The sequence below is a fragment of the Ambystoma mexicanum genome, chromosome 3p (genome assembly GCF_040938575.1).
Source record: "Ambystoma mexicanum isolate Mex_15411 chromosome 3p, UKY_AmexF1_1, whole genome shotgun sequence".
Taxonomy (NCBI): Eukaryota; Metazoa; Chordata; class Amphibia; order Caudata; family Ambystomatidae; genus Ambystoma; species Ambystoma mexicanum.
Window position 1 is genome coordinate 272,912,617 of NC_090925.1, and position 72,089 is coordinate 272,984,705.

Here is a 72,089-nt window from a genome sequence, read left to right on the forward strand (position 1 = left end):
GTCCCAGCATTTCGCCCACCAGAGTGCCACTGAGGGCCCATCTTTGTCTTTCCAAACCCTGGCCATAGCGATTTTCGCCGCTAGGAGGAGGTGAGAGCACAGCCGGGGGACGCGGCCTGAGAGTGGGAGAGCGCCCTCGCCAGTATCGCCCAGTAAGATAATTCCAGGGTCCCAGGGAATGGATAGGCCGGAGATGTCTTTGATGTGTTTAATTATTTCTCTCCAGTATCGCTCGACTTTCGGGCAGGACCAGACCATGGGCCTCATTACGAGTCAGGCGTTAAGGGGTTAACGGCCCCGTAAACACCGCCGACCCTTAACGCCTGATTCCGAGGTCCCTTAGCGCCATGGTGAGTTTAACGCCTGCTTTTTGCAGGCGTTAAAATCCATGGCGCTAAGGGAGCATGGTGCTAATTTCGCCACCGTAATTTACGGTGGCGTAATTAGCGCCTTCCCCACTCCCATTATGCCCTATGGGGCAAAAATGGGAATGGGGAAGGGTAAAATGGGAAATGGGGATTTACCGCCCCACTCACCTTGGAATGGGGCGGTAAATCCGCCAACCACCCTGGCGTAAACATAGTTTACGCCATGGCGGTAAAGGTACGACCCAGGCAGTAACTTACCGCCTGGGTCGTAATGAGGCCCCATGTGAAATAGGGAGCCTGGCGTCGCACACCCCACCAGCATGAACCAGAGATGTTCGGGTTGGCCTTGTTGATTTGAGCAGGGGTTATGTAGTACCTGTAGCAAAGTTTGTAGCCCCCCTCCCTGTTTGTGATGCATTGCAAACTTTTGTGCAGCCTAGTCCAGATTTTCCCCCAGTATTCGATATCGATTTCCCTGCCCAGGTCCTTTTCCCATTCAAGCATGTACCTTTCTTTTGTGGATGGGTCGGCCCTATCTAGGAGTCGGTAAAGAGTCGAGGTTCAGCCTTTGATAGTTGGGGTTGTGAGGGATAATTCCAATGTTGTTAGTTCTCTGGAGCATTTCTCTCTAGTCTCTCTATGAGATAGACAATGTCGGATTTGAGCGTACCAGAATCTCTCTTGCTCGTTCACCCCGAATTTAATTTTGCATCTCTCAAATGTGATGGGCGTACCTGACTCGAGGACGTCACTGGTTGTTCGTAGGCTGCCCTCCCTCCATGCATGGAAGTTCTGTGGGGACAAGACTGGAGAAAAGTCTGGGTTTAACCTGATGGGGGTGAGGGGACCCAGAGAGCAACAGATTCCCCATCTGTGGGTCGCGGCCTTCCAGCATCTAGCTGTAGTGCTGGTTGCGGTTAGTGGGCTGCTTGTGGATGGGGCAGGTAGGTTGGGCAGATGTGGTAGGGCAGGGGGTGGGACAGGGCACCAGGCTTCCTCGATATTCGTCGATTTCGGTGGGTCTGATTGTTGGACACAGGCGAATGCGTGGGATAGCTGCGCCGCCATGGTGTATCTAGCCAAGTCAGGGACTCCCAACCCCCCCTGCGCTCTCCCCCTCATCATTATGCGTTTGTTGATGCGGGGCTTCTTCCCCCCCATACGAATTCTTGGATTTTCTTTTGTAGCGCCATTAGTGCTGGGCCGGGGATCTGGGTTGCTAGTGCTGTGTAGTGATATAGCCATCTAGGGAGTAGGTTCATTTTGACGGCGGTAATTCGACCGAACCAGGAGATCTCCTGCGGTTTCCACCTTTTCAGATCCTCCTGGAGCTCTCTGATCAGGCTCGGGAAATTGCTGGAGTATAAGCGTCGCGGGTCATTGGGAATCTGGACCCCAAGGTAAGTGATTGGGCCTGAAGACCATGGGATCGGCATGAGGGGGCTGAGTGAAGCCCTTTCCTGTTTAGTTAGGTTGACTGCGAGGGCGGTGGATTTATGGAGATTAACCCTGAACCCAGATAGCCTCCCAAATGCCGTGATCTCCTCCCACAGGGCGCCCAAAGATTCTGCAAGAATGGATGCGGTTACTAACACATCGTCAGCATATAATGCTATTTTGTATTCCTAATCTCCCACGAATACCCCTTTTATTCTCGGATTTTGTCTGATTTTAGCTGCGAAGGGCTCCATGGATAGAGCGAATATAAGGGGTGAGAGTGGACAGCCCTGTCTAGTGCCTCTGGATATGTGGATTGTCTCAGACCTAGAGCCATTGATTCATAATTGCGTGGTGGGGGACTGATAGTTGGCCATTGCCCAAGTGATGAAGTTTGGACCGAAGCCGAGGTGTTTGAGAACAGCCCGAATATATCCCCAGTCAACCAAATTGAAGGCTTTATGGGCATCCAAGGAGATGACCGCCATTCCCAGTTGTAGTCTATGGGCGCTCTCGATGATATTTATCGTTCTTCTGATGTTATCATGGGTCGCTCTCCCTGGTATAAAGCCTGTTTGATCACGATCGATCAAGGATGGTAGGATCGGGCCCAGCCTGGTAGCCAGTATTTTGGCAAAGATTTTGCTGTCGTTATTGAGGAGTGAGATTGGGCGGTATGAGGTGGCCATTTTAGGGTCTTTCCCGGGTTTGTGCAGCAACACTGTAAGTGATTCTGCCATTGAGCCGGTGACTGATTTCGAGAGTAGGAAAGAATTGAAAAGGGAGGCCATGTGTGGTGCTAGAATTCTGGCAAATTTTTTATAGAAGTTCGCTGATAGGCCGTCAGGGCCCGGCGCAGTGTTCTTTAGGTTTTTCATTACTTCCATGATTTCTTTGCTCGTGATATGGGATTCTAAAGCTTCCAGCTGGGAAGGGTCAGTGGAGGGTGTAGTGTGCAGGTATTCTGGAAGATTATCCAGTGTGGTGGGATCCCCTGCCATGATAGAGATATGGTGCTTGAGTAATACTTCGAGTTTTCCTGCCTCGGTGTAGTGCAGGCGGCCGTCTTCCCCCTTTAGACTCAGGATGTTGTTCCGGGAGCGGAGCTTTTTTAGTTTTTGCACTAGCACTTTATTTGCCTTATTACTTCTACTGTAGTAAAATTGCCTAGTAAACGTTAGAGATTTGGACGTGCGATCGGCGCAGTGCATCTCCAGTGCCATTTTTGCTTTCCTCAGCTCTCTTTCTGATTTCCTGGAGTAGTGTCGTTTCAGTTTGTTGTCCAGATGTTTTACTTTGTCCTCCAGTTTGGCCGAAATTATATTTGAGATTCTTCTCTGTTCTGTCCCTGCGCTGATTAGCGCACCTCAGACCACAGCTTTCATGGCATCCCAGATGATATTGATGGGGGAGTCCTCGGTCGTGTTTTCTTGGAAGTAGTTAGAGATGGTTTCTTCGATTTCTGTTCTGATACAAATCTCTAATAATAGTGAGTCTTTGATCTTCCAATGTCTTTGGACTGGGTGCTTTTGTCCTGAAATGGACAGAGTAGTCGAGACTGGGGCGTGATCCGATATCATCTTAGTGTGGATTTCTGCTTTGCTGAGGCAGGGGAATATGATTCCAGAGATTAGTATGAGATCTATTCTCGAGAATCCTTTGTGGACTGAAGAATAATGGGTGTAGTCTCGCGTGTTATCATTGAGTAGTCTCCAGGCATCGACTGTCTCTGTTTCTCTGAGTAGTTTGGCTACGGCCAGGGCGTACGTAAAGTCTGTGTTTGTGGGGGCGAGAGTCTTGTCCATTTGAAGGTTTGGTATGCTGTTGAAGTCCCCACCCATGATGAGGTGCCCTTCACGGAATGCTGTGATGGTGGACGATAGGTTTATTATGAACTTAGCTTGAGCTACGTTGGGGGCATAGATTGAGGCGATGGTGATTGGGAGTTCTTCAAGAAAGCCCATTAAGAGAAGGAAGCGCCCCTCTGGATCCCTTTTTATGGTAAGTTTCGTTAATGTGATGTTGTCACTTAGGAGGATTGCAACCCCTCTTTTCTTTAGCCCCGAGGAAGCGAAATATCTTTTTGTGTATTTGTTAAATCGGACCGGGGCTTCATCTTCTTGCAGCAAGTGGGTTTCTTGAAGTAGTATAATGTCTCCTGACAATTGGCCCAGTCTATGTTCCACCGATTTGCGTTTGCGTGGCGAATTTAGCCCCTGGACATTCCAGGTGAGGATTATTATGTCATTGGCTGCAGACATCGGTATTCCTCTTTGGTGATGGGTATGCCATTGGCCGTGCTCCCCCCTCGGGATCGAGGGACTGATGAAGAGATGCTGAAGAGCGATTGTTGCTTCGGGCTTGATGAGATGTTGATAATTTTACGTTGTTCTGTTGTCTTGGGTGCAAGGCCGGTGTCCGAGAGAGTGAAGAACCCCCTCCCTGGCCTTTGATCAGTAAACCCCCCCTTGCCCCCTCCTCCCCCCAAAAACAAGAGTATGTGGGAGAACTGTCATCCCACTGCCACCGGGGAACTGGTGGCCCCAAGGCGCCAAACTATGGCCAACTGGCCCGCTGATAAGAAATAGGCTGGAGCTCGAGTGAGTCTCCCGTCGTGTCGGTGAGCCCACATGCATTGTTCTTGGCTTGCTGCCTCCCTCCTGGAATCGTGTTACAGACTTCGATGGGTCGAGCTGGGACCCTCGATTTGTACGTGGTGAGCTGCAGATGTGGAGCACAGAAAGCCGGAGAGCTGAGGAGTTGCCAAGCTATTCCCGGGTGGTCAACCCGGATTGCTGTCTTTCTTCGGAGGTCCTCGAAGTCTGCGACGTCTGCCCGCTTTAGCCCATTCCACTGTTGAGGGTTTGTTCTGCTGAGGTTGATTTGGTTCTTCCGAGCCGGATTTGCCTTCCGAACCCGCCAGGCCCATGAGTTTCGTGGCTTCTTTCATTGTGCTGATTTGCCTCTGAGATCCATTCCATTTGAATCTTACTGATGCAGGGAATCCCCATTGGTATGGGGTTTGTTTCTCACGTAACCATTCCGTTAATGGGCGCATGATTTTCCGCTTCTGTAGCGTGGAGGGAGCCAAGTCCTGGTAGAAAGATATTGTGGCGCCCCTGAAAGTTATCGGTCGCATCTGTCTTGCCTCCCGCATGATTTCTTCTTTTAGCTGAAAGAAGTGGACCCTGGTCAGGACATCTGGAGGAAAGTTGGATTTCCGTCTAGGGGATGTTCTATGTACTCGATCCAGTTCCATGGGGGAGGCATATGGGAGGGTGATTACGAACCTAAAGAGGTCGGAGACATAGAGTCTTAGGTCTGCGTCTGTGATGGAGGCGGGGATGCCTCTCTGGCGGATGTTGTTCCTCCGTGAGCGATTTTCGGCATCTTCCTGTTTAGGAGGTTATATTTTGCCTCCAGGGCCGCAATTCGATTCCTGTCTGATTCCCCTTCGAATCTTTAGTCGCAGACCTCGGATTCCAGTTCGGCCGTTCGGTGTTCAATCTCGCCCACGTGCTTATCCAGGATCATGATTTTCTTTGTGACCTCTTCTGTGCTTTTGTTTATTTCTTTGGTTAGAGCTGTTAGGAGGTCTTGTAGGTCGGTTTTCGTGACCAGTTGAGAGGGCTCTGGATGTGACGTGGGGGCTGTAGTTATGGTGCTGTTGATAGGTTCCTGAGAGGGGTCCCCCTTTTTAGGTCTTTCGGCTCCTGAGATGGCCATCATGGCGACAATGTCCGCTTGCTTGGATGCTTTGTTGTGCTTGGACATGCTGAGCAGGCAGGGCTCTGTGATAAGGAGTATCCGAAAGGGAGCAATAGGTGTGGACTTTGCCCGGGTCGAGGTTCGGGGCTCCGGTAACGTGTCGGGCCAAGCAGAGCCCGGAGTCAGGAGGGCAGCTATGTGGGAGCCGAGGCGAGCTGGGGTTTTCTGCACTCAGATGTGCCCAAGGAGTCACCAGGCCTGCAATTGTGGGCCCTTGGTGATCAGGGGAGAGAAGCGATGAGCACGGTGTCTGAGCACCCGAGTGGTGGATGGGTTCAGTGCAGTCTATCCAGGGGAAGCCGGTGGGAGAGGTGGATCGCAGCCCGGATAGATTGGGAGGTTGGGTTGTGATCGCAGCGTATCCACACACTCCCCCCGCTCCTTACCTTGTGCGGTCTGTTATGAGGGAGGTGATTGTGAGAGTTGAGATGTTGAGATCTCGCAGGTGATGCTGTGGGCCAGCGTGGGAGGCCCGGAAACCCCAGACCCAGGATCGCAGCTGCAGCCGAGAGTTGATGGCTCTTGTGCGGTGCGGGAGCCTCCTGTAGTGCCATCGGATGCAGATCAGAGTGCCGGGACAGGGCTACGGGTCAGGACCAGGATAGTGAGGTGAGGCCCAGCGGGGACCTCCCACCCCCGCTCAGGGCTCCGGCCGCTGTTGGCTGAGATTGGTGCTTGCAGAGGGGAGCCGAGAGCGTTAGGACCAGTAGGAAGGAGGGAGCACTGGGCCCCGGAGAACACCTGTGGAGACCAGAGCAGCGTCGTCCCCGGGATAATCCGCCTCCCGCTGCCTTCACGGCGGGGTACGTGCTGATGGAGGAGGCGTCGGGTGTTGCCGGGTGCGGGGCCTTTCAACCCGCTCCCCCCAAGGAGTCAGGCGCTGGAGCGGTACCCGGACGGCGCGGTGACGCCGCGCTGGTGACTGGCGTGTAGTAACTCCTCCGGAGCGGGGCCCCCGGTCGGTGTCAGGGGTTGTGTCCACAGTAAGTAGTTGCGGGAGGCAGGGTGAGGACCCTTGAAGCAGCGGACCACTGCTGGGACGGCCACAGGAGCTTGGATGCCTCACCAAGGGTCCGCCGCGTCTTCTGTGTGGCGAATGCTGCGTCGGGGGTCATGGTCTGCGGGAGGCGGGCACAATGTGCAGGTGCATGGAAGTGCGGGTCCGACAGGCGGGGAGTCGAGCTGGGGGTTGTCAGATGCCCTCAGTCACGGATGTGAGCCTGCTCCTCCCCCCTCTGGGGAGGCCTCGGCGATTGCACCGAAGTTGCCATCTTGGATCTTATCGGTCTCCAAGAGGAGAACGGGCCATACACGGCTGAATCGGGCTCGGGGTGTGAACCCGGTCGGATGATAGGTGACGTGGCGGTTCATGAGCGGCATCAGCTGTTTTCAAGCCATAACGGAGTGTAGGAGCGGCGAAGGTTGCGTTGGCGCCTCAGGCCATGCTGGAGCTCCTAGGAAGCCGAACCAGTCATGGCGGCTCCAAGCCACGCCCCATTATGATTATTTTAATCTACAGTGAAAACAGACTCCATCTCTCTTAAGCAGAGAAGCGTTAAGTATTATTTTGTATTATATTCCTTAGCAACCGGGCTGCAGGTTTATGGTTGCTGATTGCGTTGTTCCCCTCCGGGACACATACTTCGCTCAGGACTTTAACTTGGACAGTGGGCACTTACCAACAGGGTCAGCCCACCGTGCCTAAATAATAGGCATTTGTATATCATATATCTTTCATGGGTGTGTCCACATGGCACTGCTGGCTTGGATGGATGCTGGAGCCTGGATGCGCGGACCACATGGGTCCTTTCAGGCTCATTCTGGCTGTCATTCACACTGGTAGACAGTTGAGTAATGATATTTGGTTGTTTCTTTTTGTGTTGTTTGTTTTGGCCACATTATCTCTTTGTTTTAATCGCCACCTAGGAGCCAAAACTATTGCATTAGTGTATGGCTAGTGAGAAATGGCATATGAGGAGGGACACATGGATTGTAGGTGTTGTTTGATAATTTACCCACTCAGGGACTGGCCTTCGCCATCCTAATCCTTATGGCCATTCCCACCCCCTCCCTACCCCGCCCCACCCACAACCGCATCCAGCTGGGATCTCTTTGAGCAACCTGTAACAAGCCATACAATCAAACTTTGTTCTGAAAGTACCTGCAAGGGTTTTATCAAAGCAGTCCAAATAATAATGTCTTAACTAAGTGTGATTTCAGATTCTTAATTTATAAGCACTATGTGTGTCCTTCACTGAAGTCCTCTAAAAACAAGCATTGGCAAAGCCAACACTTTTGGCTTGTGTATGAGTACCAGGCATTTGCCAGGCAAAGTTATTACATGCCCAGGTACTCACACCATTTTGCTGCTGATATCAGTCAATAACACTCCTAGAGTGCCTGCCAAATGCCTTTCCCATGCCTACACAAAAGCCACAACTGTTGGCGTGTTTTTCATGTGTAATTGATGCAGGGCAGAGATGCTATTTTTCTGACGGTGGAATGAACAAACTCCCAAATAATGATGTGAATCTGCCTTTGGCTCATCTACTCCCCCTAATGACACTCCTGGTATTCCTGCCAGAACGAATCCCATCACCACACACATGAATGCCAACACAAGCTCTTCTTTATTGGAACCTTCAGGGCAATTGATTGAGAAAACCCATTAAATACGCTTCACTTTGATGACTCATTTTATTGTTTAGCACCAGAATCCTGCTGAGGCTATATATGCTTCTGTGAAAAGGACATTTGAAATGAAATGTGCTTTTAAAGTTTATATCATGTTCTGTGTGGGCAGGTGGGTGTGCACCAAAGCGATGCCCGAAGATCAGTGGTAGTTGGTGCACCGGGAACTTAGTTGGACATAGGAAGGGGGCAGGTTAGTGTTAGAAATAAAGTATACTGAAAAATTGTCCAGAGGTTGTTTTTTAATTTATAAAGGTATCAAAATGTATTTGCTAAGATACATTGTTTTCCACAATGAATTAATCATCAATTAATGCACGCATTAAATTACATAAATATTGCAGGAGAGCATAATATACCAGATGATAAAACAACCTAACACAACCATCATTCCTCAACAATCAAACCATCATTTGCAACTCATGTCAATCAGCCTCATTCAATCACAATAAACATTGAACCAAACTATTGGTGCAATATATATGTAGTAGCACTTCATTAGTTAGCCCCACATAGTCTTTATCATTTCATTTCATCCACATTGAATGTGTATCAACACAATAATTGTCCAAGATGTGTTCTATTCCACAGAGTCGGTGCATTCAACAGAAAATGACAATTCCCATCCCCGGATTTTCTCTCTACCGGTTTCGACGTTTGAAAACAATTAGGACAACGTCTTCATCAGGAGAAACAATTAATACAATATTACAACTGACTTCCAGTATTATATGCTCTTGATGGTCAGACCCGCAAGTATAACTCGAAAAGAATTCAAGAGAATTCTAAATCTCGAGCAAGGAGTCAGAATTATTCCAGTAGTATTAGAAATAAACCTTTTTGTCTAGGTTCGCAATGGGCCGAGGGCACACAGAATGGTTTGCTAGATATAAGATAGAGGTCTTCAAACTTTTGAATGCCAGTCCCCACAACAAATTCGCGGAAGTGGCATGCCCAGAGGTGTTGCCTGGGGGGGTTTAAGGGGCTATAGCACCGGGTCTTTTGGTTGTAGCCCGGATAGAATCTAAGGGTCTACAACCAAAAGGCTAGCTAGCCCCGAGTCCTGACAATCCTGACATTAGTGTAGCCCCACATCTTTGCCAGACCTAGCAACACCCCTGCCGCCACCGTATGACTGTGTTTATAATATTAGCAGCTTGATTTTCATTGGCCCTCATTTCATGTTCTTGCCACTTGATAGAATAGTTAATACCGCCTTATAGTCTAAGAGTGGGGTCACTATCCCAAGTGTATAAGGCGATTTGCACATATTTCTAGTGAAGTACATGTTTTGGAGTTTTGGTGACAAAATATAAATGTTACTTTAATAGCGAGTAAAATAGAGAAACTCAGTAATGTAAACGTGGTTTCATTTTGTAGTGTTTATGTAACAAGATTTACAAATGATGTTTTTCCTTTTCTTCTATTGGAAGGAAGTACAAAATATTTCTTTCCCTTTTTATATTATTATTCTTTATTGCTACTTTTCTCTTGGTATCTGTACTTTGAAATTGTATGTATTGTTAACATATTATCATTTTGTATTGTGTGTTATTTTATGTAATTAATGGAATTTGGTATTTGTGAAAACATTTCAGTTAAAACACAATCAAAATAATTAAAAATAAAAATAAAGTAACACGATTTTCTTTACAAGTTAAGTATTTTCATTGCAAACTTATTTAAGCTGGGGTTGGTATAAGATTCACTAGGCGCCTTCTAAAAGTAAACAGTTTGACTCTGCAATGAACATTCTGATTGGTTGAGAGGAGGTCAATAACAAATTCTATTTGCTAATATTTTAGAGTTACCCAATGTCAGCAATGTGTTCTCTTGCCCCAGGTGTTATTTATGTTTACAAACTCCTCCAGATTTTACTGCAAGGTAGGATGACAGCTGGCACAATCACAGGTTGACTGAATGGAGTGATTGAACCCTGACGTTCGGCAACAATTGTAGACCTTAGAATAGATTCTAGTTTTACACTGTGCATCCAGATCTCTGCTGCCTGCACGCCCCAACCTTTCAGGTAACAGTCACATGCCTTTTGTGACTGTGCCGCAGAGACTGAATAGGAAAGGAAAACATAGTAAGGTCTGGAATAGCAATCAGAGCAAAAACCATTTGCAGTTCAAATACTTACATTCACAGTCAAATCCGCACAATGTATAAGCAGCATCAGTGCCCGAAATAGTGTGGGATGCCACAAGCTGGGGTGGGTATTGGGGGTTGGTGTGTGGTTTGGGGCAGTAATAGTCCTACTTTATATTTGAGACTGGTCTGGTTGTTTGTATTTTTTTTTTAGGCATGGTTACCCTGTAAGAGGTGTCTCGATTACCCAATTAAACAGTGCACACTGTATCGATCTTGGAAGAATACCAGATTGAGTAGACCCTGTGAAATGAAAAAAAAAGGCTGAGTTGACCAGCTGAAATCCACGCTTGTGAACTGCAGGAAACATGCGTATAACAGAAGCAGGCAAATAACTCCAAACCCCATTTGTTCATATGCGTGGTGGTACTGTTAAACAGTAATTATATAGTGCCTCCTTAGTATTTATATTGGCCTATTTGTGCTAGACCGAAAACCGCATTGCAAAGTTCCGATTTTTGGGTTAACTTTGCCGCCATTTTAAGATTCACTCGCCATTTTGATTTTCACTTGTGTTTTCTATGTTCTAAAATGGTGGACTATGTTTTCGACATGCAGCCAAGCCTTCCGACCTTTGAGTTCTGTTAATGTTTAGGTTTTCCGAGAGCCGACTGTTTAAATTGAGCAAAGAGACCTTGCGCTTCATATGAACTGTCATTCAAGTGTTGTCTGCGCTCACAAGCCTCATCCTTGGGACAAAGAAGAACAAACTTCGAGCGTATGCTTTAGCTGAACTACATTGTGTAGAAACTTGGAATAAGGTTTACCGCGGGATCCAAGAACATACATCACTATTGTGTTTTCATGGAAATACAAACTTATGTAATCCTTAACATGATATTGTAAAAGCTGTATGTGAACTAGGCACAAACTCTAGACCACACATTAATAACATGAAGAGAGGCTGGACAATATTGTGTGAAATTTATAAATACGCTAGTGTTTAGATGTTCAGCACTCTCTCACCTCTCTTTGTCGCCTGGTACACACTGCGAAGTGTTGGGAGCCAGACAGCTATCTGTTTTGCTTTGTAAACTGTACAGTAATAAAAGATCTGTGAATCTTTTTAGCCCGTGATTGGTGTATTTCCTTTGTGGTACTCAGCCTCAATATTTCTTTGTACTTTCAGATGGTGCCCGAATAGGGCCCGTCAAGATTGATGCCACCTCGTTGAAGAGTAGATGCGGCTATTGGACCGGGATCGGACGGTGAGAAAAAGGGGCCCCCTTTTGGATGAGACACGACACCTCAATGATCCGATCCCTGGACGGTGAGCACGCGGTCTGAGACGGCATCTTGATGAGGGTCCATAAATCGAGGTGGGCAGTTTTGCCGAAATCACCAACCACGAGGGTCCTTTGTCCTCCGATCGGACCTCCCTTTGTCCTTTGAATCAGATGAGACGTGCCCCGATTCCTAAGTATCCTGATATTTGGTTGTAGATTTGTCCTCGCGAGCACAAACGACGCCAGGTAACACCAGTAATCTCACATGCCTGGGAAATTGTCTGCCTGTTTCAGGGCATTATTCTGCAGAGACAGACAATCTTTGGAATTTGGCCAACCGGCACCACAGGAGCGGTCGCCGGAATGTACTATGTACTGTAAGTACGACATTGGTAGTATAGTATTCAACGATATTTGCCATAGACAAACTAGACATGCTTCCGAACTTCAGTGGCCAGTCAATGGTAGTTTTGAGATTGCCCGAATAGAGTATTTAGACTCCATATAGTTAAAGAAAAAAGCTAGATCTGCAGCATTTGATGTAATACAAAATTGGAAAAAGGAAGCTATGCAGCAATTTAAGAGTAAAGAGAAGCATGCACGTCGTCACATGTCAAATTCAGAAAAGGCATTATTGTATGATCAAAATAAACAGTCAGAGTCTGTTACAAACATGCATAGGCCTTTTCAACTTGGTATACAGACAATATATCCGTCTAAAGGTTTTCGTGTCTCAGATGAGCTAATTGATAAACTCTTAAATGAATGTAGGCGTGGTGCCACTGCACCACCTCCTCATGTACCTATTCCTGCTGTTTTACCTCTTCCCGCTGTCGCTCCTCCCATAGCAATTCCTGTTCTTCCTGTTGCTCCTCCGCCCCCAGTTATTGCTCCACTTCGAATTGTTGTTCCTCCGCCTGTACATTCACTTTAGCGGCTATTACTGTTCCAGTAAATCTGTCTTTGTTGCCAGTGATAGTGTCTCCACTACCTGTTGTACAGGATTTGTCTACTATCTCTTTCCCAAGCAGTTCTGCTCTGCTTGTAGCTGATAAAGGGGCGAGTGCTGAATCAGAAGTTGCAACGCGGTACACAGTTTCCAAAGAGAAGAGGAGAAATTTGAATGCATGGGCTAAGCCATGTAGAGAGAAAGGTGAACAATCTACTGTCTTAGCTAGACTCCTTAATCTAGAAAGTATTCCCGATCAGAATGTCTTTATTGAGGGGATGAGGATACACTAGGCTGTAATGTGGAATAGATTGACGGACAATTGATGTCCCACAAGGGTTGAGGGATTTAAATGTTTTAGCTTATTCAAGGGATACTGCGGAGAAAGTACATGAGCATGTCGAGAGAGTTTTTGAGTTTACAAGGGAGTTAGAATGGTTACAGAATGATGAAATAGATGGTGATAGATTGGACGCTTTTTATGTGCAGAAAAGGTTCCTTCCTCCTCATAAGTCAACGAGTGAAGAAATGCAGATTTGCACAAGGGATGCGCTTAGATGGATTACAGACATGTCGATATCTCCCATAGATGTATATGATATGTATAGTCAGTATACTCTAGAAATGCAGAGGAAAGTGCTACAGGTAATGGTAGAATACCTACTGGATGAATGTATAAAGAAAAAGGTTTGTTGTCCTGCAGAGTTATTGAATATTTATAAGAGAGCTTTTGATTCTGATACTGCTTCCACCACTTTAGCGTTCGATTTGGCTCTGTTGCTTAGTAAACGTCGGAGTTGTCTACTTCTCAGCTGCCAATGAGATAGGTTCCTCCGACATGCGTTCCTAAAGTTGATATTCCGGCTAATGTTGCAATGGGTGCAGCAGCCATTGATATTGAAGCTTACTATGTATCGCAGTTTGTTCATGTCCCATTCTCAAGACAGGAAGTGAATACTATTGGACAGTTGATTCCAGACATAAGAAAAGATCCAACAGGGTTTTACAAGGAAATAGAATCTGTTCTGCATTCGTCAGTTTTCACTCTGGGTGATATAGATTTGTTGTTTTCTGTGATCCTACCTGCTGGTTTATGGAAACAGATTAGGACTGTAGACCATCCAGCAGGGTTGGGTGACACGTGGGTTAACTTGATTAGGTTAGATGGAGAAAGGAAAGCTGGTGAAAGACCACCGCAAGTGATACAGACTTTGCCAGACAGAATAGTAACGTAATGAAAGACTTTGATTCCCGAGAGAAGGATTGTTTGGGACAAACTCACTGCTGTACCCAAGGAAAATCTGAAGGTGCTACCGAATTCTTTATTCGGTTCGAGAAAGTATTCTCAGATTTTAGCAGACAGGATTTAAGCACTGATTCAGGGAAAAGATTGTTTGTTGACAAATGTGTGCGTGGATTGTTGCCTGATATCCAGTCACAAATTATGACTTCCGAGAGTGCTTGGGAAGCTAAATCACAGTCTGAAGTATTGCACATGGCTCAGTATTGCGGGAATAGAGTCAATAATGAAAAATAAAGGATCGAAGAGAAAAGGGGAGATCTAAAAACCAAGCTATTATTGCAACAGATGGTCAGAGGGCCTAGAGGTGAAAGTACACAGTTTTAAGGTTAATTTGTTCCACAAAGTAATGCGCTGTTGGGTCCTGTACATGCGAACTAATGTGCTCATTGCAGACAAGAGGGTAATTGGCGAGCACAATGCCCGATCCTTCAACAAAGGACGAATAACACATATGGTGTCATGGGTAGACGATCCAGAGGCCGCCCTGGGGTAGGGGGACCTGTTAGAGGCCAGTTCGCTCAAAATTCTCAGTCATTCTTGCAAGATAATCAGCAACCTAGTATAGATAGCAGAACTATTTTGATAATCCTTCAACTGCTTATCTTTCTGAAGATCTTGTCTTTGATGATATGTTGTTTTGTTAGGACAGCCCAAAGCAGGGTCTGGAACCGAAGCCTATTCCCGTTAATCAGAAAGGTCCCTACGTTGAGATGATGGTGAGGAATAGGAAGCATCTATTTTTGATAGACACAGGAGCGCAGAAGAGTTAAATTGATCATTCACGGGTTCCAGGCATTCCACTGTCAGGGCAGAATAACGTTTCTGTAGGGTTTTCTGGCACGCCAGTGGTTAGTCCGGTTTCTCTGCCGGTACCGATTTCACTTGGGCCATTCATGGACCACTGTCCGTTTCTTCTGAAAACGAACTGTGGAGAGAAGTTTTTTGGGGTTGAATCTGTTGAAGGAATTAAATGTGGTAATTCATTGTTCTTCGGATGGAGTGTGTTTGACAATTTCACCTCAGTAATCTTCTGCCTCACCGTTTTTGACTAGACCTTTGCCGCCAGAATTTAGTGAAGTTCCGGTGTGTTTATAGGCGGTTGACGACAACGATGTTGAAAATTGAGCCTTTAAAAAAAGTTTTGAAACCAGGATTTAAGTTCCACAAATTCCACAATATAAGATTTCAGTTGATGGCGAGCAAGCTTTGAATTGTATAGTTTCTGACTTTGTACATTGTGAAGTAATCAAAGAAATTGCAGGAAGTTTGTGCAATAGCTGATATTACCAGTGAATACGAAAGGGGATAATGAGATTCTGTTCCTTTTCATTATCGATTTGCGCACAATAAATAAGATTGGTGCTCCACAATTTCCAATTGAGCCTGATGTAATGACGATACTAACAATGATTCCAGCTTCTGCTACTCATTTCAGTGTGGTGGATCGTAAAAATGCCTTCTTTAGCATTCCCATACATGTGGATAGTAGATATTTGTTCGCGTTCACCCTAGGGGGATGCTCATTTACATTCACCCATGCACTTCAAGGGTACACAGGGAGTCCAAGCATTTATAGTAGGGCTTTGAAAGAGCAGCTCGATACACTTGAGTTGCCTTCTACTTGTACATTGCTACAGTACGTCGACGGCCTTCTCTTAGCAGCAGACTCAGAAGGTGCTTGCAAGGAAGGCACTGTGTTATTGCTTGTTCATCTAGCAAAGCATGGGCATAAAGCTTCATTGAAAAAGGTTCAGCATTGTTGACAGGAGGTCACCTATTTAGGCTATCTCCTGTCAAAGGAGCGAAGAAGATTGACACCTGGACGAATTAAAAGCATTTCTAGCATGTCTGTCCCAAATACACAGAAGGAAGTCAGAACCTTGATATGAATGGCTTCTTACTGTAGACAGTGGATCCCAAACGTTTCACTAGTGATAGAACCAATGTTGGCATTGACAAAGAAGGGCATTTCTTTGCCACTACCATGGAACTTGGAACACCAGAAAGCTTTTGATCTGCTCAAGACTGCACTGTGTTCAGCACCAGTTTTGGGCACACCAAATTATGATAAGGCCTTCGAGTTGTATGTGCATGAATGTGATGGATGTGTTTTGGCTGTGTTAACGCACAAACATGGGGGGAAGAATAGACTGTGTGGTTATTTTTCCTCCACACTTTATCCTGGTGCATTTGCTTTGTCGAGATGTTTGAGAGCTGTCGCTGCTGCTGCTGCATCTGTAAATCAAAGTGAGGGCATGGTTCTAGGTCACACTTCGACCATGATGGTACGTCACTTTGTAGACGTTCTATTAAATAGAATGGAAACGCAACACCTTACTTCTGCACGATTAACAAGATATGAACTGATCCTATTTGCATCACATATCCAAATTAAGTGGTGTTGCGTATTGAATCCAGCTGAATTATTACTTCTCCCGTAAGAAATTGCTTGTAGTGACAAAATATCACATGACTGCCTCTATACCACAGAGCAAGAAACTAAAGGCAGATTGATTTAAATGATACACCTCTGAATGATCCACAAGGGGAGCTGTTTTGCGATGGCTCCTGCTTCAAACTTCCGGATGGTACATCCACTGCTGCTTATGCCATCACTACACTAAGCACGAATGTGGAAACCAAGAGAATTTTGCATAACCCTGCGCAGGCCACAGAGATTATCGCACTGACTTGAGCTTGTGAACTTTCTGAAGGGCTTAGAGTGAATATATTTACCGACAGCCAGTATGCCTTTGGGGTGGTTCACAACTTCGGTAGACTATGGGCAGAACAAGGTTTCTTGACCTCACATGGAGCAAAAATCCAACCTGGCATCTTGATAGTTCAGCTACTCTCAGCACTTGCACTTCCTACTCAACTAGCAATCATGAAGTGCACCGCACATCAGAAGGTAGTAGAGGATGTAGGGAGAGGACAGGATAGCTAAACAGACTGTTACTGATTTATATTCAGAAATGTATGTTACGAAGGTAGCCACAAACACTTCTACAGTAGATGAAGGGATTGACTCGATAAAGAATATTCAAGCTGATGCCACTCCAGAAGAACTTAAACACTGGGCTGAGGGTTTAGCAAGTTTGGATGAGGAAGGGTGTTGGGTAGACATTTCAAAAGGAAGATGGATGCTACCCAACGCATATGTCATTGCCATGGTCACAATGGCTCATGGTTCCTCTCACATATGTGCTAGGAAAATCTGTAAAGCACTAGAATCCGTCTGGGTAAATGTCAACATCTTAAAAACTGCTGCACGTTTTGTCCAGAATTGTATGGTTTGTTTACAGCATAATGCGGGGAAGGGTACGAAAACACCAAGGGGTAGTTTTGGTCCCCCCTCTGTGCCTTTTGAGATGGAGCGTTGTTATAACTACAAATATGTCCTGGTAGTCATTTGTGCCTTTAGCAAGTGGGTTGAAGCTTTCCCTGTGAAAGATGCTACAGCAATGATAACAGCAAAAACCATGCTTAAGGAATATTTTCTTTGGTTTGCCAAGGGTCATCTGGTCGGATAATGGTCCACATTTTATCGCTGCTGTTATCCTGCAAGTCTGCGCAGGATCGCAGATCAATAAACGGTTCCATTCGGTTAGGCACGCTCAGAGTGCTGGACTCGTGGAACGCCATAATGGTATCTTGAAGAATAAACTTGCAAAGGTCTGTGCCAGTAGTAATTTGAAATGGAAAGACACCTTACCTATAGTGCTACTGTCCATGCGAACAACCCCACAGACTAGAACTGGACTCTCCCCCTATGAAATTATAATGGGGAGACCAGCTAATATTTGGAATTTGATTTTGCTAAACCTAAGAAACTGAAAGAGGTGGATCATTTGCTTCTTGCTGAATACTGTGACCAGTTAACTCGAAACTTGTATTTGATTTATCAACAGGTGCGAGAAGCCCTCCCAGTTAAATACGAGGGGCCATGTCACAGAATTCGGCCCAGTGAATGGGTGCTCACAAAATCATTTGAGAGAGCATCCAGTCTTGCACCACGCTAGAGTGGACCATTTCAGGTCCTGTTGGCCACACAGACTGCTGTACGAGTAGCTGGAAGAAAACACTGGATACATACCACACACATCAAGAGGATACCTTTCTCTTTGCCACACGACAGAGAAGAAAAGAAGGAAATTGTTTGCTCTGCTTCTGGTGATCAATCGGTCTTGAACAACATCAAGGGTGTTTCGGAGACTCTTCCTGAGCCTGTGGGGCCTGGGGATACTGCTGATTTGTCTCTGAATTCTTCTTTGGATATTTCTGCAACCTTGAGCAACCTTGCCTCTGTTTCACCACTTCCATCAGGAAGCAACAACACACTGTTTGCAGATCACGCAGTGCCTGGAGTCTTAAAGTATGATCTGCATCCATGGCTCTAGACTTACAGCAAAGCACGGCTGTGCCTACAGGAAAGGACTGATGAGCTTGTCCTTAGCCACTTTCTCACTGAAAAATAAATGAGTGGCTGGTACCGGCAAATGTTATCTTCAATCAAGAAAAATCACGGGGTCAGTCTCACCAACAAACGAACTTACGGAGTCTATCGCAGAAACTTTCTGGAAAAGAGCTTTAAGGAACAATGCCTGTCGCTATCTCCACTCGTACGGAGCAACCGATCGATTGTGTGGCTAACAAAGACATTGGCCAGAAAAATACATGGTCCGTGAGGACGTACTGTTTTCTTGTGATTATGTTAACTGGTCTGACAGTAGTAATTGCTCTTGGGTTTTGGTACATTGAGGGGGTGCGTCCACTTGAAACTTTTATACCCACTGAGAGTGTTCCCACTATGTCTTCTCCTTTCGTGCATCTGCACACTCTATCCTCTAGGGATTCCATACACAGAAAGAGTTATCACAACAATACGCTTTTGTTAATCATGAATGCGACCCATGTGATTTTGAACAGAACTAATTGCTGGATATGTTCACATCTGCCACAACATGGGGAAAAAGGGTTGGGCTGGTATATTCATCCTCTGCCTCCAACTACTACATGTTATGCCTCTCTAAGGGCATTATTCTTTGGTCGTTGGAATGACAGCATCTCAGGGAACTTTGACGGGACTAATTTAAATGAGTTTGAAAGGTGAGTCCTGACGCCCCTGGGATGTTCTCTTTTCGCAAATAGGAGTAAGCTTAATGTTGCTTCTATTAGGCCTTCTGATAGACTTTCTAGACCTTTCCTTGTTCATTTCTTTCAAGATGGCTCCCGTAGGCAACCGGGTTGCCACGCCTCCTTCCTACACTATCAGTCACAGCCCCAACTCTGTTTCCTTCTGCATACAAAGGAATGTTTCTCAGCCAATGGGTACTTTTCAGGGTTGTACCAATATTGTGAATTTGACTAGTGAGGAAAGACCCTTGTATCTAGGGGATCCTGTTTATTTCGTATGTGTCAATGAAACTCCTTCACAAGTCATGGGTGATGTAGCGAAATCATTTGTGCCATTTTGGGGACAGACCATGAATACCGAGGATATTAGGAGACTAGCAAGAGTATTGGAGAGAACCATCAATTGGACCACCAATTTACTCTACAATATGATGTTAGAACAGAAAGCAATTAGATTAGTGGCTCTACAGAAACGGAGGGTGTTAAACGTCATCCTGGCTGAGCGTGGTGGAGTATGTAAATAGGTGGGATCTATTTGTTGCGTTTTCGTCCTGACGCAGTCTGCTCTTCGCTTTCTTCGCCTTTCAGTCTCTCACCACACTCACCCTCTTGCACTTTTTTCTTCTTCACCACTCACGCTCCAGACTTGTGTCTCCTGCTTCTCTCCCGTTTGTGCTCTCTTCTTTCTGTCTCGGTTCTGTGTCTCCCCTTCCATTTGTTCTCTTCTCTTTCTCTTCTTTTCTCTCATCTCTTCAGTCCTCTTACTCCTTCTCTCTCTATTCACTCCTTTTCAGGCTGTATTATTTCTCCCTCAGCCCCCACCCCCGGTTTGGTCTCTCACCCCCCTTCCATCACACAGTGTCTTTTTGATTCCAATCATGCTCTTTTTCTTCCATCACCCATTTGACCTCTAATTGTCTGGTTTCAGTTTGAAGTGGAGAGTAGGTTGACCAGATGTCCCAGTTTTCCCAGGACAGTCCGGGAAATCACTTTCCGTCCCAGGAGTTTTTAAGTCTTATAAACCTGCAAGGGTGGGTGGCTACAGTCCTGGTTTATGTCGGGACCCGATTTTGAAATCCCAAAATCAAGCCAAGCGCAACTCTTCCTGCACAAAAGGGGGCATGACTCCTTTAGTCATGCCCCAATTTCCTCTCCCTTCCCCTCCCAGGCCGCTCTCCTCCAATGAGAAGAGTGTGCCTGTGAGCACACCCCCTCCAAGCCCCCAGCAACAGGCCTGTGACATAGAAGTAGGACTACAGTAGTATTTGTATTTACTTTATAGCCTGTCCCGTTTTTTTTTTTTTTTAATCTGGTCACCCTAGTGGAGTGTAAACTGCTTCTAACATTGAAGTTCCACCAGAAGTTTCTTTAGAATGTATAAAGAAGTTAAATGCCCCCTCACCCACACACAAGTAAGTGTGCCCCTCCCCACAGTCTCTGAAGTTATTGAGTACCAATTTCGATTGGGTAATAATAAAATAATAATGTATGTAACTATGTCCCATGTAAAGTGCTTCAGTTAAAAAGCACTATATAAAAAACAAATGATTATTATTAAGTTAGTCCCTTACTAGGGTGACCCAATTTAAAAAGTAAAAAACCGGGACAGGGCAACTAACATAAAAGTAGGACTGACCCTTGAAAGTGCCTGTCAAGGGACTACACTTCAGTAGCATTTGGAGGAGAAGGGGTTAAGTGTTACTGTTCAAAGAAACACATATTATGATAAATGTATTGCAAACTAACACTATCTTAAGCTGTAAAATGCAGCATTTCTTCTGTGCGAGATTGTGCATTCTTGCCTGCCAGCTATGAAGATCTACTACCAGGGCTTTAAGTGGACCAGGGCCTCCCGGGGCTGGGCCCCAGCACAATCTGAAATCTCGTTTTTTAAGCCGGGGCCCTGCCGGGGCCCACTAATCTCCCCTGGCAGCCCCGGACACTACACGAAAAGGCTTTTTTTCGAAAGTCTGAAGCTCTCACGCATGTGCCGTCTCACGCGTGTGCACTTTAAGCAAGAGATGCCCATGGGCCGGCGCCACCATTATGGAGAGAAATGCAAGGCTGCTGGAAGCAGAGGCCTTGCTTTCTAAATACTGAAGCTCCCGCGGATTCGCAGGAGTTTCAGTATTTAGGAAAAAGGCCTCAGCTTCCAGTGGCCTCACCCTTTCAGCCTTAATGGTGATGCTGCCCCTCGCCAGTGCCACCATTAAGGCTGAATAGGCGAGGCGCTATCCCCTGCCAGGCAAGGCTATAGAAAATAAATTCAGAAATAAGCACCCTCTCCCCCATGCTGATCTCTACAAAAGGGTGCCTGGCAGGGGTGCCAGTAGCCCATTGAGCCGGGGCTCGTCAGGGGGGTGTGGCCTAACAGCCCAGCATGGACCCCGTCATTAGACCACGCCCCTTGATGAGCCCCGGCTCATTTTGTAGTGCCACTTAAATCACTGCCTACTACCAAGAACCGGGACCACTGCAGTTTCCAATGGGAACCTAATCTTGAGAAAGGAGGACAGAGCACCAAATACTGGGACAGTCGCGGCAAAAAACGGGACGTCTGCTCACCCTAGCCCTTTCCCAACATATGAAGGGTTAGCCGCACCTGCCCCATGACATTTTAGCCTAGGTGCACCACTGATTTGAGTGTGCCACGGGTGACACAGAACTCTTGCTTCATAAACTGATGTTTACAAGAAGCGCGATAATCTACCACGCAATAGTCTCCCGCTGGCAGAATAAGTCCCCCCTATGATCGTTTCCCCTTCTGCTCTGTAAGCGCCATATTCCGTCACGCTTATCATCTGCGCAGTGGCATTGCTCGGGCGGGAATGTGCGCGGCAAAGATAAGAGTGACGGAGCACCCCCTCCCTGGCCTTTGATGCACTGCGTCGCGTCACGATAGCGCGACTCCATCCATTCTGAGCTCCGATGGCGCAGTAATACTATTTGGGCTTGACGTGGCTATGGGGTCCCGCGGTGAACATATTTGTGGAGCGTTGTGTTGCACAGCATGGGTTATAGACCCATAGTCGGACGCGGGATCGGGCAGAACGATCTGTGGACCCCTTCACGTTCCTTGTTGTTATTTTTTTACCTGCTTTTAGGATGGACATCGGCTGTGTTTTGGGGTGTGTTCTGCTCATTCACCCCTAATATTTAATTCGCTGCTTGTTGAGATCTGACTTTTGTAATTGGATTCTCCTCAATTTTACAAAATGTACAGGTACATGAAACAGGAGCATTTGCTTTAAATCAAGCCAGTACAAATAGTGTTGGCTTTTTTTTACACGTGCAATATTGCCGCAAAAAAGTCACAAACCGTTGGTTATTTTCTAAGCAAACTAAGGTAAACTTATTTACTTGGTTTGCAGAGAAACTCTGCGGCCAAAGTTTATCAGCAGTTTATTTAAAGCACTTTTTCAGTGAGCTGCATGCAATGTCAAGAAAACAGTTTTTCCATTTACTTTGCTGGTAAAAATAATTGAGATAAAACTTTGCTAGAGAATTTCTGAAAAAATGAAGCGGACACTCATTGCTACAGATTTCAATGTATTTTGAGGTTTAATGTCAGGATATTTTTTCTTCAGCAAAGCGCATTTGCAAAAGTGAAAATACTTTTTGAGTTTTGCCCAACTAAATGTTGCACTGCCTTAATATGTCTTTTGACTTCAAAAAGCCTGGTAGGTAGGTGGAACCACTGCAGGAAAAACGTTCTATTGTTTGAGGTAACAAGGTATTTGGGCCATAAACAGAGACACATCAGACAGAAAAAAAAAAAAAGAAAAAAAAACAGTTCTGGGTGCAGTTCTGAATCAGGCACTGCACATAAGAGCAGGGTGTGGTGAGGCCAAGGGCAAAATATTTGGTGAGGCCCCCTTACTATTTTTGTGCACTGGGCCAGTGACCACGTGCAAACAGGAGACAGGAAAAATCTCACTTTGGGCCTGATTTATGGATGTGTCAGCGTGGTGGTGCAAAGTGACTTTGCACTGCCAACAAACACCCTGATTTAGAGAACAGTGCAAAGTGTATTTTTGCAGCACAAAGTCACTTGGTACTAAACAAGTACTCTTTGCACATCGCTAAAAGTGCCTAATTCATGGTTCAAATAGTACTTTTACAGTGCAAAGTGACTTTGCACTTCGCAAAACATTCCATAAATACGACCCTTTGAGTTTATGTGTGGAGGAATCCGAATATTGTTTATTATGACCCCAAATCAAACAAAAATAAAGTCATGTTTCTCTATTGAAGAACGGTGTATACCAGACCACGGGCCTGATTCACAGAGTGTGTTCCTTTAGATTGCCACCAAAAGAAAAACAGTGCAAATCCACACAGCTACTCAGTCGCTCGCACAATGCACCACAATTGTGGTTGCTATAATCTTCAAAAATATTGGAACTTGTTACAGGACATTTGAACCTAATGTTGAAGATCATAGCAACCACAGCTGTGGTGCAGTGTGCGAGCGACTGAGTAGCTGCGTGCGTTTACACTCAGTTTTTCTTTCGGTGGCCGTTATTTGGTCCAGGTGTCTTTGGACCTTTCATCAGTTTGCTCCTTGAAACTGGAATTAGAAGCATAACAAAGTTTGAAACCTGGTGGTGCCCGCCTTTTTCCCCCCATGTGCAAATCTTCCTTTGGGATTGCGCCATTGTAAAATGCTTCTCTGAATCAGGCCCTAAATTGTGTAACATAGGCATAAATAAGTATAGGACGGCATGAAGGCATGGCAGCATGCGGTGTGTGATGCCAGCATTAAAGCACCCCTGACACTGTGTGCACATGAAAGCACGCATCATACCTATTGACGGGTAGGTGATGTTCAGTGGCGGCTGCTGGATTCTTGAACTGCGGGGGCATACCTGTGGAATCAACCTCACGCAGGGGGGGAGCCCAAACCAAGGACAGAGGTTTGGCCCGTTTCTGTCCCCAATTCTTATTAGGTTTACAAAGTGCATTGTACAGCCAAATCTTTGAAACATTGTTTAAATAGCCATACAGTTCCCAGTAGGTTTTGTATGGTAGCACATAAAAAAAAAAAAACTCATTAGATGCAAGGCACCAACAGTGCACAGTAGCATTTTCAAACTCATTTCCATGACACCTTTGCCCACAGCATATCCCAGCATAAAAACATGTTCATGCTGGTTGTGCACATACATGCCCATGCAGGCTGCATGCACCTGTGCATGAAGAGTCAAGCAAACTTGATAAGTGTTATTAGTTGGCTAGACAGTCTAGCCCCAATAAGTACTGTTGTCAGGTTTGTTTTACCATTTATATAATAGTTACTGTGCAAACATACTTGTTACTGCATGCTTAGACTGGCCTACAGTCAATGTAGGCCAGTCTAGGCATGCAATAACACTTTCGATGAACAGCACCGTACATCGAGGGTAAATCAAGAAAAGAATATCATACCATAAGCAGCCCTACCCCCTTAATTTAGCGTGCCTGCAAATTTAGGGGTGAGGGCTGGCACACACACAATCACACATTCACACATCATTCGAACAACTCCTCCTTGCACGCACACATTTATAAAAACAAACACACTAGCATACACTATTACTTAAATCCTTATATGCACACATACAAACGTACACTTTTAGAAAATACATTACAATTAACTTACCTGCAATCTCACAACCATCACACACGCCCGTGTCGCCACGAAAAGGATCGGGTGGGCCTCCTCTCCACAACGTGAACACAGTGATTGACAGAAGAGGAGACCTCTCCTGTCAATCAGCATGTCTATACTGTCAGAGCAATAATGAGAGGGAGCGGGGCTCGACTTAGAGCCCTGCATAGGGTGACCAGATTTTTCACACAAAAAACCCGGACAGGCCATAGATATAAAAGTAGGACTAATATAAATAAAAATACAAATATAGTTCTACTTCTATGTCACTGGCCTGCTGCAGGGGATGTGGGGGGGGCGCAGGGAGGTGAGCACACCCCTCTTATTGGAGGAAAGTGACCGGGGAGAGAAAGGGAGAGGAAATGGGGGCGTGAAATCCTTTTGACGCCCCCATTCGCGCATTTACAGTTGCACCGGTTCGTTATTTCGAAATCGGGTCCCAGCAAAAATAGGGACCTTGGGCACCCACCATTGTAAACCCCGAACGGGGTTTGCAAAATGAAAAAAAACCCCGGGACCCCGGGACGGATGGCGATTTCCCCGGACTGTCCTGGAAAAAAACCGGGACGTCTGGTCACCCTAGCCCTGCACCGCCCCTCATTATTTCGCTGTGTTTGTTGCAGAGACCAAAAGGCTCTGCAAGAAACAAAATGTTTTCCGGTGGACACGCGCCCCTGCTGAGAGAGGCAGCTTAGACCCTGTATAAATAATGACTACTGGGCCATTGTGCTGCCTGACACTCAGGGGCCCGTGCCACAAGGCAACTCACAAACACGAGGCACAGGGAGGCTTGCCTACTTTTCCCCCCGCCCCCTCCTCGTAGCATCCCAGAGAAAGAGGATCAGGCAGTGAGTGAGTGACCAGAGCGTAATGAGTAAACGGCAAAGGAACTGGGGGCGGGGCAGGACGCATGACAGACATTAGTGTGAGCGGTCAGAATATTTATTCTGAGGTATTTACAGTTGAATTTACAGTGTATTAGGGCATGGGTAATCAAAGAGAGAAGGTAAATGGGGTGCCTTGAACGTCAATGTGGTGCAGTTTTAGTGCAGATTTAAAGGAGTGGATTTGAGGGGAGCTTTTTTTTGCATATGGAGGCAGGGAGTTGCAGTGTTTTGGGGCATAAAGGGAGAAGGAGTGAAAAGGAGAGGAAGCAAAGGCTGGTTAGAGATTAGGGAGGTAGTGGAGGGGAGTATGCATTAAGGAGAGTAGCAGGAGATGTGAGCCATAAAGGGGAGGCAGGCCATGAAGAGATTTAATGATGAGGATTAGGCTTTTTTTTAGGTCAAAACCAAGTAGCATGGAGGCAGTTTCGATCTGGGAGTGAAGCAGGGAGATTATAGAGGGTACAGGTGGACAAGTTAAGAACTTTGTGGTGGAGTGAAAAAGAGTGGGTGTGGGTAGGAGAAGAATAGCACAGTAGTCAAGGCGACTAAGTACCAGGGTGAGTAAAATGGGTTTTGCAGAGTTGTAATCCAGGAGGGGGCAGATTTTTCAGTTATTGGGGAGGTTAAACCTGGCTGCCTTGTACAGGGCCGTGATAATTTGATGAAGGTGGAAGTCGTTGCCAAGGAGGACCCCGAGGATTAGCGCCTTTGTGGTGATGCAGATCAAGTCAGGTGGATCAGAGACGGGCGAGGGAAGGAAACGGTGGGAATCAGATGCAGAAAGGTACATCACTGTGGCCTTTGAGGAGCTAAGCATCAGCACGTGACTCGGCAACAGTGATGGGCTATCTTCCCTCTGGTGTGTGTTTTGAGGAACAGTGATCCTGCATTTGGCTACTTCAGGTGTTCAAATGATTAGGAACAAATGTTTTTTTTTTCCCCTCCCCATCTATCCACCAAGAGCAGGAGTACCAATGATCAGAAACATTGTAAATGTAGCCATTATGGATCCCTTGCCAGGGAATGCCGGGACAGCAACACATTTTCGAATCACTGAACCTAACAAAAATCCTGCTCCAATCTTCGTTGAATGTATGAGTTCTGAATTTGATGCTGTGGAGGTAGAGGGCGCTGGGAGCTGCAAACAGAGGTTTGTGCGGGAGGGCAAATTACCCTGCATTCTACTAAGCAATCGGACTCAGCTCTGCGGTTTGGGTGTGTTGGGTGAGGGTTGTGTGACAACAGCTGTGTAGAGGGTGAACCGGGGTCCCCGTCTACTGATGGTGCTAATGCACGTAACCCATCCAGGTCTGAGCTGGAGTGCGGGTGGAATCATGCGGTGCAGTGGCTGCATACTGCAGCTAAAGCATGCTAGGCATTCTGGCATACCTGGAGAATACCTCCCGGTGGCATCAAGGGAGAGTATGGGGGAGTCGCTCTTGTCCAGTGATGCAACATGAAACAGCTGAAAGAGCAAGTGGGAGTGAAAGTCAATCAACATGGATGGGCTATGGGAAAAATCCATAGGTATTGTAGAGGCACGTTCAGCAAGATGTGCCTTCTATTTCCAGCTGCTGGCTCCCTGGACGCCGGACGATGTGCTGCGGTGTACAGCTCTGGCTGCGTACAATAGATGGTGTGCCCGATTGACTAATGAAACAAAGCAAGAGCACGGTCGCGCTGGCGTCTCTGTGATGCATTCAGGCATCTAGGTAACGCCTTCTTCTTCTTCTTCTTCTTAATTATCGGAGGCGTGGGCGGACCCACGCAGGCGCTTCCCCATCCTATAGGATGATGTGCACCGTACCCACTAATTATTATTTAGCTCCATTTAAGCTCACAACTCTACCCACCTCCCCGTCTGCCTCACAAAATCCAACATCACACTACTCCTCCTCCTGCCTCTCTCTCCATCACCTCCCAGTAAAGTCCTCCCATTCAGCTCAGCCACACCCAACGCAGTCAACCGAACCCTCATCAATTCTCTCTCTGCAACATGTCTCTCACACCTAATCAAAAAATGTCCCACCGTTTCAGGCACCCCATACACCGCACAGTCCCTTGATTCATGCTTCCCTATTCGAAATAGACAGTCATTCAGCCCCACATGACCTATCCTCAACCGATTCAGCATCACCTCCTCCCCCCTCCTCCATTCTGAACTCCTTGCATCCACCTTCACCGACACTTTCCCACGAACACCGAACATCCACCTGCCCTTCACCCCACTCACCCACCTTTCCTGCCACTCATCCAGGACCCGTCTCACCATCACAGCCTTCACCTCATCCACATTCAAAGGCAACCTCACATCAATCGCTCCCCTCCTCATACCCTCACCCACCGCCAGATCCACCAACTCCTTTCCCAAAATGCCACTGTGACTGGGAACCCATGCCAACTCCAAATCCATACCCCCGCGCACACACCGATCAATCTTCATCCTAATGTCCAAAATCACATCCTTCCTATCACCATCCCCTGCCACAATCGCCTGTAACCCACTCAATGAATCTGAGAACACAAAACAGAAAGACTGAGGTGTGCCAGGTTAAATAGCGCTTGAGTAATTGAATATTACAAAATCAAATCGATTAAACCTCGAAGGATTGGCTGCAGCACCCTGAGGGAAAAGCGGGCACCTCAAACCCACTTAACAAGACAAATGGAACAATGGGTATTCCCCCATTATGGATGCGCTGCCAACAAAACAATTATGAAATAGAGAAGTCCTCTCACACACTTCCTGTACGATAATTGATCTGGTTAACACAATAATGAAAGTTTTATAAGTTTAATCTTCATCACATCCAATGTGTGTTGTGGCGTGACAGAGTGATATGCCAACACGTGTTTCGACCTCTCTCGGTCTTTCTCAAGGCAAAACTCTGTACAGCAAATGAAATATGCAATTTGGTAATGCATAAAAATCCCCGTTAGTAATCCAGGACATGAAATACAGTGAGCACAACAAACAAGGGTAATGGCAAGTGCATATATACATTACCAGCAGGATGGATGTAGCAACATTGTCACAGGCAGCATATACAGAAAAAATTCAAGAAAAAAGAATACTAAATAAAAGAACATGTCATTGTTTATATGTATATGAATGGAGTAACATGCGACAAGATTCTAAACTAACATCAATACGCAGTTAATACAATTGATGTGCTACCCAGTGCTTGTCCACAAGAAGTGTAAATGTTGTGCATGTGGATCTCCATGCACCATAACAACAATGTGTATATCTACTGAATTTAAATCCGTGCATGTCATCGCCAGGTGCCAAAAAACCACCAAAACAGCACACATCACCGAACCCATTGGGTCAACACTTGAATTAGGTCAAAGATACCCCATGCAATGTTGAAATAAGAAACCAATTAAAATTGGTAAACACCAGAAAATCCCATTCCCACACCCAGTAAGGGTAACACAATACCAAACTCGAATTTAAACGAAATTACCATAGATTGATTGGGTAGTGTTAAATGTCTTGGGTTTATTATCACGCCTGAAAAATCTAGAGAAACAAATCATGCATAAGTCGAAGTTGTGAAACCGCTTGAAATCAGTAAAAATATTTCAAAGGGTGAACCATTACCTTCCTTACCAAAGTTTGAATCATTTCAATGCGAGCAATCTAATTCATTAAAAACGTCCCGCCTGAAATGGCATGTCTGTTTAAGTAAACCACAACATCCATTAATATAAAACAGTTCGCGAGGGGCCGATTCTTGTTTCATCATAAGTACTGAACATTCAAAGTGTACGAGCCCCTTACCGTCATTAATCTCTCGTCTACATTGAATCCTGTCATGCTATGTATATCTAAACGCGGTGCGATCGGCATACCCATTTAATGAGAAAACGAAAGAATTTAGAGAAAAGCACCCTCCGAACACGTGATGGATAATCACGTGTGCGGCGCCGTGCGCGAATAACACATCCGAAGCAAAAGAAGTCGCGATCACATGGAGATTGATCACGTGTGCAAACACGGATCACCTGCAACATTAACACAAAGACTAGAAGAATAACATCGAGGAAAGCCTCGATGAGATGCATGAAATAAAAAAGAGAATTATATATGCCAATCCACGCCGTTTTATAGAATGAAATAAGTATAAATGCAGATCGACAAAAACAGTAACCAATTGGGAATACAAAATAATAATAATATTGTATAGATTAAATTAGCCCATGGGTCAAGCGATAGTGCCTGGCCGGTCCAAATAACTCCTGCAATGACACGCACGAACAGAAAATCCCCCGTATGTCACATACCCTCACCATCTACAAGAACACATGCAGTTCCGTGTCGCTGTTAAGTCCCAGGGTAGTACAACGTAACCTACAGATGGTGCGTGCTTCTAATTGCCGCAATAATGCTGAGCGGTCCCCACCTCTAGGATGAGGTCTTGCCTGCATAAGTCCTATGAACCTAATATCACTGCCATTTTCCATTTGATGCTGTTCCTGCCAATGTATCGCTAAAGGTAATTTGGAATCAACTTTATGCAGGCAAGACCTCATCCTAAACTGAATGGGGGAAAAACTTTGCACACACCTACGGGTCAAACTGTTGGATGGATATTGACCAAATCTATGGCAGGGGCAGGGGCTTGGTCCCGAAAACGTGCTTCTGTAAATTTGGTGCCAAGCCGTCCACTAGTTTCCATTAAAACGACTAAAGAATATGTCTAAAAAATTAGTTATATCTATGGGCTTCATTACACGGACGGTGGTAAGGGTTTACCGGTATCAGTAAGGACACTGGTATGGTAAACCCTTACCGCCTTACTACGAGGTCCCTTTGCGGGTTTGTAATTTAATGCCTGCTGTTTAGCAGGCGTTAAAAACCAACCCGCAAAGGGACCAGGGTGCTAATTACGGTACTGCAATTTGCGGCACCGTAATTAGCGCCTTCCCCATTCCTATAGAGCCCTATGGGGCAAAAATGGGAATGGGGAAGGGCAATGGGGGAAGGGATAAGGAATTACCTCCCCGCCAACCTTGGAATAGGGCGGTAATTCCCCTTTCCTCCAAGGTGGTGCCGGTATTTTACCGGCATGGACCAAGGTGCTAATAGCACCTTGGTCCTCTGCCTACCGTGTAATGAGGCCCTATGTCTCCTCCGCGGTCACACTTCCCTGTTCGCTCCACGGACAACTTACCGATTGGCCCGGAGGGTGGCGTCGTGACTGTGGACACGCAACGTCTTCGACGATTGGCTGCAGAGAGCCATGATGTGCGTCAGAATGTGTGGCTGCGCCCGACATCTTGGATCCAAAGATATCGCAGTCACCAACAGAGGCGAAATGCTGTTTCGGACATTGTTTTGCTCTTCTACAGCGCTTCGGGAGGTTCACAGAGTAAGAGATGGATTAAATAGTGTTCTTGCGTGGGCGGCAGTTGTTAATGATGTATTCGCCACCTGAAATGCTGGTTCGGAAACTACTTTGATGTCCTACAGTGCTTGGGAAGGTTCAGCGAGTATGCGATGTCTGCAAAAATGTACTTGTTTGGGCGGCAGGTGTCACTGATGTACTGTCTATGCCCGCCTTGTTCGTGATGTTTGTACGTGCAGAAAATGAGTGGACTCATAAGGGTAGTATTTCTGTCTGTGGTGTGTACAGGCACCTTGAGACTGTTGTAAGGACACGCGTGGTGTTAGCGACCACTGCATTTGAGTAAATGTCGTTATTATATTATTTTTGCCTATGGGTGTGCCACTGAATAGGACGCCTCCATGGGTGTGACATGCTGCAGAGGTTGTGGCCCGGGCCTAGTGTCTTGGATGCATGGCCGTAGGCCGTAGGCCGAAGGCCATACTTCCAAGACTGTAGGCCCAGGGCACAACCACTGCAGCATGTCACACCCACGCATACACCTGTCCTATTGATTGTCGATTAGATGATTGTGGGGAGTGTGTACAGTCTTGGGTGCATGGACGAAGGCCATGCACCCAAGCACTAAGTTATAAGCACTAGAGGTATCAGCCACTGCACAACCACATACTGTAATATCTATGAACACACAGCTAGGAGTCTAGCCTCTGGCCAGAACAAGTGAGGCATACCGCTCCTATGGATACACCCGTACTTAGACACATCACTCAGGTGGTTGTGGGCAGGATGCAGACTTTTGGATGCATGGCTGCAGGCCGTAGCCCGTATGACTTACTTGTAAAACTCTGGGCCCTGCCCAGATTCAGCACATCACTTTACATTTGTGATGTCATCTTTGATGTCCTGAGTGTTAGTGTTAGCAGTGCACAGTGATGTGGGCAGTTATGGTTGCTTAGCCTACCATAACTGGCGAATTTCAGGGAGTTTTCTGTTTTACTTTGAACCATAATGGCACATTTGAAAAGTTTTGTTAGTAAAGTGCACAGGTTTTTGGTAGGGCAATTTAACCATAATGTTCCCCAAGGCCGATATGAAAAATGCATGTCACACTCCAAGATGGGGTAAATTGGAGATGAGATACCTTTACTAGAGAGAGTAAGAGAAGACGATAACAGAAAATTATAGTGTCTATTTTGGGTTATAAATAATATGTTAGCATAAAACCTTTGATTTGTTTGATTTGTTTAAACTAAGAAGCATAAAATGATTGTAATATTCTGGTCAAATAAGATTCTTTGAGCGTCAATAATAAAATAGCAGTATTTCAAGAATCAATAGAACTATAAACAAAGCAATAAGGAGAACATTATTGTATGTTTTTTAAAATTGGTTAAAGAATAGTTTTTTGGGAAATGGGCGGCGAATAATGGTGCTGGTTGATTGTTGTGGTATAATTAATTAAAGTAATAACAGAATACAAAACATCTTTAAGTATTGACTGTTAAAAATGACTTGTCATTACGGGGGACACTCTCCTGCTCCATTTGTGCATAACATTATTGAGATATACACCCAAGATTTAGAAATACCATGCCAAATGGGTAAAATACACGGCTTACAATAAGTTCATGCCTTGGCCTCAAGAAGGTTCGCTATCATGAACAGTATTGCAACACATGACAGCATACATGCTGCATACAAAGGGAAGAAGTTACAGAAAAGTTTAGCTATTTTAGAACAACGGAAAATGTATCAGAGCGAGAAATAAGACCCGCTGAGAAGGAATTGATGCTTACTCAGCATAAAGAGGAGGCGATTACACCATTGGCTCCTCTTTCTCCTACTAAAAATGAGAGTACAACTGAGGACAGGCAGGGGTGTTATCCTCTAAAGGAGTTAAAAGCAGCAGTGGGGTATGTTAATCTGACCTACACACCCCCTGCCTATAGAAGTGAGGACAATATAGAAGAGAGCAAGATTAAAGAACATACATATATATCAGTAAAGAGCGTGATGAAAGAAGGGACAGACAGAAATAGAAGAAGAAACCAAGAGACAAAAAGACGGGAAGGACAAAGCCAATGAAGTGACAATAGTGCAGAACGAGTAATTGGGAGGACAGATACTACTCAACTGAAATGGAAAAGGCATTGACAATGTTAGAGAAAGAGAAGAAAGAGGGAACAGGAAAAGAGGGTAAAGGAACGAGAAAGACCATACAAAGAGGAGACGGAAAAAGAGAGGAAGCAAAAGGAAGAATGAAGGAGGTATGAAAAACAGAAAATTAAAAAGTGAGAATAGAGGAAAAGTAACATGAAGAAATAGAAATAGAAATAGAAACACAGATATTGAAAGAACATAGGTTGCAAAGAAGGCAAGAAGAAGAAGAGAAAGGGGAAATGAGAAGAAGGGAAGAAGAAATGAGGAGTCAGGAACAAAGATGACAAAATAGATCACATTGTAAATAGATGTATAATACCAATCGAAGCACAATAACGAAGGGAAGAAGAGAGAGGGTCACAACAGCCCCACAGGGAGCTGGAAGGGATAACGAGAATTCAGACATGGGCTGATGAGAACGAGGCAGAAGACATAGGAGAAAGGATTGGAGATTTATATAGGCAAATGAGGGAGAAAAAGACAGAAGAAAGATTGGATGACATGTTGATGGATGAGCATAGAACACTGTCCTTAAGCAGACTAGATCTTGATGACGAGGAAAGGGACAACGTCCATAACAGCTGAGGTATAATGATATCAGATGAAGAAAATGAAAGAGAGTGAAGAGAAATTGCATGTGGTTTGTCAATAGCTCCAAATATAGAAAGAGGGGTAAAGTGGTCAAACTAAGAAGATCCTGAAAAAACACCAGAACCAACACTGTATTCTGAACGACCACAACTACAGTCACACAATGCAGGGGATATATCTCCAGTTTATGTAAATAGATTATGGTAATTGCCAAGACAAAGACAAATGGGTGAAACTTGCCCCACCTAGAAGACAATAAGTGTAGGTGGGCGGGGGCGTGGCTTGGCGGCCATGCGAGAGTGAGCAGACTCCGAGGAGCTCCCGCCAGATCCGACCAGAGATCCTGAGAAAGGCGTATATCAGTAAATAAAAAGACAAACAAACGCGAGGAAAAGGCGTCGGAAGACCCAAGGCACACACGGGAGAAGACCCGAGGAAAAACAGAGACCAGAAGAGTGAAAACGAGAAGGGAAAGAAGCGCGCGGCACCACCGACAAAATGGCGGACGCGCAGCGCTGAAAAAAGGACCCGCGTCCCAAAGCACGAAGAAGGCCGAAGAGCAGGAGCAGAACCGGGCGAGACAGCTGATCGACGTCCAGCGCAGGCAAGACCGAAACACCACCGGAGTGGCAGAAACCCGAGACGCCGACTGCAGGGATAGCCGCGTACCACCGACCCGGAGAAGGTGAAGATGGCACGGCTCGAGAACGGGGAGAGGCCCGCGGACCGGAACTGGAGAACAGCTTTTCCCAGCCGAAGCGGGACGAGCAGCGGCAGCAGGATCCCGGCGGTACAACGGAAGAACCTGAGCGGTGAGGCAGCGGAGGCGAGGGGCGACCCACAGACTGAGCCCCGGAAGAGCGAAGGTGAGAGTTAACGGCGGAGAACCAACAGAGCGACGTGGGACCCCGAGAGACGAGGCGGCGGAGACCGGGAGCCGACCCGAGGACCGGACCGAGAGAGCCCCCCCTTGACGCAGAAGCGGCGGAGGCCCAGCTGAACAATCGGAGAACCGGAAAACAAGGCAGAACGGATTGAAAGCGGCCCACAGACCGAACCGAGGCAGATTCCCTCACGTTGAAACAGAGGTGAGCAACAGCGGAGCAACGAGGGTCCTCACAACGAGAGGGAACGGAGAGCGAGGGCCGGACCATAGAAGAGCTTCCCCCGACCGACGCAGAAGAGAGCAACAACGACAAATTGGATTGCTGAAGAGGAGTCCTCACCTGCCAGTCCGGAGCGGAACCGAGGGAGACAGCAGATCAACACCCAGCTTAAGCAGGATCGGAACATCACCCGACCGGCAGCGGGAGGAGGCACCGACGGCAGCAACGGGGAAGAAAGCCCGAGACAGCACCACGGAAACGGCGCGACATCAAACGAGGAAGGGGGAAGGCTTCGAGACCCACGGTCAGGAAGCAGCCCACAAATCGGACCGAAGAAGAGCCCTTCCCTGCCGCAGAGGTGACTAGCAGATCCGGAGAGGAGAGGCAGCGACGAGACACAGGAACCGGGCCCAGGAACAAGAAACATACCGCAGGGCGGGTCAGGGAAGCCGAGACCCAGCTCTAAACACCTAAAGAGAGAGGGAAGAGAACACCGAAGAAAGACACGGCAAACGGACAGAAAGGGTAAAGCCTCAGAGAGATATCGCTTAATAACAAGGTAACACACACAGGAAGAGTGGAAGCGAGTGGGGGAACTGAAAAGGGACCCACTGCAGCGCAAACGGAGCCAAACTGAACAGGGCCCAACTACAGGCCAAGAGCAGTGGGCATTAATATGCCAGACAAGTCTAAAAGCGGCAGAGGGAGACAAACAGTCATGGAGACATTCACCCGGAAGAACGACGACCAGCAGCCAGGGGCCGAGGAGAAAGACATGCCGGAGTCATATGCCACGCAGGGAGAGATCAGGCAAGTGGAAAGCAGTATACTGGAAGCCATAGGGGCGTTAAAGACGTCGATAGAAGGAAAGCTAGATGCAGTGATGGTAGATGTGGGACTTCTTAGACAAGACACGAGAAATCTGGCGGAAAGGATGACAACAGTGGAACAACAAGCACAGAGTAACTCAGTGGAAGTGTCCGCCTCGCGAACACAAATGTCGGAAGCACTGGAAAGAATTAATATACTAGAACGCAGAGTGGAAGACGCAGAAGGTAGGGCCCGACGCAATAACGTACGAATAGTGGGGCTGCCAGAAGGAGAGGAAGGAAGGGACCCCACGGACTACATAGAGAACCTCCTGATCCAAGAAGTAGGGGCAGGGACCCTATCCCAGGGCTTCGTAGTAGAAAGGGCACACCGAGCGCTGACTAGAAGACCGCGCCCAGGAGCACCACCAAGACCAATGATAGCAAAAATTATGAACTTTAAGGATAGGGAGAAAATCCTGACTTTCTCGAGAGAAGGAGGGAACATCACAAGGAACGGGGCCAGGATAACAATATATCCAGACTATACGGTACTGGTGCAAAAGCAGAGGGCCCAGTTCTGGCAGACTAAAGAGCGCCTCCGAGCAGCAGGGGTGAAATTCATGCTGCTGTATCCAGCCAAACTAAAAATACTCCATGACGGAAAAACACAGATCTTCGAGACAACGACCGATGCCCAGGAGTGGATGGACCAGCGTGGGATTCCGCAGTCGGCAGAGAGGAACGAGAGAAACAGAAACCACCCCCAGCAAAACAGAGATTAGAACCGAGCACGACAAGCATACTCAACGCTACAGGAGCAAGAACAAGACGGTAGAAATGCCCTACCGGGAAGTAACAAAAAAGAGCAACCGACAACCATCAAGTTGAAAAGCCCATAGTAAAGAGACTTACAATGGGAGCACGAGACTTGGAGAAGGGGAACCGCCAAGACCCACAGAGAAGCCCCAGCAAAAACAATGTTTATAGTGTCAGTTTCAAGACACTACGCCGCGACAGGGAAGGCCGAGGAGGAGAAAGCGGCACCTGGAAAGCGACGGAGCCCGAGCAGAGGAGGGGAGGCTGGGCGTTTGTTGACGTTATTTAGGTTAACAGTTATAACAGTTGGGAAGTTAAGGCAAAGCCCACAAAGAGAGGAGGAGAGCAGAATAAGACATAACAGTTGTCACACACAAAGAATCAGCAAGGAAAACAAATCCAGGGGACAGCACCCACAAACAAAAAGCTGGCGGGAGGCACGAGGCAAAAAACTCAACTGCCAGAAGAAGGGACACAGATCCCCAGCAGGAACGCATCGTGAGAATGAGACACCGAGCGAGCCCATGGGAATGAGCAGGCCGCAAGCGCTAGTCCCCACAAAGACCAAGATGTCCTAAGAATTGTCACGTGGAATGTCAGGGGGATGAACGCATACGTCAAGAGGCTAAGGATCTATACCTGGCTAAACAAAACAAGGACTCACATTGCACTGTTGCAGGAAACGCACCTGACGGCGGAAAAACAGGCCAAAATAAAGGAAAAATGGGGAGGCCAGATGTATAGTGCGACGTATTCCAACTACGCCAGAGGAGTCATAACCTGGGTCGCCCCGGGCGTCCCATTCCAGCTCATCAACCAGGAGAAAGACACGGAAGGGAGAATCCTGGTAGTCCATGGGATGCTAGAAAACCGGGAGATATGCCTCGTGAACACCTATGCCCCTAATCACGACGCTACAGCCTTCTTCAGAATGCTCCCGCCCCGGCTGGCCCCGTACAGGAATGCAACGATGATTTGGGCAGGTGACCATAATTGCACTCTGGATCCCCGGCTGGACAGGTCGGACGATAAGCACAAGAGAGCGGCGCCGCCAGCGAGAGCACTACAACAGATACTAGACCAGCTCGGACTCGAAGACGTCTGGAGGAAGGTACATGGGGAAGAGAGAGGATACACGCATTACAGTGCCCCACATAGAACATTCACACGGATTGACTACCTGTTCACGGGCAGGGAAACACTGGGAGAATTCACTGAGGCATACATACACGCGCGAACCCTATCTGACCACGCCCCCCAGACGATCACATGGGCGCACACACACAGGAGAGCCCCTATACCAACATGGAGATTGAGGGCAGAGGCATTACTGGACACGGGCTTCCAGGAATACATCCAAAGCGTGATAGAAGACTATTTTGAACATAATGAGGGTAGTGTGGAGAGCACAGGAACGGTCTGGGAAGCCTTTAAAGTGGTAGTCAGAGGAGAGGCGATGGGGAAAATGGGAGGTCTCCGACGAGAAACCCTAGCACAACTAGATAAGATAGAAAGGAAAATCGAGAAGGCAGAGAGACAAGCGGGGGAAGAGGGGGCGGAACAAGGAAACCTCACCACCCTGCGACAACAGTGCGTGGAGACCTGGGAAAGATTGGGACGACTAGATTACGGGAAATACATACAGAAACTACATGCTGAAGGGGATAAGCCTAGCAGACTCCTAGCCTGGCTAACCAAGCAGGAGACTAAGCGGGAGCCAATTAACGAAATTCAGAACAGGGAAGGAGAGGTGATAAGGTCCCAAGAGGGAATAAACGAGGTGTTCTCGCAGTTCTACGAGGACTTATACTCCAGGGTCCAGGAGGCAGAGGAGGGGGACCTGAGGGAAGCCCTCGCGGAAATCAAACTCCCACAATTGACGGAGGAGCAGGCCCAAATATTAGATGCCCCCCTCACCGTAGAGGAACTAACGGAGGTTATTGCCCAGCTCCCGACAGGGAAATCTCCGGGGCCAGATGGGCTCCCGGGGGAATTTTACAAGCAATACAAAAATGATATAGCCCCGAGACTACTAGAAACATTAGAAGAAGCATACGAGAGGGGAAGACTCCCGAGCAGTATGTCGGAATCCATAATAGTCCCGATCCTTAAACCGGGCAAGCCCCCCCCCGAGTGCGGTTCCTATAGACCGATTTCCCTAATAAACCAGGACTCCAAGATCCTGACGGCGGCACTAGCCAACCGCCTGAAAAGAGTGCTACCCACCCTGATCCATACGGATCAGACAGGGTACGTGCCAGAAAGGAACACGTCCTGGAACCTGCGTAGACTCCACTACGTTATAGAAAAGACAAACCAAGAAGGTGGGGAGTGTGCTGTAGCCTCACTGGATGCAATTAAAGCATTCGATTCGGTGGGATGGGACTGGCTCCTGAGAACGCTCACCCACTATGGGATAGGCCAAGGGTTCACAAGATGGATAGAACTACTTTACAAAGACCCGAGAGCGAGAGTCAAGACGGGTAGACAAATCTCTAGGGAATGGGGCATAGAGCGAGGCACAAAGCAGGGATGCCCCCTGTCCCCAATGTTATATATCCTGGCCCTGGAGCCGTTCGCAGTATTCCTAAGAACGGATTATAAAGACACAGGCATAGAGATAGACGGGGAAACACACCAGATATCCATATACGCAGACGATATACTCCTTTACATACAGAACCCACGCACCCACCTGCAAGACCTACTGGAGGCACTGCGCGCATTCGGTAGGTTATCTGGAATAGTGGTCAACAGGGAAAAATCCGTGCTGTTTCCCCTGGCAGACCTACGAGCAGTGCCGTCAGATCAATTACCACCTCTGGGCATCACGTGGGCCCCGAACACCTTCAAATACCTGGGAGTGGAGATCTATCACGACACCATGGAAACACACGCAGGTAACACACAAATAGCTTTAGACAAAATTGAAAAGGCTATGAAATTTTGGCAGACGCTGCCGTTGGGCATGATAGGCCGGGCGGCACTACTAAAAATGACAGTCCTACCCCGACTCTTATATTACTTCACGAACATCCCATACAACATACCAAAGCCCTTTTTCAAGCACCTACACACCATAGCGAGAACCTTCCTATGGGGAGGGGGACGAAACAGGGTGGCACTAAGCACACTACAAAGAAGCTATGAGTGGGGAGGCATCAAACTCCCAGATTTTGAGCATTACTATTTGGCAGCACAACTCCAATTTGTGGTGCGATGGCTGGGCGAGGAGACCTCAATAGACGCAATAATTATGGGGCCAGCACTCCGGAAGTATCACCTGAGAGAATTACTATGGGTCAATGCCGCCCAAGCAAAAGAACTGCCCAAAATAGCCCAACTAGGCCGAATACTATGGAAAAGAGCCTGGAAGACACAGGGCATACGAGACCCCTGCTCAAGACACATCCCACTGGCGGGGCTGGTGGACACCCGAGTGGCCAGCCTGACCACGTACAGGGCACAATGGGAAGACAAGGGTGTGGCCCAAATTGGGGACCTGTGGCGTGACGGACAGTGGGTTGAATTCCAGACCCTGATGGATGAACAAGATGTACACAGGGGCCAATTCATCCTACACAATAGCCTAGTCCAGACAATAAAGAAGAGGTGGAGCACTATGCCAGAACCCGAGGACACCGAAGGAGAACTAGAGGCATGGTACGATATATCCGAAGGAGGCCATACGGTGTCCAGACTCTATGAGCGAATACTGGGACACACCAACAAAAAGACACTAACGGCACGGACGAAATGGGAAGAGGAACTGCAACAACCCTTCGAAGACGAGGAATGGAACAAAGTCCTCATGTACACAAAAAAGGTGTCCAGAAACGCCAGGTTCAGACAACTGCAGATATACATAGTACATAGAGCATATCTAACCCCCAAGAGAATGTCAAAGATAGGAGAAGGACAATCCCGGAGCTGTCCGCGGTGCGGAGACGAACAGGCCGACATGGTGCACATGTTCTGGTCGTGCCCGCAAATAGCAGACTTCTGGAACACGGTGAGAGAAAAAGCGTCGACAGCAGACATACAGATGCCAGCAAGAACACCAGCAGCATACCTATTGGGCCTGTTCCCAAGAGGGCACCGGCAGATGACGCACGTGGCAAAAATGAAAGATTTAATGACGATACTAGCGAAACGCCGCATAGCGATGGCATGGAACAAGAGTGAAGGCCCTTCGAAGGAAGGATGGTGGGCCGACCTACAAAAATGGGCAATAGCGGAGACGGCAGTCTGGACGAGAGCCACACAAAGGGGAGAGAGCAACAGCGGAGCCAGATTGCAAGCATGGAACTCCCTGGTGCAAGACCTGCTTGGCAGCAGAAGCGATGACGATACGACTGACATTAGCGATCCAGGGGACACAGGAAACGACGAAATTGAACCGCCCACGTCAGGAGGCACTACATAACTCACAACGGAGAGAACTAAGGAGAAGGAAGAGAAGAGGTCGTGACCTGCGCAGACTCTGAACAGTGCAACTCCAACTGGGAAAGACCAACAACTACACGTAAAGACAAGACCAAGGGAAATTTCCAAGGAAAGGAGAAAAGCCACTGGGAGACTGGCCCCTCCGCCACGAACTTGACAACGACCGGCGCCGGCCCGAAGCGGCAAAGGACCATGAACATACTGCGGCTGCCTTTGGGGAGAGGGAGGGGGGGAGGGAGGGGGAAAAGACAATGGGAGGGGGACTTTTGTTTTTGGTTCTGTTTGTTCTCTCCCATCCCTTTTATGTTGTAAAACCAATAAAAAGAAGTTAAAAAAAAAGTGTAGGTGGGTATGATTGTACACCAGGATTTACACAATTCCCATTATTAGACAAAGGGGAGGTTGACTACAATTGTCATGAATGTACAAAGATAATTTGAAATGCAAATTACCTGGTTTGAATACAGGTGTGGGGAAATGGATTTATGAGTTAGAAAGAATGACAGCGGAATGACATTAGCAGTGGATGACATAAAAGTCCAACTATTAGCTATTTTAGGGGAGAGAGCTGACGACATTTGGAGACCAGCATGATATGCTAGTATGACTACACAAAACACCCAACATGATAGAGCATCATTTAAATTGTAGAGCAGACACAGTGAGGGCACTTAGAGAACAATATCCTGACACATGAGAAATAAGTGCGATTATGACAAGGAAAATGGATGAGGACGAAGATACTGTTGCCTTTATTCAGGAGATTCAAGAACATTGGTTTCTTGAAACGAGGGAAACTTGGGATGAAACAGTAGCATTATTTTATCATATTTTATGTCAAGGACCGCCCGAGCCAGTGAAGCTTCAGATGAAGAAACCGGTAGGGATGGAATCAAAGCCATGACCAGAAATACAGTTGTACATCATGGGTGATTATTACAGTAGAAGAATAAGAAAAACGCTGAGAATAGAAAGTAGGAGGAAGCAATTTGTTCAGAAAAATTGTCAACATTTGCCATAGAAGGAGCAGTACTGATGAGTGGTGAAGGCATGGCTACACACATGTTACAGCCAGCACAGCCATGCAATGATGGGTACCCTATAGATCAAGGTGGGTAAAATGTTTGGCCATGAGGTAGAGGGAATGGACCTAGAAGAGGTGGATTTCAAAACCCTCAAGGGGAGGAGGATTTAATGGAGAGCAGCCGCAGCAATGTTGGAACTGTGGGAGGACAGGACATATGGTCCGAATGTGTAGAAGTAGAGGGAGCATGCAGCAGAACTGGCAAGCTCCAACAGTGGGGATGGGCTATTATCCACAATACAATAAAGAACCACAAGAGTATTATGCCCAAGATCACACGCAGAATCTGACAAGTGTGCCGAAAATTCAGCAAACGCAGCAAGTTCTGCAGCAAACACAGGCCCCACAAGGGCAACCACAGCAAGCACCTATGCAAACACAACAAGTACAGACACAACAAGTAACGGTGCCACAATGGAATGCAAATACAGGAGCCCCACAAGCATCCACACCCAGCATAGGAAGTGGGATAGTAGTGGGAGGGAACCCTTTTACAGGTTCAGGGATGAATTTATATCTACAATAGGAGAGCCCACAGAGCAACCTGATGTATTCAGTACTATCAGTGCCACCAGACACCCAAGAGGAATAGAGGGTCAGGGTGCTGGAAGGAGGCAAGAAATGTTCTTTTCTTGTAGACACTGGGGTGACAGATTCCTGTGTTTGCTAGGGAAAGTACCCAATGTCTGGAATTGCCATGAATGCACAGGAATTCTCTGGGGCTATGAGTTTAGTTCCTATTTTGACGAATTACCAATCTATGTAGATCCTGACATGTCTATGCCGCTATTGTATTCTCAGCAAACACAAATTAACATTTTAGGACGTGACTTGATGACAAAACTTAACATGACAATATGTTTCACTGACAAAGGGATAGTGTGTTCCATGCCAGGGGACATGGAGAGAATTCATATTAGCCTTTGCAGGCGAAAAGGCACTATGAGGAGTTCCTTTAGACGAGAAGTATTTTTGAATTGAGTAAATATTCTGTTGACATGGCTTCCTGGATTGATAGGTAAACATGTTTTGTTCAGGCCACAGTTACCTTTGGATGATGTGGAAGCACAGGTTATCCCCATAGGACTAGAGGCAGCAGTTGTAAGAGAGCAAAGGTTGTTTGTTCAAGGGACAGACGATGAGGGAAGAGCATGGAGAAAAGTAAGTAATAGCTCTTGATGAAGGTTACAGAATAACAGACTTGACAGAGGAGGAGCTGTTCAGAGATGATTACTCAGACTATCAGTTAGTAGTTTGCATAAATCTCACTTATTGGATTAACGTTAAGCATAGAGAAATACCGCAGAGAATGGCATTGGTAAAAACAAAACCACAATTTTTCCACGAAGATTTAGAAAAGGTTCCAACCATCTTATGGACCAACAGTAAATATGACATTGCTCTTTTGAGTGGAGCAGAAGCAGTTAAAAGTAATCCTAAACCAGGAGCAATTTTGCAATGAGCAAAGCAGTACCCCGTGTCCATAGAAGCAGATCAAGGTATATTTGAAACCATTTCCACTTTAGTACAGCAGGGAATATTGGGGCTATCAGAATCCCCTTGTAACACAACTGTGTACCCGGTGAAGAAAGCAACATGGGGGTTGTTGAGATTTATTTAGGATCCACATCCCCTAAACAATATTGCTGAAGCAGAGATCCCATTAGTTCCAAATTCAGCTATGATATTATGTAACATCCCAATTAAAGACAAATGTTGCACAGTTATAGAATAAAAAAAGGCTTCTTTTCAATTCCCCTTCATGAAGACTCACAAGATTTGACCTCATTTTCATATATAAATCAGCGCTGGAAACATACAAGATTACCTCATGGGTACTGAGAGGCCCAAATGGTTTTTAATAGGGTCCTTCAGATGGAAACTAGGTAATATACAACTTGAGAGCAAAATAATTCAGTACCTAGATGATATACTAGTGTGCAGCGAGACAGAAGAAAAATGCTGAAAATATTCAGTTCAACTAATGACCATACTGGCAGGGAAAGGATACGAGGTAGACAAAGAGAAATGACAATATTGCCAGGAAGAGCTTTTCTCTCAAGAAGGAAGAAAAGTAACACCTGAGATGGAAGAAGCAATCATGAAAACTCCAAAACTCGAGAAAGTGAGGGAAAAGCAACAATTTGTAGGCATACATAATTATTGTAGGGCCTGGATTTTTGATTACAGTAGATATATTCAGCCACTTTTGAAAGGACTCAAGGACTCAAGGAAGCACAAATTGGTGAAAGCGAGATAATATGGACGGATGAGATGACTGAAGGACGTGAAGAATTAAAAAGGGCAATTTGAACAGATCCTGTGTTAGGAATTCCATAATATAACAAGGAGTTTTACTTATTCTCACATTCAAATGGAGAAGTAGTGACAGTAGTTCTCACGCAGGAGACAGCATTAAGACATGGACATAAACCATTAGCCTACTATAGTGGGAGTATAGACCCAGTAATGAAAGGACATTTCCCTTGAAAACAAGTGTTAGCTGCTGCTGATTTTATGATTGAAACTGCTGCTAATATTACAATGGGCTGCTCAATGATGTTATTCATTGAGCATTCCTTACTCACCATTTTGGAGAAACCCAAAAGCCCATTGACTACACAAAGAGCATCGGGATATGAAGTGATTAAGTTGAACCCAGAAACCTAAATTGTTAAATGTAGAGTAGTGAATCCAGCAAAATTAGCACAACCAGTATGGAGGGAGGACTATCCACGTGACTGCACAACATATACTGAGTTTTATGACAATATTCCCCATGTTAGAAAAAATGTTCTTGGAGGGGGAAAAATTCTATTCATTGATAGTTCTTCAAACGACAGGAGAAAGACATACGGGATCAGCAGTAGTGAAGTTAAAAAAGACTGTTGAATTTGAAGTAGTGACAAGTGCGAGGCTGCCTTTACATTGTTCAGGATAGGCTGCAGAATTAGTGGTGCTTATTGCAACATTTCAGAAATATGAGGATGAGGAAGTGACAGTGTACTCTGACTCTGCCTATGCAATATCAACCGTAAATGCAGAATTGTCACACTGGAAAAGGAGGGGTTTCTTCCGCACAGACAGCACACCAGTGTAACATGCGTCTCTATTGAATAAGCTCATTAAGGTACTAAAGCTCCCACTGGCTATTGGCGTGGTGAAATGTGCAGCCCATACTAAGAGTGCAAACATGACTTCATGTGGTAACAAAGCTGCGGATGTTGAACCAAAAAGAGCACCATATTCTCCAAAAATGTCTGATTTTGAAGTAGAAATTGTTAAGCAAATGTCAGAGGGATGTATGATGGTGAAGGAAGGTTTTAATATGTTATCCATTGTACAGTTAATTGAGCTACAAGGTCGAGCGCCACAAGATTTATAGAAGATACAGGGGTGTTCCTTATCCCCCACAGAGGATATGTGGAGATAAGATAATACTGGAAAGCCAGTTATGCCTCTAGCATTATTGAAGGAGGTGCTGGAGCAGCTTCACTATACCGCACACAAAATTAGTCTTGCTGCCATGATCACAGAAGACTGCTTTTTACCAAATTTGTTAGAACATGTGGCACAGTATACTATGAACTACAGCATCTGCCAGAAGTTCACAGCAGGGAACACTTTGCGAACAGTGAGAGGTGAAATCCCTAGCCCCAATGGTGCTTTTCAGCATCTACATATAGATTATGTGGATATATTGCAAACATGCAATGGTTACATATACATGTTAGTAGTAGTATGTCCCTTTTCCAGATGGATTGAGGGAGGTCCATGCATGCACCACAATGCTACATGTGCTGCCAAGTTTCCTGTACGCTAGGTGTTTCCTAGATGGAGTGTGTGCAAAGTCCTGCGGTCTGATAATACCACACATTTTGTAAATGAGATGTTCAAACAGATCACTCTTTTATTGGGCCTAAAGCTCAGGTTTCCATCTGCCTATCACCAATAGGTGAATGGTATTTTTGAGAGGCTAAACAGACTCCTTAAATAAAGAATAGCGAAGACCAAAATGCCTTTGAAGAAGGGATGGCTACATTGCCTACCCCTTGAACTGTTTGCACTGAGGAATCAGCCTGGGTCAGGACACTATCTGACTCCTTATGAGTTGGTCCCTGGATGCTGCATGAGAGTACCCCTTGCTACTCAGACTCAAATAGATACTGATGCCTATAGTGTAGCAAAACATTAGGGGAAGAGATTCATGATTATTTACAAATATGACCACTAGTGTTTCTTTTATTTCCCAACAGATCAAAAATCAGAGTGAAGGGTCAAAGATGATGGGAGAAGACAGCCAAACAGTTGATCCCATAGACTTCCTGAAACAACCTAGTGCATACACTGGTGACCATGTGCTTTTAAATAGTTTTGTTTGCAATTGGAATAAGCCTAATTATAAAGGACCGTACCTAGTAGAGGGGATCACTCCCATTGCAGTGAAGATTGAAGGAAAAAGAGCTTGGTTACACCTGAATGATGTGAAACTTTATAAAGGGGAGACCCTGGCCCCGCCTGCATCTGCTGACAGTGAAGCAAGAGAAGAAGTTCTGCAAGTACAGGCGAGATCGGCTAACATGAGCCAAAACAACAAACAGATGAAGTAAAAACATTTTGAACTTTTGAGTATTGACTGTTCCCAAGTTTAAAGGGAAAACAAATGAACTCTGCAAAGAATCCACTGAACAATTCCAGTGAAGCTAAAGAGACAAAGCCTTGACCATAAAACACAAAAATGACACATGACACTTTATGCTGCCTAAAATATTGCACACATTTCTGCATTCTGTTTTTGTATACATTCTTTGGTGTTACCCAGCTTTAGTGAGATGACACGTTGATATTGTCACAGTTTTTGGAAACCCTAAAACCCATAGGGCCTCATTACACGGTATGCAGTGGACCAAGGTGCTACTAGCACCTTGGTCCATGCCGTTAAAATATCAGCACCGCCTTGGAGGAAAGGGGAATTACCGCCCTATTCCAAGGTTGGCGGGGCGGTAATTCCCCCTTCCCCCATTGCCCTTCACCATTCCCATTTTTGCCCCATAGGGCATAATGGGAATGGGGAAGTTGCTAATTACGGTACTGCAAATTGCGGTACCGTAATTAGCACCAGGGTCCCTTTGCGGTTTGGTTTTTAACGCCTGCTAAAAAACAGGCGTTAAAGTACCAACCCGCAAAGGGACCTTGTAGTAAGGCGGTAAGGGTTAACGGTCACAGGTACCATTACCGGTGACCGTTAACCCTTACCGCCTTCCGTGTAATGAGTCCCATACTATTATTTTCAGGATCATCATTGCTATGATATTGCAATTTCTATTATAAAAGAGTGTGGTTGTTATAATGAGTAACAAGAATTACACATTGATAAAAATAAAAAATAAAAGAATGGGAATGTTCTAATTTATAAAACACACACTGCCAGCAAGAACATGGATTAGTTCTTTTACAATACATCGTGTGACTTATTTCTTTACAATGTTGTGTCTTTTCTTTCTTATTATTATGGCCTTTCATCAACTAATGGTGTATATTGCAGATTAACTGTTTATCAATGAGACATCTATTTTTATCCCTGACAAAAGCACAAGTGATATTTGGGCTGATATTTCCAAGAAGATTAACAGACTTGTCAAAGATGCTGAAGAAGACCATGAGGATATACATACATACCTTGATAAGTCAGCCAATCTAAAGAATAAAATGTTGTTTCAGCACATTAAGGAGGTGGGAAGAAGAACCTTAGATGAGAGCTGCTATGTGTGTTGTCTCATCCCTTATACCATAAACACAGCCAGAGCATTTATCGCAAGAGAAATATCTATCCATGATGTGAAGTGTCTCAGCCATCTAGCGACATGCACAGCAAGAAGACAATTTGATGAAAGATGGGCAAGCCTACGATCGGTGTAGCCAAAAGCTGCTCCCATATGAAGATGCATACATAAAAAAGCAGAAAATCAAAAAAGGGCCCAGAATGGAAAAGCAGAATGCTCCTATATTCATTGAATGATATGACTGGAGAACAGATAGGGACTGTTGAACAAAAGAGGCTTGGTTGTGCAGATACATGGGAAACACCAGGAATGCCAGGATTCTGAGCGAGACCTCAACTATTGGTATATGGACAAGTTGCCACCATTACAGGTTGGGAAGAAGAAATGTTAGCATGCAATGCACATTTATTGTAGTACAGATAATGCAAATAGTGATTGATGAATGCCTGAAGGAATGTGCCAAGTATTTGACATTATTAGCATGGGGTGAACATGAAGCAGGACCTGTATCCATACTACCCAGGAAGAATGTAACATTGTGCTTAAACAACAAGGATGTGACCAAAGTCAGAGAAAACACAGAACACAAGCAAATCATGGATATATCAGGAATGAATAGAGGAACTGCTGTGCTAATGGACCACTATTGGGTCTGTGAATCCAATGCTTATATGCTGCTACCTAAATTAAAAAATGTGCGCAATATGCTCTGTAGTGAACATACATGTTCCTGCTTTGGTGATTCTCCAAAGTGATCTCCATATGGACAGTTTTCTGAATATTGATGCACACAAAATGAAGAAGAGGTCGCTCAACCTCATCCGACAGATGACAGAGAATTATTTTTCAGCAACATCAATAGAAGCTTATCACAACATCCCTGATGAGTATACATTGTTCATTAGAACGGCACTGATATTTACAGCTATATATATGCTAGAAATTCAGACTGCAGTGAATGCCAAGTGGTTACAAATAAACAGGTGGGAGATGCTACAACCAACTAATATGACAAGATGAATTGAGGGCCATCAGACTCATGACCCTGCAGAAATTACAGCAATGGAAGGAGGTGTGTGTGCTAAGATCAGGCCTTCTTGCTGTATATACAAACCTGCTCATGATGGAGAAAAAAAGAAACCTGACCGAAGCAATAACTATGTTGACACCCTGCATAGCAAACTGGAGAAAGAAGTAGATGAGACTGAAGATGAAGACTGTTTTTTGTCATTGTTCTCGAGGATTCCAACCTGGCTGGCAAATGCCTTGAAGCTGCTTGGATCAATACTAGTGATAGTATTGCTGGGATTCTGTCTTGTAAGAATAATCATACGACAGTGCAAGAAGACAGCAAAGAAAGCTATTGGGATGAAGATGATGATAGATGTAAATGCTGTGACTGATGAGAACCCACCAACTGAAAGCACCACCCATCGTCACCTGAAAGTAAGTCCCCTAGCAGCCCCACGAACATTGTTTTATTACCCCACCGATTTTAAGAACTATGTTGGATTTTGGGCGTTCTTTCAACTGGGGAGTGTTGCCATATGACCTGGAGTGTGGATGAACACATACAGAATGCATGTGACCTGAGGGAAGTGATGAAGATATGGATTCCAAATAAACCACAGTGTGAAGAAAGGGTGTAGAAAATTTAAGAAGTGGTTGGGGATTCGACCAGAGAGGGGAATGTAGAGAGGCAGATGTACACATCATCTATAGTGCCCTCCCCCTCAACTCTGTCATAGGGCTCAATGGGACTGGGGAAGGCGCTAAGTACTGTACCGCAAATTGTGGTACCGTACTTAGCACCAAGGTCTCTTTGTGGGTCCCTACTTTAACGGCTGGTCTAGCCCAGCCGTTCAGGTTAGGTCCCGCAAAAGGGTCCTCATAGTAAGGAGCTAAGTGTTTAACGGCGCCGCAGCCTTTTACGCCGCTGTTAAACACTTAGCGCCAGGGTCCTAATGATGGCCACTGAGAAGATAAGTGAGGTTAGATACAGAAGATGTATATATGCAGAAACTCATGGTAGATGATGTATATATGCAGAAACTCATGGTAGATGAGATATATAGAAGCTTGCTGCAGTAGAAAATATAACATGGGTAAAGAAGCCATGATGAGAAAATGGACATCAACTCTGTATAAATATTAAGCGAGAAGCCTGACGGAGACAGAGCGAGGCTGCAGAGCTGACAGGTGCTGGAATACAGCTATGTTCAAGAGCAAAGCATATCTGCTTGGCTTGGGATCAAGGATGCCACAGCAAGAAGTAATTGCACGGCACAAAAGGAGTGGAATAGAATAAGCCACATACACACAACATATTTCTCTTAGATTAAGAAAAGGAGTAAACATTTGCAAGTGCCAAGTATTGAACACTTAAGGATGCAGAAATAGTATGCAAGATGGAGCAACCAAGTCTCCAGAGGCCAAGAGGTGTAATAGAGCCCAATACTATTGAATCAAAAGTCACTAAATAGAAGGTCAGGATGGACAAAATTGTGGTCTTCTCACACATGGTGCAAGACAGACCAGGAAACAAAGTCTATTCATTAGGCTCCAGATGAAGATAGCAATGAACCTTCACTCTCTTTAAAGTTCTGAGTAAGAGAACAGTCAGCAAGGTCAACTGCAAATAAAAAGCCTTTGCTTAGGGCCTAACTGATAAGAGATGGTAGGCTAATTGGCCAAGTCGACAGTTGTCTGACGTTGTTCCCTGCACTTGAGTTTCATTTTGCTTATGTGCTCCTAACGAGCTGAATGTCCAAGGTTGGGAGAGAATACCAACCAATCAGGAGGGCCTATGTAATGATGATATGATATGATATATTTTATTTGTATTGCGCTCGTACACAAGTGTTTCAGAGCGCAACTAAGCAAGGGAGGGGAACAGGGGAAAAACACAACAACGATCTTACTAGGCCCAGTGACATTGAGAATGTGCAAGTGCATGGGAAAGGGAAGAGGGAAAATGTGCAGGGGAGAGTGGAAAGTGAGGAGCAAAGGAGAGCAGATAAATAATAATAAATAATAAATAGGAAATGGAGGCAATAAACAGTGGTAGTGCAGCCAGCAAGTGCCGTGTTTAAGGCAGCAGACTGGGTAAGTCTGATAAGTGCAGATAAAGAAGAAAATGGGGGGGCTGTATGGGTACAGATACAGTCCCCAGTGCATGGAGTAGCCAGCAGGCAGTGCAGGAGGGTGACAGGGTGAGCAGGTACCTGGTCCCAGGGGACAGAGGGTGGCCAGGTGCACAGTGCCAAGAGAGAGCAGATCAGCAAGGGAGAAGGGGAGCAAAGGCAGAAGCAAAGAAGAAGGTCTTGAGGTGCTTCCTGAACCGGAGATGGTTCTCCTCAAGTTTTAGAGTGGCAGGGAGGCTGTTCCAGAGGGATGCCCCAGCCGAAGATAGAGATCTACCCCCTGCTCGTTTCTTTGAAAAACAATTGACCCGCAGGGACTTAGAGCTAGAGGAGCTAGGTGCTCAATAGGGGAGGTATTTGCAGAGGGATAGCTGAAGGTATTTTGGACCCAGGCCCCGGAAAGCCTTGTGGACATTGCAGAGGGTTTTGAATTTAATCCTTGCATCCACTGGGAGCCAATGGAGAGATTTCAGAGCTGGAGAGATATGATCCCAGGGCTTGAGGCCAAGGACAAGTCTTGCAGTCCAGTTCTGGATAAGTTGCAGAGGGTGGAGAGTAGAGTCAGGTAGATTTAGAAAGAGGCTATTACAATAGTCCAACCTGGAGAGAACCAAAGCTTGGGAGACAATGAGCTTCTGGGGGAAGGAGAGGAAAGACAGAGTACCTTTGAGGAGGTGTAGTAAGAAGTTTGACTTTTTAGAAACCTCAGAGATATGGGCGGAGAAGGAAAGTGTGGAGTCAAAGATGACCCCGAGGTTCTTAGCCTCGCAGGTAGGGGTAGGAGGAGGGCCAAGGGAGGCCAGCCAAAGAGTGAGGGAAAAGGATGGAGATGGTGTGCCGATAAGGAGGATCTCAGTCTTGCTGGCATTCAGACAAAGATCATTGGTGGCACACCAATCTTGAATGGCAGTCAGTCGGAGATGAGAGAGGGAGAGGAGGTGACGGAGGGCAGCTGGAAAATGAGTTGAGTGTCATCAGCGTAGCACTGGAAATCTGAGCAGAAAATGGCAATGCAGTGGGTGAGAGTTGCGAGGTATTGGTCGAAGAGCCAGGGTGAGAGGTTAAACCCCTGGGGAACCCCAAAGGTAGAGAGGAAGATAGACGATAGGAAGGACCCCAGTTGGACCTGGGAGGGTCGATCAGAGAGGAAAGAGGTCACCTAGGCCAGAGCCTGATCAGTGATACCCAGGTTATCACGGAGTCGGTTGAGCAGGATGGTGTGGTTGACCGTGTCAAAGGCAAAGAGAGATCAAGAAGGATGAGGACAGAGGGAATGTGAGAGTCCAGGTTGGAGAGCAGATCTTCACAGATGTTCAGGAGAGCAGTTTCCATGCTTCTGGCCACTCTGAAGCCAGACTGGTGGTCATGGAGACAGCCAACAGAATCTGAATGAAGGTTAAACTGTGAGATGGCCAGCTTTTCCAGGAGTTTGCCCAGAAAGGGGGTAATGGAATTTGGCCGATAGTTAGCCAGACAGGATGGATCGGCTGTGGGTTTCTTGAGAAGAGGATGCATAAGGGAGTACTTCAGAGGGGAGGGGAAGGATCCTGAGGCAAAGGAGTGGTTGCCAATCTCGGCAAGGGCCGGAGCGTGGGTGTCAATGTGGTCCTTGATGGTTTTAGAGGAACAGGGATGAACCTGTTTTGACAAGGCTTTCATAGATCGGACTTGTCTACCGACCTCCGCAGGTGAGAAAATAGGAAAGGAAGAGAAGGACGGTGGGGGTGTGGTTAAATGGGGGTCTGCAAGCACAGACTGACAGGGAATAGGAGGTGCAGGAGAGGAGAGGGTCGACAGGATGTCCTGGGTTTTTGAGATAAAGTGCGAGGCAAGGGCATTGCAGAGAGCATGGGAGGCAGGAGGAGGGGTGGAGACTGCAGCAGGGTTGGCAAGCTCCTTGCAGATTTTAAAGAGTTTGGCTGAGTTGTTAGATACCGCGGAGACACATGCTTGAATGTGGGCTCTCTTCTTAGTGCGGACAGAGAGTCGGTATTGCCTTTGGAGTAGGCGACAGGCCAGTTTGTCAGAGGATGAGCAAGAAGACCTCCATTTTCTCTCAGCCACCCTACACTTACGTTTAAGTGTAGCTAGGTCGGAGTCATACCAGGAATTGCACTTAGCTTTGGACTTCAGGCGGATCCTCATGACAGGGGCAAGAGCATCAAGAGTAACAGAGATTGAAGAGTAGAGAAGGGGCAGGGTTATGTCGGGGTGTGAGTCAGCCAGAGGAGGATGAGTGGGAGAGAAGGTGGAAGCAAAAGCCTCAGCTGACACACGCTTCATAGGTCAGATGTCTGAGAAAGTAAGTGGCAGTGTTGGGGTGGGGTTGGCTTGGGGGGAAGAGAGTGAGAAATGGGAGGAGAGAAGGCAGTGGTCACTCCAGTAGATAGGAGTGGTCAGAGGGATAGAGCGGGGGAGGCCACGGGAGATCAAGACATCCAGTGTGTGTCCTGCAGAGTGCATCGGGCCAGAGGGGAGGATAGAGAGGGAGAGGGAATCGCAGAGGTCGTGAAAGAGCAGAGATGAGGGACACGTAAAATCAAGGTGGATGTTGAGGTCACCAAGAAGGAGGAGTTGAGTGGTTGAGGCCAGGAGGGAGGAGGAGAGGTCATCCCACTCAGAGAGAAAAGAGGTGATTTGCACGGGGGGCAGTAGAGAGTAGCAAAAGTAAGAGAGTGGCTGGGAGAGATTGTGAGCCTGCAGACAACGCATTCAAAAGAGGAGTATATCTGAATGGAAATGATAGTGGCAGGAATCCACTCAGGAAAGATCAGGGCTACGTCCCCTCCAGGTCTAGAGGATCTGGGTGCGGAGAGGATCTTGTAGTCCTCAGGGAGTAGAATGTCAAAGCTCGTGACAGAGCTGGCCGTGAACCATGTCTCCGTAAAACCATGGATTATATATTGCTGCAGAAGCCAATCCGCTGCTGTTGTTCTGCTATTATCTGTATCATATGCAGTTAGAGGTAGTGCAAGGTGTGATTACTTGATAAGGGGCAGCCACTAATGTTACTAACACCTAAATAAGCTATATGTTTATATGTTCCCCTAAGCAATCCTTCTATTTGATGGGTTTTTACTGTTTGCCATGTAGGATGATGTCATAGCTGACATACATTGGGGTATAAAGCCTTTTGTGTCATTGAAATGCTTTGAGTGTGCTTGAGCTTCACTCTGTTTGTTCACCAGGTTTCCCTACTTTATTGAGCTGATAATAAGTTAGTATTTTGCCATATGCGTTGAGTCTGTCCAGTTATTTGGGCCTGAGATCATTTATTGGTAATGCTATTTGGCGCCTGGAATGCTCCAGGTGCTACTGCATACTTGTATAGCATTGCCATGGTTTCTTGGCAATTCAGGATCTTCTAGAGAGGTGTATGTAGGTGACTAAGCTATGAACACAGGGAACAGAGCAAGGTTTATTTGTTGAAATAATGTTACAGGGTTATGTACAGATCTGAAAAGATATGGCTCTCTGTGGTGTGTACCTTTTAGATATAGTGTGAGTTGTCTGAAGCGGTTATTATTTTGGTTCCACGATACTAATGTACATTGCTTGCGTGGTTGTCTATGGTGTCTGCCAGCATGGCATAGAAAGAGAGGGTGGAGAGTTGTATTGATGTGTTTATGGTGGAGTACTGTGTTTCTAGGGATATCTGGTGTGGTCACATGCTTTTTGGAATGGTGTACGATTTACTGTGTTAACCTGTGTTGTTTTGGTGCTTGAGGTGTGTGTGTAGATGTGTTAATGGTTAAGGTTAGGTATGTAATGATTTTGAGCTGGTTCCTGTTGTGATCCCTTGTCCAGCAGACCACCAATAAACAATTGGGGATAACCTGTTTCACTTTGTAAACATCACAGTTGGTCAAATGCACATGTATGTATACATGCAAAACATTCTTTCTCTAGTTTTTATGCAATGTGATGTTTGGCTAAGTCATACTATGTCAGGTTACAATGTGTCGTGGCAAAAATTCAAAGCCCATAATCTGTAGTAAGTTGCTGGGGACTCACGCTTGACTGGCCACTAACACCTCAAAGACATTCCAATCGTAGTGCCACTCTGTTTTAAATGGAATTATGGTACAATGCAGCTGGACGTGCATGGGACACTAGCAGCTGACAAATCGAACCACACTCAACTGGCAGAACTGTGCATTTTCTCCTAAAATCCCGTCATGCCTATGGAAAATGTTAGTGACCCAATATGCTTTAAATAGCGCACTTGCTGCTAACTTGACAATAGTTCCCACAGACGTTCTTGGGGGAGAATGGCCGCCATACCCACATTGCAAGGTTGCCGGTCCGGTAACAACTGTGCTGGTAAGCTACTGGCACCGTTGTTACTGGATCGGAAAACTACGAGTTCTGCGAGCGGGTGCCTTTCGCAGACATTGATGGTTGCACCGGCACCATTCATGAATGGTGCCGGTGCATCCAACCTCCCCATTGCCATTGAGTCCAATGGGACTCGAATGGGAATGGGGAGCAATATTTTTCAGCGCCCGGCAATGAGGAATTACCGGGACCACCGGGGCTGTAATGCCCCGGTAAGTCCCCATTGTAATAATGGTAATGGATCTGTTTTCACCGGCACGATTACCCCCGGAATCCTAATGAGGCCAGTCTCTGAATGTGGTCGCTCTCCCACCGTTTGACGCATTAGATCCCACTAGCTCCTGAATGTCTGTCTAGTTGTGCATCCTTCGAGTACAGATGTGTCCAAAAAAAACAAAACAAGGCAATTCTACAGCGAGCTTTGCTCCATCCACAGCAGCCGCTTTATTTCTGGGTATTCCGCCATGCAGTATATTGCTGCCCTAATCTCCTTGCAGTCATCTGTATTTTTGCTCATGCTTGATGCTCTTTCCAGGAAGGTCGGCTGGGTAATTGATGAGGCTATTCATCACTGCTCAGTTTTGTTTTACTTTCCCTTTTTTTCAGTATAATTCGTTTGGCCACTATGAGTCATTTCACTATCCATCCTCCTGTCATTTTAATCCAAGTTCTGATTCCTGACAGGTCCGCGAGCAGTAGGAGGGCGCCGTTTTATTTCCAGTACCAATAAAGGCGCAGCCACTAGGCATTGAGGCTCCAGTGTATTTCTGTATTTATTATTTGTGTACCTTGCTCTGACCACCAGGAGATCTTTAAAATGAAGGCCATATCGTGCCATTAAGCTGGACTCACTAACTTCAGCCCTGGATAGCAAACTCCACTACATGTTTTCGGGTTCTCCACGCAAAATGATCTCGGATACATGACAAGTGCATGGGAGTTATTTGCATAATGGGTATCTTGAAAACCTGGCATGATTGCCATGCGGGGTGGACTGGGAACCAAAAGAGGCCCTGGAAAAAATGTTCAAAGTGGCCCCATATTATGCATTTTCACCAAGTCCAACCCTTTCCCTATGGGAACATTTGAAAATATGTCACAGAAGAGGCAAAGAGTGCCGGGGCCGACTGGGAAATCTCCAGAGTTCCCTATAGGCCAGTCCACCCCTGATTGCCATACTTGAATCAAAGAGCCCTGCCTTTGAGGTAGAGCACTTAACAAATATCATATAGAAATCTTTGGGGCCTTTTTCAATTATGTCGGTGCAGTACAAAAGTGTCTATAAGAAGCAGTAATGCTGCTGCTTTCACTTCTGCGCAACTTTTCTAAACATTGGCAAACCCTGAGTTAAGTAGTAAAGTGGAGGCGATACAGCCAGCAATTACCTCGAGGTATCGCCTCCCCTTTACTGACAAAAAAAATAGGAATTACAGTGGACATAATTATGGCCTGTGATCATTCCTCCAGACCCACAATGTAACCCTACGGATCCAAAAATGGGGACTAAGATTGCCGTAATCTGGCAATGGATCTGCCTGACCGAGTGGCCATAACTCTATCTGAGCTTGGTGGCAATTCCTGAAGAAACGCACGATGAGGCCCAATGTCTTGTCTGGCTACAGTACCAGGAGGGGCCATTTTGTCCACCCCCACTTAACACAACCTTTCAGTTTGCCAATATAACCCTCAAAGGCATATTTCTCCTGCACGCTGTCTGCTTTATGTTAGGGTTGCTAGGAGAATGCTGCGTCCAAGATGCGTCAATCAGTGTCATTGGTTGGCTCATAGTCTTCTTCCTCAATAGTTTGGATCCAGTATTTAAACAGTTCGATAAAATTTAACCTCACCTACCCATTTTGCCTCAGTATCTTCACTTTTTAAAATGAATACAGAACACATTTTTGAGGAAATCACTATACCAGTGGCTCAATGAAACTTATCATATGGCAGAAATCATGGCCCATTATTAGTGCATATGGACTGCAGCCAAGATAAGGAATGTGAATAACTGCTGCGTTAATAAATGGGCCTCATATCTTGTGGAGGAACAGGATCCAGAGGGTGCAGAGGTTCTCTGTGATCCATTGGTAAATGTGGGAGATCTCTCTTTCTGGCATTTACTACATTGTTAGAAGTTGTTGAACCTCACATCCCTATGTTAGACTGTGACATCAATTTGTTGAAAGCATTTATAATACCCGGACAAACAACAAAAGACAAGGATTCGTGGGACAAAGGCCAACCACACGAGATAAGTGATAGAAACCGCTTATCCCACCTCATTGAGGGAAGAGAACAAGGCCACAATGCACAATAAGTTCTCAACTCTGCCTATTCTCAAAATGCAAGCCCTTAACCGCAAGCTGAATTGCCTTTGACTCTGTAGATCGCCACAGTCGCTTCTTTTTCTTCCATCTCCGAAAACATCTGCTTCCATCAGCACCATTTCATTTTCATTGGTCCAGGGAAACTCTCTTAATAAAGGCACCCATGCATTGCTGCGGGAATTCCTACAAATGGCCCCCGATGTGGCTTTGTGGCTCTTCATGAGGAATACTTCGCCCCACTGCCCAAGACCTTTATAGCGGCATCAATTTCAAGAATTTCTCTAGGGGTCACCACGCCTCTGTATCCTTTCTAAAATAGCTCCTTCCTTCCTGACCGTCCCATCCTCTTCACGTGGCCACAGGCTTCCTGCTTTACGTACACTGCTTCTCTGGAGCTCAAGATGGAGACGAGGTCTTTTCCATTCTGGTCCCTCCTCTGGAACTCCTTACCACTTGTTCTTCGAGCTATGTCGGCCCTTTTTTTTCTTTCACTAAAGAGTGGTAGTGTGCCTCTATACATCCCAAAATAAATGCTCTTTACTTGTCTTCATCCATTCGAGGTCTTCTAAACTCCCTATATGAGAGGCATGGCAATGAGTCACTATGCAGAATACATGTAATGTGAAACGATGCATAAAGGTTTTTTTTGCTCTGAGTTCTCCAGGTATCTAGCCCACTATGGGTATTAGGTAGGCAGTGTTGTATGCACACTATACATATAAACGACACACATGTGGTAGCCTCCAGTCCTCACAGCGTCTCTATTGCAGTGTGTAGGGCTGTGCCATGGCCGCTGTTTGGATCGGAGGCCATGGTCACAAAAGAGGCTCCCGCACAGGAAAACCCATGGCACTAGACTAGAAGAAAGACGTAGCCAAGGGTGGCTCTGGAGGCCCGTTATTATCATGCTGGAATGCTGATTATGGTAGGCACCGCAGCTGCAATCAGTGAAATCATCACCTTCTGACACTGTCAATCAAAGGCAGCATGTGTTTCCCGCTCCGAGAGGGCGGTGGCGGCCCGCCCCTGCCGCCCCATTCACAAAGCCCGTCCAAAGAACAGGAAGCAGGCCCGCAGAGCTCAGGTCCCTTTCATAAGAAGGAGGGCGTCGGTGCGTGAGCGCGGCTTAGCCTTCGGCGGCATGTTGCTATGACAATAGTTCACGCTGCAGACCAGAGAGGTGGGGAAGGTAAGCGATTATGGCTCAACTGGTAATTTACATCTTTCAACAGCAGTTGCCATGTAGCGGGGAGAAAGCCACAAATCCAGCAGCGCTTTCAGCACTTGTTCTCGCGGCATCCAGTCCTTCACGTGCTGTTCTGGGGATATCGCAAGCCATTGTGTGTGGGGTTTGTGGACCGAGGGGACAAATACATATTGCTCCGAAATAAATTGCATCTAAACTGAAACGTGAAAGCTTCCAGGCCACGTGATGTTGTACAACTGCCATAGATGATCTTGTAAACTTGACTTTGAGTCTCTACGCAGCTGTAAAAAAATAAGGTCGTAAGATTGTGCACAAATTCAGCAAAATCCCAGCAAGGGACATCAGGTGTCCTTTGGCCCTGAGGACATCATAGGAAGGATGTCATATGAATGTTTACCCTGGTGGAATGAGAGAAAGTGGAATCACAAAAGTAAAATACAACCTACATTAAGAGTACAAGTAACAAAATATCTAATGCCGCAAAAACGGATACATGGATATTTTCGTTTTCAACCATGTACCATGTGGTGTCGCCACGTGTGTAATCGGTGCAGTCATGATATGCCAAGGGCACACCTAGCTGAACCATCGTACGCCAAGAAAATTACTTGTTATGCCAGCACAGCATCATATGGCCACACACTGCTATGTTACATCTGTTACATACTCACATGCTATGTATAATCATTATTTATTTATCCATCTGGTTGCATAATGTGCTAACTAATGGGGGTGGCGCGTCAATGCGCCTGGGAAAAACAAAGCAGGACAGTGGACATAGTGCAGACGTTTAACACATTTCCAAGGCACAGCAAACATGGGATGATATTAGGTACCCAATTCTTCTTTGATTATTTGTAGTTGGTAGGCAAAATCTGAGCAGACAGTTGTGTTACAGGATGTGGGCAAAGTGACTGCTAAGACACTAGGCACTACAGAAATTGGGGTGCTTGCAAGTTATTCATATTACAACAAACATGAAACTAATCAATTTAGGAACAAGTCATGAAACCATTTGCAAGGCCAAACCATGCACATTTCTAGGTGATCAGATAATGGGTAAATGCAGCCGCGCGATGGAAGCGCTAGTCATAAGGGTTATGTCAAGTAGTGAAGAAAAAAAGGCATTGGTGGGAAGGAAGATTATTTGAGTAATGCACACAGGCATATCTGAGTTAGATCTTCTGTACATGGCGAACGATTTTGAAATTCCTTTTTAAGGGTTTGACGATACCTATTGTTTTCAAGGTAGTGAAGAGGTTCCAGAATTCCGGATCTAATTCTATGAGGAATCTCCCTCTGTGTTTGAGTCTTTTGAAACTGGGTGTAGTTGGGTTGCTATCCTGTGATGGTCTAAGCAGTCTTGTAGGTACTGTGAGGGTGCAGAAATAGGAGATGCACCCAAAGGTAGTGAGATGATTGGCATACACTTTTATTGAAAGTATAAAAGAGTTCAGGAAACTTCTACATTTTCCTAAGGCTAAGAGGGGTTTCCCAACCTCAACCTTTCCCTTCCCCATGCACTTGCGCGTTCTCAATGTCGCTGGGCCTAGTAAGATCGTTGTTTGTTTCTCTCCACTGTTCCCCTCCCTCTGCCTGGTCGCGCTCTGAAACACCTGTGTATGAGCGCGATATAAATAAAATATCATATCATAACCAAAACTAAGGAAACTGTCAGGATGTCTTTGTCCAAATTAAATAGTCCACTGTCACAAGTCCACAACTATTTCTGTCCCTCACACTATTTAATAACGTGTAAAGAAGAAAAGGTCTTCTTGACTCCTGGTAACAAGTTGCAGATCCAATCAGAGTAGCAGAAGGGTTGTTTCCGAACAATCTATCCCTTCTTTGTGCCTTGTTCCTTTCTTTAAAGAGAGCTCCAAAGAACAAAAGTTCAGAACTCAAAGTTTTTAAATGTAAAACATAATTCCATAAAGTTCTTAGATATTTCTTTGTAACACAAGCTTTGCAACAAGCAGGTGCAATGCCCCTGTTGCCCTAGTTCCTTCTTTTGTCACTTTGTATAACACAACAACTAGGGGCAATGGCTCCCTTGCCCTGGTTCCTTTTCTTGGTAGTTCTCTGTTTCTTGTAATACACAAACCAGATGTAATAACTCTCTTGCTCCGGTGCCTTCTCATGCTAGTTCTCTGTTTCTTGTAACACACCAACCAGAGCCAATTACTCTCTTGCCCTGGTTCCTTCTCGTGGTAGTTCTCTGTTTCTTGTAATGCAACAACATGGGGCAATGACTCCCTTGCCCTGGTTCCTTCTTGTGGTAGTTCTCTGTTTCTCATAATACACCAACCAGGGGCATTGACTCTCTTGCCCTGGATCCTTCTCTTCCTTTCAGATCTCCCACTGTTTCATGTGGGCCCCAGACCCTGTTTGACAAACCTGATTTGCCTTTCTTTCAGGTACTATTGAGAAGGCTAGTTTAGACACTCCTCCAAACTGTGATGTGTCCCTCTGACCCTATCTGACAGACCTGACTTCCCTCTCCAGCAGGTACTGCATCAAAGAAGATGACCCTGGTGGTAAGACCTGGTTCACTAACCTGCCAGATCTTTTCTTCTTTCATGTTAGACAGTCTTTCACTTTCATATAGTCTTTCTTTTGGGTCCCAGACACTCGTTAGACTATTTCCTTCTCTTTTCTTTGATTCAAGCAGCCTCAGTTCCCAGACATGGTAGGTGCATCCATAAAGGAGCTCATTACCCCTCTTTTGGTGTGGGCCCCAGACCCAGCATTTCTGTGTTGCGCTCTCTTGTGGCATCCCAGTAAGTGCCCCACTGCCCCAACCGTCTCTGTGGGGCTCACCAGCGTTCCTTGATGGCTTCTGGACCCTTTTCTCTTGGTTGGGGACTGCTCCTGTTCTCGCGGCTCGGCAGCATCCCTGTAGTCTCTTTTGATACTCGGGCTGCAGTCCTCTGGTGTTCCCGCTCCCTTCACCAGCGTAAAGTGCTCCGTCTGTCTTCTCATCTACGAGTACCTTCCACAGAACTTTCAGGGACACATTTTATAATGGTTTACCATCCTGTCCTTTTCTGCTTCTCCCGATTTAGTCCGCCCGTCGGATGCTGAACTTCCAGTCTACACCAGGAGGAAGCTTTTTTCTTTCTTTTCCTTCGTCTCCTTTACATAGGTCTCAGCCAATCAGAGAACAAAGAAGACAAGACCGTGCGCTCATGAGTGCTCTTCATTATTTGGCCCCTGTTCTTCTTCTCAGTATTGAGTAAGGACTCTCTCTCTGGGTGTTTCTCTTTCCTCCTCGTCACAGTACTTGCTAACTCCAGGGGAAGTCTGTATTCAGAGAACCTACACTGTTCTTCGTCTCAGTACTATTGAGTATGACAGTCTAACAATAGCACAGGGGTGTGTCATTAAGGGGATGAAGTGTATGGGTGGGCTATGGTAAGGTGAGTAATGGGGATAGCGCATTCTCTTCATTTCATCACTAATTTCAGAGGTCTCCCTCGTCATGAGATCCACCCCCTGAGAACCACCCCCAGGGGGGCTGTTGGCTAGGGGCCTCACCTCCCTGGCCTCATGGAGCAGGACTCCCCTCGCCCTACGGGAGAAGTGGTGACATCCGAACACTCGTCACAGTATATATATGTTAATGGAGGATTTTGGTATTTATCTACAATTTCATGGCGGATTCAGAAAGTTTGATTTTATGTGTTATTCTCTTTGTAATGTGGAGCCGACTGAGTTTTCCAGGCCTGGTCGGATATGGTGCCAGTGATTGAGTACTTAAGTAAGCCGAGCAGCTTTATTTTGGATACATTGCAGTTGGTTTAATCTGCTTGGAATCTATTTGTGTTGTTACTGAGCGTTTGGTGTCAAACATGATGTCTTGATTCGTTTCCTGGACCGATGAGGTGGTTGGGAGTGGTGGGCATTGGAAGGTTGGTGCTGCCAGGCTGCGATGGCAAAGAACATAATATCTGTTATAGAGGTGTCAACGCAGAGATTATTATCTATTGACCGATCCCGATCCCCTGGAGGAGCTCAGTTAAATGCTGATGGATCTTATCAGGTTCCTTATTTGATAGTACTTAATAATAGTACCTGATAATATGCTTAATGCTGGCAGACATCCTCAATTATTCAAGTAGAGCCATTTTATGCCAGATGAAGCCCAAATGCCGCATAGAGTCATCAGATGCACGATATAGCCTCACAAGCTCAAGTGATATGATGGATGATATACCAAATTCAGCCTTCATCACCCAAGAAAGAAATGTTGTTTTTATTGCGTGAATTGAAGTTAATCACTTCACCTGGATACAAGTATCAGAAGTGAAAGAAAATGAAGCCCCATCAGCCAAAGTGCTTTACCCAGGATCACACATGTTACTCAAGTGGAGAATCCAGAATTGGTGGCCAGGTGAATTGTTTCAGTGTCTCCAATGTACCCAGTAGACATAATCTCCCAGTTTCTCAGCTTTCATTTTTACACCGACCTATTAGGTTAATTACATTTGTTCTTCCATGAGCACAACCGTTTTTCTGGGTTGTATTTACTGAGTGAATATTTAGAGATTTCCTGTGTGCACTCAGCGTGAGGCTTGTTCTGAACAGGGCAGAGCCACAGCCATGATTACTTACATGATGCTGTTGGGCCATGAGAATCCATGATTGGGTGTCACAAATTAGATACGAGCAGCTGTAGCTGTGCAGCTGTGGTGTGGCATCAGGGATCAAAGCAAGGCTATGCAGATAAGTGACACATCAGATATGAAGGTGAGGCCCGGTTTCACCTGAGAACTGGAGGGAATGTCATATGAGACATCAGTTACCAGCCAGTGTCTGATTGCATATGGTGGAGTGATCCTCCACGCACGCGCCCAGTGTCACATGGTAGGAAATTGGAACTGTACAAGTAGAAGATGTGGGTCAGTTGAACAAGCAACCAAAGTCAGGGGATGTTCTGCTAAGAAAGAACACGTATAAAGTTTACCGACTAAATGGATACTGCTGTTTAATAGACGATTTCTATGGTGTAAAGTCCTATAAAAGTCCTGATGAATATCTACTCTGCAGTCAACTTTGCAGGACACATATTCTGCCGGTTTCCCTAGCTCTCAGCTAGAACTGTAAAGAAATGCATCTCTGTTTCTGCTGACCTCTGCATTCTTGGACCACATTTGGATGTTTTGCTTAAAATGGGGCTGTGAAAAGAACCACACTATGCACTCCTTCGGAAATGTCTTCTGTTGGAATGATTGGTTATTTATAAAGCGCTTTATACCCAGAGGTTTCTAAGCGAGGACCCGGGGATCGAACCTGTGTTGCTTCGTGTAGTCCAAGGCGAGCATGTTGCCTCTGAGCTATCCTCCCGAGGCTGATGGCACAAGTAGTACATGTTGTAAAGGTGTTTCGGACCAAAAAGACATAGAGTGCCTAAAACACTATTATTTATTTCAGGCCAGCAGTGTTTTCTTTAAATGACCAATACATAACCCTTTGAAATTTAATTGTGAGGTAATGTAGGCCAGGGGTCTCAGAGGCAGTTCCTGTCCTAGTGTACCCAGCCGATTGTCATGTTTAGCAGATGGTACCACTAGTCTCCCCCAGTTGATGTCCTTGGTTTTGTTAATAAACCAACAGAAATAAGTCACTTTTGCTCTCTTTAAGTTTGCATGGAAGAAAAAAATAACTATGGGAAGAGGTACCATAAATACAATTGAAGAAAAGTATGACCTCATATGGGGGTGAGGGGTGACCACATTGGGGTGACTATAAAATCCCCAACTGACGTGACAACGAGATATCAGGTTGGTTGGATGAGGGATAAACTGGTTGGGTGGAAGATGAATCCTCTGGTTTGGCACCAATCACTTTTCTCTTTGCGATGATGAGGTGCCAGATTGGTGCTGATGGGTTATTTGACTGAGGTGATAAGGAGTTTTCTGTTTGGGAGAGTATGAAGTTGTATAGAACATTGGTCGAGCGACCTGCTTGTGGTGAAGAGAATATCCTTTTGGATAGGTGATTCTGGGTGGGAATGGATGATGAGAAGTTATCAGGTTGGTTTGACAAGGATTTTATGTTTGGTTTGATGAATAGTTAATTGGTCGGAGTGATTTGCTATCCAGTTGTGTGGCAAACTCCCATGTTGGAGGCTTAGCAATGGATGAGGGTGGGGGTGCATGCCACCCCCGTTCTGTGATGCAGGCACGCAGAATTACACGCATGCCCAGTTCATTACCCACTTGTATGCGGGTGGCCTCAGGAATGTGCGACAAATAGATTCAAATATCTATGAATGATTTGCAAAAAGGAATTTTAAAGCTATAGGTCCCGCTTGTGCAGGCTCCTGAGAGTCAGGAACAACAATGTTCTCATTCTCCTGAGTGGAGTGATAACCGATGCTATCACTGCAAGTCAACATCTTCTCAGAGTCTTAGCGCGTGCACATAGCTGTGCCTTACAACAACATGAAAACAAGGTTCATGTAGCTTGTAAGCCAATTGGTATCAGCTGACAAGTTATTTATTTTGAACCCAAGAAAGCTAATCCACACGCTGAGGTAATTCTAGTCACCTCAATTATTGATCCTGCAAGTGATCCTGCTAAGTATATAAGGTTACACCTCGCAAGGGGAATTGTGGGGGTGAGAGGTAGAGGCTAAGAGAGTTGGAGAGTCTCTTAGCCTCCCGGTCACCCTGAAAATTGAGAAGAAACATCTCCGGTTCGGGAAGCACCTCAAGACCTCCCCCTTCACTTCTGACTTTGCCCCTCCTCTCCCCTGCTGATCTGTTTTTCTTTCTGCACCATGCAACTGGCCACCATCTGTCCTTCAGGCCCAGGTACTTGCTCACCCTGCTGCCCCCCTGCACTGCCTCCAGGCCACCCTTTGTACTTGGATCTGCAGCGCTACCCATACAGCCCCCCATTATTCTTCTGCACTTATCAGGTATACCCTATCTGTCTAATCAAGCACTTGCCACTTGCTTGCTGCACTACCACTTTTCGCTGCCTTAATTTATTTATTTTATTGCACTTATTATTTATTCTCTTCTCTGTTTCCGCACTTTCCACTTCTCCATATTCCACGCACTTTTCTCCTTTTCCCTTTTCCATGCACTTACACATTCTAAATGTCACTGGGCCTAGTAAGATCATTGTTTTGTTCTCCCATGTTCCCCTCCCTTTGCTTGAACGTGCTCTGAAACACTTGTGTATGAGCGCGATATAAATAAAACATATAATATCATATCACATCATATATCATATCATATTATATCATTGGTGCAGAGGGGAGGTTGGAGGAGTAGAGGAGGTGGTAGTGCAAGAGCAGGACGAGGAGTTGGTGGTGAAGGTGGTTCAGGAGAAGAGTGGAGGAGGAAGGAAGGAGACACTAAAGAGAGGTGAGAGAAGTTACATTAAGACAAGAGAAGACCAGAAAAGGAGAGGAGGTGTAGGAGTGTAGATGTTAGTAAGAAGTAAGGGGCGCTGTTGAGCAGGTGGGGGGATGAGAACGTGAGCTCTGCCTCATTTATCCTGCTTACATATTCTGCTGGAGTGCTGTATTCAGGCAAATATTGTGTTGCAGCGGATGCCAGAGAGCGTGCTGATTGTGCCGCTCTTGCTCCAACGAATTTCACGAAAGTGGGAAACCGGAGAACAGCGACACGCACTGCGATGATCCACGGACTGGGCACTATCTTGGGATGTGGACCGCCGACCCAGGCATCCACAGCGACTCTACTGCTTACTTATCTGGGGACAGCATCCGGAAAATGAAAGGCAAGTATAAGGCCGCTGAGGCGGGTGGAGGTACACCGGCACAGGATCACACTGAAATTAAACAGACTCTCTGAAGGGCAGTTGGCTGTGGGCGCAACTGCTGCTATTTAAAGACCAGAGCTGAGGTGGTCCATGGACGGAAACACATGGTGTGAGGTGCGGGACACACACAGGTACAGGAGTGCATGCAGGGTGGCTTGACATGGGAGATGATCACCCTTGAGAGTGCCAACCTCACTTTCAACAGGCTCGGTTGTGTGTGGATCCGGACACCCAGGTGGAGACAATTGCTTCTTCCCTCACTTCTCTCTTTCTTTGTTCCGCAACTTGTGTTGGGCATTTGTACTGCGAGTGATGGGGCTGGGAATCGGGGGATCTAAAACTCTAAACTAACAAGACCTTCCCTAGCCTTGGCAGAAATCTAGGCACACACTTCCCGACAGTCCTGGCACAGTGCAGTAACACACTCAGTTCTGTGGCAACGTGTATTGTAATTTGACCATGTGTCCTACGCTGTTCTTATATGGCGGCAGTACAATTTTGGTCACTATTCAAAACCTTTGGAACAATACACCAGTGCTGGATCGAAACTCCTGTTGACAGCTTTCTGTGACCGTGGTGAAGGATACGTTCAAAAAACCAAGCTCCCAAAACAAGATGGATCCATATACAGTAATCAGTCCACCACCTTCAATGCCCAATTGCCCCTGGATGCGGCCACTATTGTGGGCCTGCAAGACTGCACCCTCCCCAGTGATGTAAGGGGTGCTTACGTGGAATCAAGGAACTCGATTAGGGAAAGATAGATGGGACCTCTTTAGAAATGTCCCTACTATGCCAAAACCTTTGTAAATTGTCATTGCGAGTCAGAGAGGAAGAACAACGTATTTCGAACTCAGAGGATGTTATCAAAATGATGGCTCATCAGCTATCATCAATCACACAGTGACTCAAATAATTAGAGAATAGGGCTGAGGACAGCCAAGGTCAGGCCTACAAGTAGCTCTTCTGTAGCAATGCCTTTTAGACCTGATAGCTTGATAGCACCCAGAAAACATTTTAATTTATTTTCTCACCAGATCACTGCGGGTTGACCCATACCCAGATATACCCCACGCACTATGATAGCTGAGCTATTGAACTTTTGAGATCACAATGCTCCACTACACAAGGCACAGGTCACTAGCCCGATCATGCACAATGGATCCAAAATCGCCTTCTTCCCATACCACACTAGAGAGGTGCAGAGAGCCAGCCAAAACTTTGATTTAATAAAGAAGAAGCTACACGCCCTAAGTATGCACAATTAAAGATGTACTTTAAAGGGACCACTTATCTTGTGAATAACCCATGTGAGGCCTGGGACTCATTTTAAATGAACCTTCGTTATCACTTCAACTCCTAAATCACGTAAGGCTGGAACTCGACCAAAGCGAGACAGAGAACTGTTTCTGAAGTTGCCCGATCCTCTGGTCCTCAGCTCACCTGACACAGGCAGCAAGCCGCATTCAGCTGCTGATATGGGATGAAGACAAGATTCTCTCCTGACTTTCTGCTCTGGGCTCCTTGCATTGGCTTTCTCTGCACTACCCCTGCAGTTAGTTGCACTTTTTTGTGTGTGTATGTTTGTCACAAGGATTGGGTGACAGGTGCTTCAGGTTGGGTTGGCGTGTAGGGTGGGTGGAACGTTGGGAAATGTTTTCAGGTTGATTTTGGTTGATTGGCACATTTGCATGGGTTTCATGATGGGAAGAGAGATTTCTCCCCTCTGGGAGGTTCTACAAGGGATGTATTCACCAAAGACACCATTTTTGATTTGCATACATGGGGACAGTAGAACCAGATAAGCAGACTTATTTGCTGTGCTGGGATCCAGTATTAAACAATGACTCCTGTTACAGTATTTCAATAGATACATACCAGACATAGCTCTCCTCACAGAAACACATTTGGCTGGATTGGAATGTAGGTTTTTCAAGAGATCTAATTATAGGATTCTCCATGGGGGCTCGATGTGCCCGGATTCTGATTCATAAGCAACTCCCCATCAGGCTCTTCATAGTCAAACATGACCCTAGAGGGTGTTTTCTGTTGTTGCCGAGGAAACTGTGGGGTGCCTCTTGGGGCATTGTTGCCATGCATGCCCCCACCCCTGACACTGGACCTTGTAGATGACATGTAATCAGTTACCTTGAGCAGCCATGTGCCTTTGGGTATTTGTTGGAGACTTTAACAATGTGATGGATCCAGCCAAGGACTAGACTCACTTCAGAGACAGGAATCCCAACACGCCACAAAACTAAACATTTTCTAAGTAGCACTACGGCCTGCAAATTTGTGGAGAACACTGCACAAGTCAGAATGTAACTTTTCATTTCTTTCTGGGGTACGTAGTTCGAAGTCTGGCATTAACTACTTTTATAACCCACAATGTGATCTGTATAGACTAGTCTCAGGCAGGTTCCTGGCTAGAGGCATTTTAGATCACTCTCCGCTGGTCATTGAACTTAAAATGGGTACAAATAGACCTTCACCATTTTGGAGTTTAAACAGTTACTGCCTTGGCTTCCCTGAATTTCAAGAAGAGATGACATCTAAGATGTCCAAATACTTCTGAACTGGATGGACCCCAGCCGGCCCATAAGACTGGGGGTCTCCAAACAGCCCTTTAAGATGAGTAGCAGCACCCTCGAGATAGATAGGTATGCAGATTTGTACTCTTGCACCAAATAACTATGACAACTCAATAGTTTGGCAAAGAGAGTCTGTGTAATAACAAGTACAAAAAACGGGGAGTTCAATGAACATCAGCAACCACTCGATCTTCCTTCTTGCTTCAACTCCACTTAATTTCAGAAAAAAACACAATATTTATATCAAAAACTCATCATTATTGACACGCAATCTTAAAAACCTAACATGCGATGTGATTGGTCATAGGAAGGTAACTTTAACATAAAAACTATAACTGTATGTGGTAATGGGGAGAGGGGATTGGATAATCAATGTCACGTGGGGCAACTAAGACCTTCCTTCAAAATGGCCACTATAAACGTCACTAAAAGTACGACGACTCATTGGTTCTACTCACTATAGGACCCTAGATTAGATGGTCCACTATGATTGGGTTGGCATCAGCCCCTCTCATAATTTTCCACTTGCGCTTAACAGCATGCAGAATAACCAGCTAGGCACAGGGAGTTAGTCTGAACCCCAGCTCCCCTCCAATTATGTTACAATTAATCATCACCTCAGTGGTCATGTGTCAATTACTTCTTTGTAGTTTGGCCTTGAGTCTACTTCTTAGTCTGGGAAAGTTAAGGAGTATGGGTATGGCAGGGGTCCACGCGTAGGTGTGAAAGTCTCATCACTTCCTGCCTATCTTGCCACGTGATTCAGACACTGTGAAATCGGCCGATTCTTCATGCATTTTTGTGTATTTGATTTAATTATTTCAATCCTCTACCATCTGTGGCTTATCTTGACCTTTCGGAACAGGATACTCTGTTCTTTTTCTCTTTAATTGTATCCACTGTTGGCCTTTTCCAGCCCGATACGACCTTGGCTTCTTGGCATGGTTACCTTCAGCTGGGTTTCTCTCCATTTTAATTCTCGATTTGTTTGCTGCAGCACTCTCCTCTTGAGACCTTTATTAACCTCTGTTCCATTCTGCTTATGTGCATAGGGGATTTACACTCATCTATAAAGTGCTTTTGAGGTATATATGTATAGTTGGTGCTTGCCGCAATCTATTTTCTACTAAGCATACTGTACACGTTTAAATTAGCTTAATATCTTCATCGTGCAAATGGCATAAGTTTCTGCATCCTGACATCAATTTCTTCATTTTAGGCTCAAGATGTCACTTATCAAGGTATTTTGTCTCCTTGTCAGTATTTTAGGTCGTCATATCTCAATATGTACGTCAGTCCGATGTCTTATGATGTCACCATTCGTCTTCCTTTAATATCTTCTTGGCTTATTCAGGTATCTCATTCTGACAACCGTCATTTCATCTTGCCTGTAGAAATGGTTTCATCAATGGGTACCTTACTGTTCAGGTTTTCTTAGGTATCAGTACTTCAATATGTTCTGTTACCTTGATAGGCACTGGGCAGAGCCCGCTGTGGTTGTCTGCTGGTTTATCTGTTCTTCATATGTCACATATTTTGGCGTGAACATAACTGGCACTACGAAGGGAGTGGCTGGAAGGGGATGGTGCTTGGCACTTCCTCTTCGCTCCTCCCTCTGGGTGATTCATCAACCACTCTCACTTCTTTCTTTGCATTCACTTTTACTTCATCCTCTGGATCTAGACATCTAGCTCTGAAGAAATGTTTCTTTGGGGTCCATATCTTTATGACTCCCTTCAAGCATCCTGCTGTTCTTACGTGCTCATCTTTGTTCCATGTCATTAGTTGACATTCTCCACTTGGATTGCAATAAATCCATTTTCCCACATATGTTCTATGTTTCTTCAGATACCAAAACTTTTTTCCTTCTGGTGCATAAATGCTGACCTTCACAAAATCTCCTATTTCTTCAGCAGTCAGCTGTTTGGGCTTCCATCCTGACTCGACATCAATCATGATGTTCATCCCTATGGCCTTTTTTGCAGTTTTCTGTGACTGAGAGATCATTAGCTTGATAACACAGAATCCAAGCAATATCATCACCAAGAGGGCTCCTAGGAACTTGAATGTGTCTGCCATCCATTGTGTAACCCATGAAAACAGTGATCCAAACCAACTGTCATCACCAACTTTGTCAACTTCATCTATTCTTGTTCTGTAGTTTTGTCGGCATACCTATGGCTTCTATTAAGGTTCCATTTTCATCATTGTATGATGGTGTAAATATGCAACATGGTTCTCCGATTTTTGCACAAACACCTCCATCCATAGCTGTGATCATGTCTACTACATATCTGTTCTGGAGAGTCGTTAGTCGAATTGCTCTTAACTCTTCTTTGATTGCATTAAATCCCTTTATGGTTGTGTTGATGGTCTGCAGTAACTCCCATCTGGTTATCTGCAACCATTTAGTATTTGCTCCAACCTGAATTCTTGGCATCAGGATTGTCATGAACACTGATGAGGTCAAGCTGAACAACCTATGTTCATATGGGATTGCATCAAAGGCTTCTATCAATTTGGCAGAGGTGTTGTTTTCTCTTTTCATCATGGTTATCAGACCATAGATCTCTTCTTTCACAGGTGAGCATCTGCTTTCGGGAAACTGTCCATATTCAGATCACTTCTTGGAATCACCAATGATGGAACATGGACATTCACCAATGTAGATATACCTGCCCAATTCTATGGTCAGATAGATTTGTTTTCAGGATCTTGAAGAAACTCTGTAATGTTTGTGAGCCTTCTGTTACGCTCACCTGGTCTCTTCTGGGATGTTGGGGCACGGTTGGAGCCCTCCCTGGATTCGGCTCCCCAGGCTCAATTCTCACCCCCAGCTGCTGCACTGTACACTGTTTCGGATGCTGATACTGCCCCTGCAGGAACACGAGAGGTAATAAGAATGGGGTGGACGTGTCGTGACTCTCTTCGGATCTTTCATCCCAAAATGAGGTAAGTGTTTACC